Here is a 61,837-nt window from a genome sequence, read left to right on the forward strand (position 1 = left end):
GTAGGTTTGAAAGAGTTCTTTCTTTTCGGCATCTGAAAGCATACGCGAGTGGTACATTGCAACGGTGGGCAGGAAGGGTCAAATACTAGGAGGACAAAGGGGCGAAAAGGAAGACACGCAACAGCGGTCCGGACAACGGGCTGGAGAACCGGACTGTCCGGACGAAATCCGGACGTCTGGTCACCCTAGTACAACCCTCACAATAACGCACATTAACATGGAAGGTGTACAGCGTTTTTTTTACAGAACTAAAATCCCAAATGTGACTTATATGTATCTGCAAATTTCTTGCTAATTACAAGTGCATAAGCCTATCAATGACGAAATATAAATGCCTAATCTGTATAATCTTTTAGAAAACTGTCCTGACGGCTAAATATTTGCTGTAAAACATGCTAGCTGTTATAGCCAAGTTATCTTGATCAATTGACTTGACTTACCAAAATAGCTTATTGCACAACGGCCCAAGCGACTATTAATACATTTGCATGTCTGTCTGGATATAATAGAAATCACATCCTTAGGCTTTTACTTACCTATCATTATTAAACGAAACTGAAATAGCCTACTAAATGAGAGGAGCTCAGCTTACTCATCAATTTAGCTATGTATCCTAGCTTGCTACATCCGGGTGTCGGGGGATGGTCACATCACAGCACCTATCAAATACATAATAATGTATTGCTTGATATATTTATAACGTCCAGTTTTATATGATACCCTTGTGCAAGAAACGATCAACTTCCTAACTTAAATTACAATGTACATACCGCTGGCATTGTCTATGCTGCAAATTGACATTGGACATTAACAAAGGTCAGGCTACTCTTCAGTTTTTGTTCTAACTGAAATGTGAGCATGATGAGTAAAGTGTACTACTAAATGTAAAGACATACTGCAAATAGTTTAGAATACTTCTTATAGCTATTATTGACAAATGCCATATCACCAGGCGCGGTGGCCAAGTGGTAAGGCGTCGGTCTCGTAAACCGAAGATCGCGGGTTCGAACCCCGTCCGTGCCTAGGATGATGTGATCGACACCTTTTTAAATTGAGGTGATGCCAGTGAACATATCCGACTCTGGCCAATTACATGGTTTACTATTTAGATTATATAGACACTTATCCTGAATTTGACAGTGTTGTTAATATATCCCCATGATGTTGCTTATCATAACAGCTAGGTTTACGTAATATTGCTGAAATACGAAAATTCCTCTCAAAGGGTGATGCTGAAAAACGAATACATGCTTTTGTTACATCTCGATTGGACTACTGCAATGTGTTGTTATCTGGCCTCCCGATTACCGACATTAAAAATGTACAGCAGGTGCAAAATGCTGCTGCTAGACTATTGACTAAAACAAGAAAGTTTGATCATTTAACATATACTCTTATCTCTTTACACTGGCTCCCTATCCAAGCCAGAGCTGATTTCAAAGTTTTACTACTAACTTACAAATCTCTGCAGGATTGGCACCACTGTACCTCTCCGGTCTCCTTGCACCCTATTTCCCCGCAAGGACTCTAAGATCTCAAGATGCTGGCTATCTGGTAATACCCCAAATTAAGAAAAAAACAGCTGGAGGTAGGGCGTTTTCATATAGAGCACCTCTTCGCTGGAACAAATTACCTGTCTCAATTAAGGAGGCTGATACTGTTTCGACATTTAAAACTATATTAAAACGTTCTTGTTTAGTCAATTCTATGATTGTTAAAGGTAAGTATGTGTGTACTTTCTATGTAAACCTGGGGTGTGCGTTTGCCTGTGTGTATCACATGTAACTTTTAAAGGTGACATGACATGCTGTTTTTTGATGCTTTTATATAGGCCTTAGTGGTCCCCTAATAGGCTACTGTATCTTAAGTCTCTTTCCCAAAATTCAGCCATGGTGCAAAATTATAGCCGCTACAAGTAGTCCCACAATCAGCTTTCCTCAGAACGCGCTGTTTCTGTGTCTGTAGATTTAAATGCTAATGAGGAGGCAGAGGGGCGGCAACATGCGCTAATGTTTACAACGGATGTATTGCAATGGCTCGTAGCCCCCGTTCTGTAAGATGCCTCGAATTTAACCATTCTCATCTGATCACCCTGGTTTGCAGAGGTGCACACTCAGTCATTTCAATGTGGAGAAAGGCGGATATCGCGCACGCCATAACAACAACAGCAGAACGGTTATCCAAATAACAAAGAAGAGTACAAGACTCGCGTTACAGCGTTTGTATTCACACACACACTTGATGCCATTTATCTTTACGTTAGCAACAGTAACTCAGCTGTTAGCTGCAGAGCTAATGTTACAGCCACATTCTAAGGGTAGCAAGCTAGGTAACCATATACAGTAAAGCAACAAAATGATCGCGTTAGTTACTTACTTGTCCAAGGTTCCTAGCTTGACCAAGGAGATTTAGTAATGATTCAGAATTTAATTTCAGCAAGGCCAGATTTGTGTTGGCTCAAGTTGAGGAAACAGTAGTGGCTAAAATGTTTGGCGCAGACATACAACACTTGGGAAGTTGTGTCGGCGCATTTCCAGCGAAAATACAATTTAGATACGGGTTGTGCAGAGGCTCGGATGAAGGAACTAAAAAAAGATTTGTGCATGCATTTGTACATCCAAGCACTGAGCAACTGTTATGCTTCGTTTGTTTGCTCGCCATGATGTATCTCCAGGAAAAACAGATATCGCACTCGCCCTTGCACGTGGTAGCTCAGTTTCTCATGGCCTCATTTTATGAGGTTATTTAACATTAATATGAGTTCCCCTAACCTGCCTTTGGTCCCCCAGTGGCTAGAATTTTCGATAGGTCTAAACAAAGCCCTGGGTGTTCTTCTCCGCCTTTGACAAAATGAAGGCTCAAACACTCTGTTTAATCTCCTCCAAGTGACGTAGATACGAGAAAGGTTACCTCCCATCTCTCTGCTTTGCCCGCCCAGATCATCTGGCCCGCCCATGAGAAACTGAGCTACCACCGTGCAATCGCTAGTGCGATATCGGTTTTTCCCGGAGAGACATTATGGCGAGCAAACAAACGAAGCACAACAGTTGCTCAGTGCTTGGATATACAAATGCAAGCACAATTATTTACTTAATTCCTTCATCCGAGCCTCTGCACAACTAATATCTAAATTTTATTTTCGCTGGAAAAGCGCCAACACAACTTCCCAAAGTTTTGCATGTCTGCGCCAAACATTTCAGCCACGGAGCGGGGGCGAAAGTACAATTTTTCAGAAAAACTTAATTTTAAAAGAGAATGTTTTAGATATAGATATATTTTTGCTTGGGTCTATAACTTATAAGTGTGGTCTGTCTATACCAGATGGTATTTTGTACAAATGTCAAACAACGTCAGTATAATTTCATTTTGAACAAAAGTTGCACATTGTTACTTTCGACCCCATCAGTTGGGACGAAAGTAACACAGGGGTGGGTCAAAAGTAACACAACGATACAAGCTAGATTTTTTGTGTTACACTGGTTTTTATTACATATACCTGACTATGACCTTATTAATATGTAACTGCAAACATATTTTGTCCATTAGTTTTGAAAAAAAAAACCTCTGTCTGTCTTTCTGACCCTCAGTCTTGGCATATTCTGTTGATATAATATGACATATACATGTTTTAATAAATGCTTTCCACAAACAGAAATTCACCACATACTATTGCATTGGCGGCGGGACAAAAGTAACAAGTGTTACTTTCGTCCCAACAGGAACTCCTGATATTTAAACCAGATTTACTTTTATACTGAAAAATGCCTCAGTTATTTACTTTGCGCACTCGAAAAGAGCTTTCCGCACCTAACAGTGGCAAACGATGACGAAATCACGTGAAATTTGGCAGTTCCATCAATGGTTGCATGCTGAAGATACTGTCATAACTTGGAAAGCAAATGAAGTCAGGGCTCTGAGAAAATCGCTTTGTTACTTTCGTCCCGTGTTACTTTCGCCCCCGCTCTCCCCTACTGTTTCCTCAACTTGAGCCAACACAAAGCTGGCCTTGCTGAAATTAAATTCTGGATCATTACTAAATCTCCTTGGTCAAGCTACAAACCTTGGACAAGTAAGTTAACTAAAGCTATATCATTTTGTTGCTTTACTGTATACGGTTACCCAGCTTGCTACCCTTAGAATGTGGCTGTAACATTAGCTCTGCAGCCAACAGCTGAGTTACTGTTGCTAACGTAAAGATAAATGCAAATGGCATCAAGTGTATGTGTGAATACAAACGCTGTAACGCCAGTGTTGTAGGCCTACACTTCTTTGTTATTTGGATAACCGTTATGCTGTTGGTGTTATGGGCGTGCGCAATATCCGCCTTTCCCCTCATTGAAATTATTATGAGTGTGCACCTCTGCAAACCAGGGTGATAAGATGAGAATGGGCAAATTCGAAGCATCTTACTGCAACGGGGCTACGAGCCAGCTGAGTTACTGTCGCTAATGTAAAGGTAGATGGCATTAAGTGTGTGTGTGAATTCAAACGCTGTAACGCGAGTGTTGTACACTTCTTTGTTATTTGGATAACCGTTCTGCTGTTGGTGTTATGGCGTGCGCGATATCCGCCTTTCTCCACATTGAAATTATTATGAGTGTGCACCTCTGCAAACCAGGGTGATCAGATGAGAATGGGCAAATTCGAAGCATCTTACAGCAACGGGGCTACGAGCCAGCTGAGTTACTGTCGCTAATGTAAAGGTAGATGGCATTAAGTGTGTGTGTGAATTCAAACGCTGTAACGCGAGTGTTGTACACTTCTTTGTTATTTGGATAACCGTTCTGCTGTTGGTGTTATGGCGTGTGCGATATCCGCCTTTCTCCACATTGAAATGACTGAGTGTGCACCTCTGCAAACCAGGGTGATCAGATGAGAATGGCTAAATTCGAGGCATCTTACAGCAACGGGGGCTACGAGCCATTGCGATACATCCGTTGTAAACATTAGCGCATGTTGCCGCCCCTCTCCTGCTCATTAGCATTTAAAGCTACAGACACAGAAACAGCGCGTTCTGAGGAAAGCTGATAGTGGGACTTCTTGTAGTGGCTATAATTCTGCACCGTGGCTGAATTTCGGGAAAGAGACTTCAGATACAATATTAGGGGACCACTAAGGCCTATATAAAAGCATCCAAAAACAGCATGTCATGTCACCTTTAAATAACCTCATAGAATGAAGTTTTCATGTCATGTCACCTTTAAATTGTAATTATAGCTTATGTTCACATTGCCCATCTAGATGTTACAAATAAAGTAAACCTGTTACTGTATATTGTTACTGTTATAGTTCCGTTGCTGTATATTGTTATAGTTTTTGTTACTAGTTGCAGACAACGGGGGACTGGTTGTTTTCATCCTTATTCGTATAGGTATAACCTAGTTTAGAGTTGTTTCCCCTGGAACAAATTTCATGTTCCAACCGAGGGGGGCTGTCGCTGTCTTGGTGTGTGGGGCTGCATCAAATACCCTTTTAGCTCTGTTAAATTGCTGCACTAGTCCACACTTGACCGGTGGGGATCTCATTGTATTATGACTGTAACTGTTAGCTGCTCCTGGCATTCTCTAATCCCTGTTCTCCTCTCTGTCCCCCCCACACATCCCTTGTGGTGTGGGGGGTCTGAGCTGTCAGGACCTGCCTGGGTGTCGGTCTACCAACGCTGGACCAGGTCGTCAACCGGAATCCAGTCTCCATGCCGGCCAACAGCGAGTTTTCGGTACCATCCAACGTCTATAAAGCCGAACAATGGATTTTGGTGTTTCAAAACCCATTGACACTGTATGACTATGTTTAGCTTGTGTTCTGCTCCTCTCTCTTACCAACCGTCTCTGGAGGAGGGGATCCCTCTCTGAATTGCTCCTCCCAATTGCTCCTCTCGGCGGAGTGGGGAGGGTGGGTGGAGTCATCTCGTGCTGCATTCACTTGCAGTTGGATATTAGAAATTCGCTCCAGCAAATGTCCAATGACCTACAACTTTTCTTTGTTTTCAAAGTTGCCAACTGGGGTGGCAGCTGGGGTGGCAAGGCTATTTTTAGGGTGGCAGTTGGCACCCCATGCCACCCTGGTAGATCCACCTCTGACTACATAGGAAGAAGCTATAGGTCTTTGCTGCTCCTCTTGCAAACAAAGAATTCTCAAAACATCAGACAAGGCACAAACAACATCTTGAGGCAGTTCTACTAAAAAAACAATATTTAAATAGTCAAAATCCACTAGCTGATGCTGCAGAACATCCTGAAGCCTTCTTAAAGGGGTCATTGACTTCCTTAAGGTCTCCGAATAGGGTATATAACATTGGTTGGGCTGAAAATGGCCCGGGTGCTGTTCTATGCCCCCTGATACATCCGGTGAAATTTTCCTGGGAAAAAACGCTAGTTTTTTTCCTTTTATGGTATGCTCACAGCTGCGCACTTATCAGAATCAGAAAGGGATTTATTCGCCATGAAAGTTTGCACAGACAAGGAATTTGCTTTGGCAGGAAGGTGCATACAATAAACATATAGGAATCTTAAATGTAAATATATGGTCTAACTATACTAAGGATACATAAACTCGCAATACTAAGTTGAATACAATTAAAATAAAATATACAATAAAATAAAATATAAGTTGCCATAAAACATAAATTGCCAATTTACAATATAAAATACAATATAAAATACAATTATTACAGGAATTGTGATGTAGTGCAAAAACAGGAATTGTGATGTAGTGCAAAAGTATTACAGTCAGTGTGAACTCTTGGCCTTGTTGAGGAGGCCAACAGCGGAAGGGAAGAAACTGTTTGTGTGGCGTGAGGTTTTGGTCCTGATGGACCACAGCCTTCTGCCGGAAGGGAGTGACTGAAATAGGGAGTGTCCAGGGTGGGAGGAGTCAGCTACAATCTTCTTCGCTCCCCTCAGGGTCCTCGAGGTGTACAGGTCCTCGAGGGAGGACAGATTGCAGCCAATCACCTTCTCCGCAGTGTGGATGATACGCTGCAGCCTGCTCTTGTCTTGGTTGGTTTACAATGAGAGAAGCTGCGGAGCAAAGACGCAACACGGCCACAGCACTTGCTGAAACAATGAAAGTGGAGACTTGAAATAAAAACGTACAAATAAATCTATTGTGTCTACACAACACAGTTTTCAACAGATTGACTAGATATCATTTGAAATGATTAAGTTAGTTGTTTCCACTTCTGTTGTCGAAGCAAACAGGATCGCCTTAGGTGGGTAACGTTAGCACTACAGCTTAGCAAACAAACTATCCTGATTCAACTCAGCTTCAGTTAGCTCTAGCTATCTTGCTGAAAAATAGATCTGAACAAACATGCATCGTGAATTGTAGATTTACATAACAACACTGGTTATTTATTTGAATGAAACACAGTCAGGAACATGAAATAATGTTAGCTCCATTGCCAATAAACTAGGCTAAATCATCACACATTCTACCTATGCTCTTGCGTTAGAAAGCTAAACTAGTTTAAATTCATACAGTCTAACAGTGTGTGTCCACTGCAGCGACGCGAATCGCTTGCCATCGCTTGCCTTCCCACAGTTCACCACGCTCTGGGGCGTTTCAAACAGATTAATGTAGACTGTAGTTCTCTAAAGTCACTTAGTTGTCATGGCCAAGTGTGCAGACTTGGGTTTACGTAGTTGCAACATCGATCAAAATACAACTTGTTTACAAAATATAAAACTGTTTATTACTGTAGACATAAACGTTGACATATGTAAAAAAACGTTTTACTATATTCCTCAATCTCTGCTAATCTGCCGATACGATAGGGAGTTTCAGCCCGGCTAGCTAACTAGTTAGGACAGAACGAAGTTACGTAATGTGACTAAACTGAATTTGAAAGTACAAGCACCCACAACTTCGGCAAACCTTGCGCCATGCATCGTTTTTTTGTATTAACATCTCTGTACGAATACAGATATGTATCGTACAGGACTGGGTAAGCAGCCACACAAACGATTAGTTTCTCCTCCAGTTTGAAACCTAGAAAGCTAGAAATGTTTACCATGGTTTCTACGTTACGAGAAACAAGAAAACACTCCGATTGGTCATCGCTAGCGAAAATCGCTCCTCATTAGCATAAAGTTGAGAAAATCTCAACTCGAATCGTGTCGCGTCGCTACCCACAATGCACCACGCAAGCGATTCGCCTGACTCCATAGAAAATGAATGGAAAACATGTTGTCGCTCGCATCGCGTCGCTGCAGTGGACACGCACTGTAAGTGTTTTTGCTATATAGCTATTCTTGAATTAATATAAAGCAGATGAGCTAGAGTCTGGCTAACATTGACTAGACGGCCATGGCTGATGTTTGTCTATACCGTTGCGTAGAATATCCCTGTGCAGTTGGACCCTGGACACATTTGCGCAAAGCATTTCACCAAGGACGGTTGTGAAAACCCGGGACAATAAAGCAGGATTTGCTATGAAGCTGTTGCTGAGAAAAGGTGCATTCTGACCTTATGTTCATCACAACCGCAAGCTGTAGTATGATTTTGTAATCTATTTGGTAACAGTTAATAGCAATGCTAACGTATCCTGTATCAAGCACCTGCCTTTCTCCAGTTCTTTCAAATAGATAATCTAGACAGGCGTTAGCAATAGGCCAGACTGCTATTCGTTTTCTATATAATAAGTGCCAGCAAACGCAGTCAATTTCTCGCAGCTCCTTAACATTTTCCTACACGGAGATCTGGGTTGCGTTTCCCGATAACGATGGATCGTAGCAACAATCAAGCAAAAGACAAAATCATCCGTATTTCTTATGTGCGTTATCCAAACATGCTTGTAAGGAGTAGGCTAATCTATGCGCTTTCATTTACATTTATTAATTTAGCAGACGCTTTTATCCAAAGCGACTTCCAAGAGAGAGCTTTACAAGTGCATAGGTCACTGATAATAACAACAACAAGATATCCCCAAAGCATTGCGGGTAGCCAAAAACAAGAAGCACACCTTGTGAACAACCAAAAAATAAGTGCTAAAGGGAAGAAACCATAAGAGCATGTAGTTAAGCAAGTTACAATTAAACAACAGGAATCTCTAAGTGCAAGTGTACCTGTAGGAAAGCAATAAAAATAGGATTAACTAAAATAGAATACAACAGTTTAAATCAGCTACCACTAACCAACAAGAGCAACAGTCTAAGCAAGAGTCATTGTGATCCTTGAGAAAACTAGCATTGGGTTCAGCAAACCATTCCTAAGTACCGTTGTACTCCCGGAACATTGTGCATCTTGAGCCTTCTCTTGAAGGTGGAGAGACAGTCTGGGTCTCTAATGGAGGTGGGGAGTTGATTCCACCACTGGGGGGCCAGGCAGGAGAAGAGCTTGTGTTGGGTGGTCTTGAGCGGTGGGACCACCAGGCGGTTGTCTGAAGAAGACCGTAGGTGGCGGGTGGGGGTGTAAGGCTGCAGGAGAGACTTGATGTAGTCGGGTGCAGTCCCGTTGACTGCTCGGAAGGTCAGTACCAGGGTCTTGAATCTAATGCGGGCCATTATGGGTAGCCAGTGGAGGGAGATGAGGAGCGGGGTAACGTGGGAGCGTCTGGGTAGATTGTAGACCAGGCGGGCCACTGCGTTCTGAATCCTCTGAAGAGGGTGGGTTGCGCATGCTGGGAGACCGGCGAGCAGCAAGTTGCAGTAGTCCAACTTGGAGAGGACAAGTGCTTGGACAAGCAGCTGGGTGGAGTGCTCAGACAGGTATCTCCTGATCTTCCGGATGTTGTAGAGGGTGAATCTAGACGACCGGGAGACTGCAGTAATGTGGGCCATGAGGGAGAGCTTGTCATCCATGGTAACCCCAAGGTTCCTGGCAGAGGATGAGGGGGTCACCGTCGCAGATGCCAGGGTGATTGAGAGGTCGTGGGAGATGGAGGGTTTGGCCGGGATGATGAGAAGTTCTGTTTTGGCGAGGTTCAGCTGGAGGTGGTGCTCGGTCATCCAGGCGGAGATGTCTGCGAGGCAGGCCTCAATCCTAGCTGAGATCCCCGGATCGGTCGGGGGGAACGACAGGTACAGCTGCGTGTCATGGGAGGTGATGATTGGTCCAAGTGAGGTGGTGTACAGAGAGAAGAGGAGGGGTCCAAGGACGGAGCCCTGTGGGACACCAGTGGAGAGCTGGCGAGAGTCTGACAGTTTGCCTCCCCAGGAAACCTGGTAGGATCTTCCCGACAGGTAGGATGAGATCCACTGGAGTGCGGTGCCAGTGATGCCCATCTCAGAAAGTCTGGAGAGCAGGATTTGGTGGTTAACCGCATCAAACGCTGCAGAAAGGTCCAGCAGAATGATGACGGATGACCTCGAAGCCGCTCTGGCAGACTGGAGGGCAGTGGTGAATGCAAGGAGGGCAGTCTCTGTGGAGTGGCCGGTCTTGAAACCCGATTGGTTGGGGTCAAGCAGGTTGTTCTGAGAGAGAAAGTTAGACAGTTGGTTAGATACAGCACGTTCAATTGTTTTAGAGAAGAAGGGTAACAGTGATACCGGTCTGTAGTTCTGGAGGACGGCAGGGTTAAGGGAGGGTTTTTTGAGTAGAGGGGTAACTCTGGCTTGTTTGAATGCAGAGGGGAAGGTGCCAGAGGTAAGAGAGGAGTTTAGGACATGGAGCAGAAAAGTTATGATAGAGGGGGAGATGGTTTGAAAGAGAGGGGAGGGGACAGGATCAAGGGGACAGGAGGTGGCGCGATGAGAGAGAATGAGGTCAGAGAGCTCTGCCTCGGACAGGGGAAAGAAAAAGTTTAGACATTTAGTTGGGTCATTCATGGAGGGTGAGGGGGTAGGAAAGGTGGGTTTAGGGAACCGACTGCTAATGTCAGCAACTTTTTTCTCAAAGAAGGAGGAGGAGTCGTCTGCTGTCAGGGTGGAGGGAGGGGGTGGGGGAGGGGGTGGGGGAGGTGGGTTAAGAAGAGTGGAGAAGGTAGAGAAAAGTTTGTGGGGGTTAGAAGCAGAATTAATTTTGTTAAGAAAGTAGAGGGTTTTAGCACTAGTTATGTGAGAAGAGAAGGATTTAAGGAGGGAGTGATACTTATCAAGGTCCAGACCGTCTTTGGACTTGCGCCATCTCCTCTCAGCTGCTCGAAGGGTGGACCGTTCTTCACAAATAACATCCGTAAGCCACGGGCGAGAGGGACTGAAAAAAACTGAAATCAATAAAAAGTGTAATGATTGAAATTGAAAACCCATCATGATGCATAAACATCTGAATAAAATAATAGGATTGTGAGATTATTTCTCACATTTTTCAGTGCCATACTTGTTTGAATGCCAATTTCTATTTTTAATACCTCAGTTTACTGTCACTGTTCTAGCTCCATAATATGGTGCCTTAACGACGAAAAGCTTGATGGAGCTTCTTCAAGTAGTGACCGGTAGCTAAGGTAGAATTGGTCAAAGCCATTTTGGGGCATGGCTTTCGCAATTCGAAAATGTTTAATTATTAATATCCAAAATGCAATTCTTGATATCAATTATTTGGGGATTAAATGTTAAACGACTTTCCATAAAACCTAGCAAAATAGTTCTGATCTTGTGTCCATTAACACTTCCTCCTGCCAAAAGTCCAGATGCTGCAAGGCCACCTCCTAGTGGTTGAGGTAGGTCAATGAATGTGTATTGGCATATTTAATTGGGCTATATACAAGCCTAAGCAGTTAAAGTTTAAAAAAGCAATACTGTGTCTGCAACATATTATTTTTGTGTAAGCCATTATCTCATTTGTTTTAGGATATTTGTAATAAACAACAAAAACTAGCTACAGTAGCCTATGGCTATCAAAGCTATGATAAAATTGTAATCTAGGCTGTCAATGATAATTGTTAACAAAGCTATGATAAAATTGTTATCTAGGCTACTGGTTCACTAAATAACTAATGATAAAGGGTCGTTCTCATTTGTGTGAGAGACAGAGAGAGAAAGAGAGAGACAGAGAGAGAGTACTTGCAAAGCACTACTCTGGTGCGTAAAGAGCGCCCACAGAATACCCAGCAAACAGATCTGACAGAGAACAGATTCGACCAAACCAACTCTGTACAATTGTTTCACAACAAACGGATCTTGTAAAGCTTTGTCGAGCAGTTGGTGCGCAATCTAAATCTGACCGCGGCGACACAATCCCACAGATTAGCAATTGAAGCTCAGGCTTTGGATGCCCCTCATTCAACCGGAGGCAAATCGGAGTAGCCTATCACTAGACCAAGGATAGGAAATTACCAGTTTTTCATATTAATGTAATGTTGACATAAACGTCGTTCTAAGACTTGTATCTATTACGGTTTTTATTATTTGACCAAAATAATTACATAGCCGACTGGGATAGGCGTGTAACATTCGTTTCTCTCGTCCAAATGAGACTGAAGCAGGTTTAATGCGCTATGACACTACATCACTGGACGTTTTTAAAATGAGATCGTTGGTATTCATAGAGATTAGTTTTTGTACTTGAAACTGAATTTGAATGATGTTCAACAGTAGGGCCTAAACCAACTAGAGCGTCGAATTATTACCTTAATTAACAGGAACTGTCGTGTTGGCTGGGTAACTAACATTAAGGTTGAGTTTAAATTAGCTGGTATGGTTCGTGAGTAGAGGGAATTATACGGTAGCCTATTTATTCTCCAGAACCACGGAGGTCTCTTCGTATCAAAATGAGAAAATTTGTTCTAAAAGAAGCCGTTAAACGTTTTCCTTGGCTCGCTAACGTTACCCTTTATGGATGTTTATTTGCCGGTGGGGATTTAGTGCATCAACTCATGGCGAAGAAAGAGCAGATGGATTGGAAACACACTCAAAATGTGGCTATCGTTGCAATAAGCTTCCACGGCAACTTCAACTACTTTTGGTTACAAGCTTTGGAACAACGTTTTCCAGGAAAATCCGCCGGCATGGTTCTCCGCAAACTGCTTCTGGACCAAAGTTTTGCGTCGCCATTGGCGACAAGCGTCTTCTACACAGGTAGAGCTAACAGTACTAGTACTGAATGAAACAGGGCAATCAGTCATTTATTTAAACCACTGCGCTGTTAACACAACGTTTTACCTGGGACTTAAAATGTATATAAACATGTCAGTCATAGAGCAAGCAAGCGCTGTATCATGACACATTGGATTGGTGCGTAACCTAATAGCCTAGGCCTAGTTGTCGAACAGGATTGCTTTACTGTTGATTAAATATTTCCCTTTAAGGTGTGAGTCTTTTGGAGGGCAAAGATGATGTCTTTGAGGACTGGAGGGAGAAGTTCTTTAACACTTGGAAGGTAAGACGTTACAACAGGCCCCCAGGAAAGTCACCTTCCGGAACGAGCTCACCCCCGATTAACCCAGATTGGTACCGCTATTGCGCAGTTGTATCTCTGCCGTGCACGTGTGTTATCATTACTATAGTTTTCAAGAAAAATCAAGGCTGTCTAAAATCATTTAAGAGAAAACCATTATCCGGACACTATTGTCGATTGTAATAGTAAACGTTTGTGTGTAACCTAAGAAGGATGCTGGCATTGTGATATGGCAAGCCTGGTATAAATAGCCCCATACTGCACTCAAGGCAAAGTACAGAGACTTTGTATAGTAACTAAGTGACCTTTAAGAAGAACTATCTGTACTGGATTGTAGGGAGGATGTCAGTGTTATAATGTTTGTGTGTTCCATTATATTTCAGACTGGACTCATGTATTGGCCTTTCATGCAGGTAAATAATAAATATTTCATACTTTTTACTGTAGGCCACTGTATTGATACATAAAGATGACTTAATGTGTGTGTGATGAGTTTGTGTAATCATGAATCAAGTCGAGGCAACACAGAAGCACGCAATAGTGGTTTAGTTGCCATAACATGTTAAAAAAAAGTATTATTTCTGCTCTGTTTGCAGTTGGGAGCTGCAAGTCTTATCTTTATGTCTCATTGTTTATTTATAGACCAATTATTTGTTTGTCAACATTGCAGAAAACCGGGAAAGGACAGCATTTTAAATGGCAAAAGGACCACACGGATAATACAAATAGTTAGTTTTAAAAAGACCAAAAAGGTTGAGGAGGACAGTCTTTAAGAGAGAAAGCGATTACCTATTGATCTGTCGCATCAGAATTTTGATTTGGGTCACGAAAGTCTTGACATTTGAGTGAGAATGTTGCCCGGTACAGACAGCATAGTCGAGCGGCAACCATGTCTTCACGTCATGTCACAAAGTTCATAATTTTACAGTTAATTCTACAACTAAAAAGTCGAGCAGGGCAGCTTTAAAAAGATATGGGAATTCTGCTTTTAGCCAGCTGGTCCGATTATTTTTCAGATTTGTTTAAACTGGCAATCTGAGTGAGACTGCGTCCCCATTACACTGTTCTGACGTTAGCCTCAGTCAGACTCGCTCACTGGCAGTGTGCACAATGTTGTCTTTCACTCCATTCTACACCAGAAACGTCAGGGAGGACTGACTAATGTAGATACCAGCCTGATGAAGATAGCCAGCATCTCGGATTTCTTTAACCAAGCCTGTTTCATTTGTCAATTGCCTGAGAAAGCGACCTCCGTTAGCCAGGCTAGTTTTGCCGATCACTTGGTCAGGCTATTTAAGGGTATCGGGGTCAAGTGACTTTTGTGCATAGACAAGTGAAACTTAAATGTATTTGTCCTAAGGCCAAGAGCCTCAAAAAGTTCATATCAAGCCCTGCAATCCAGTGGCCAGAGATATATGATGACCTGATCGACACTTCAAGTGTAATAGACCGGGGAGACGTTTGTCTTTTGCAACCGACATGCGCAGTTGAGCCTGCTTGACAGTTGTGTGACGTAGGGTGATAATTGATCTATAGTGGCTGATAAGGAACGTTCCTTATGTTTACAGTGAGCACTTAACCACCGCACGTCAGATTGCTGAACTGCCACACTTGTCTGAGTTTGTTCTCAGTGACACGAGGATGCCACCCCCCCCACCCCTCATGCAATCTATTTTGGTCACTCTTTGTCAAAACTGGCTGGTCTTCTCTCCTTCTCTGTTTCTGTATCTCACTCTCTGACACACATGCACAAACTAGTGTATTTACAGTGTAAGGGGCCCCATTATCTTCCACTTAGCTCTCAACGCTTGTTAGAAATTTGACCAAAATGTCGATATAATACAAATTATATATTATATTATATACAAAAACGTTGTGTCACAGCATTGTACTTTAATATATAGATACACACATATATTATAACATTCCGGTTTTAAAATCCAATAAGGATATGCCAACAAAATGGTATTTTCCTGATTTTTGCAGTTAGCCAGGGGGTCCCATCATTGTCCACCCAACCACTTTAAAATTTTGAAAGTCAAATTTTAGTCAAATTTTACGCTACGGAAGGCAGATGCTACACATACAAGAGAGCATATTTACATACTCAAAAGTAAGAATCTGTAATTTGGTGTGCAGCTATATAAGATGTGTACATATCGATGAGTTATTTTCTGTTGTTACCGCTGCATAACTTCTTTAAGAAATTAACAGAAGAAACGGTTGTGGATGATAATCGGGTCTGGAACGTTGGTGAGTTTGAATGGACGATAATGGGTCCGCTTACTCTACACACATGCAAAAACAAATCTCCACTTTTGACATCTGTGACCTTTTATTCCTCATCCCCTCCCTCCAACAGTTACTGAACTTTGTGCTAATGCCACTGTATCTGCGGACGGCATTCATGGGCTGCTGTGCATTCCTCTGGGCCACCTTCCTGTGCTTCTCCCGCCAGAGCGGCGACGGCACAGCGACCATGGCCCTGGCTTTCGTCCTGGACCCCCGCAAGACCCTGGAGGCGCTACGTGAGGCCCGCCTCGCCCGCCGGAAACAGAAGTCTGAGCAAAGCAAAAACTGACTCTTGTTTGTTGTTGGAGTTGTTGGAGCTTATTGTGCCCACCATTACATGTATACAAACTGACCCAATTTTCTGTACAGAATGAACAGATATGCTGGTGTAATACAGTTGGATAAACTTTAATTTATTGAATAGGAGTAAAGATTTTGTGTAGATTGGTGTTTTGGGATTCTGTTGAAATAGTTTGCTGTGTGCTGAGTTTCTCCCTGGGTGATTTATTACCAATACCTTTTATAATATGAGATGAGAAAACACGTTTTTAAAATCTTAAAATTTGGAATTGTAATTGATTGTGCCATTTGTTAACTACGCATTTTGAACTGTATACGATATATGAGTTGTCAGTACAAACATTTATAGTTGTGGGTTAACTATTTCTACTTACTAGAAATACATTCATAGAAGGTGTGTGTGTGTGTGTGTGTGTGTGTGTGTGTGTGTGTGTGTGTGTGTGTGTGTGTGTGTGTGTGTGTGTGTGTGTGTGTGTGTGTGTGTGTGTGTGTGTGTGTGTGTGTGTGCGTGCGTGCGTGTGTGAGTGAGAGAGACAGAGAGACAGATTTATGTGAATGCTGCTGTGTATTCCTGACTGAAGCTATCCTGTCCTATTACTTGAAACATCTATACATCAAATAGGTTGCCATCATCACCCTTATGAAAAACCTTATCTTCCACAGATATATCAGTAACATAGACCCGCATTTGCACCATTAAACATCAACCGATTTTAGACAAAATAGTTTCTGACGTATACTGTTGTTATATATTGTTGTTGGATATTGATTCCCCTCCAGCAATATCAACGATTGACAATCCAACCATGCACAAATGAAATACGGGAGTGTGGGGACATTAAATGTAAGACAGACATTTAGATAAACAAGATTTGAAAACAAAATATGTTTTGTAGCCTACAAGTTTGTACAAATAAGAGAGAGTTAAGATTATGTGCACAGACAGACAGTTACTTATTATTTTAATTATATTATTTCATTGTAATACTCAAAGATGAAGTACTGGAACAAAACATTAGACTAACTGCAAATGTGGACTTTGACAGGTCTGCAAACGCTTTCCCTTATGAAAAATAAGTATACTTAAAGTTTAATTTGTAAGTATACTTAAGTATAAAAGGTATACTATTACCATGGTACTTAACGTATACTAGCCGTTTACTTATTTATATACTATTTTTGTATTAAGTATACTGAATTGGCCCACTTTTTAGTTCATTTAGGTTGTCTAGAAATAAGTGCAACGAGTTTGCATCTTTTTTCAAAGGTAAAATTGATTAAATCAGACTGAACATATTATCTCAAATGCAAATCACTCAAAACCTCGAACCACCAGCGACAAAAAGAGGAGCAGTTAACTTGATGTCTGAATTTAGTTTGATTGATGTTAAAATCCTTGAAAAAACTGTACAAAACCTAAATTCTTCCACATGTGAATTGGATATTCTACCTACAAGCTTTTTTAAATCTGTCATTCACCTCATAACGACAAATGATTGAAATCATAAATCACTGATTCTTGGGAATTAGGATAAAACAGGTTTTAATTTTGAAAATAAAAAGTTCAAATCAGTTAGTTAAATTACAAAATGGGGTCCCCCAGGAAGAGGTGGTGGAAGTGGCCGGGGAGAGGGAAGCCTGGGCCTCCCTGCTTAGGTCGGTGCCCCCGCGACCCGATCCCCGGACAAGCGGCAGATGACGACGACAAAATGTGAAGGTATATCATTATAGACCAAGGTCTTGGCTGTTCAGCAATGTACCAGTGCAACCTCCTCATTTTGTATTTTTTTCATAAAATATGCAGGTTTTCCAGTCATTACTTTGTTTTTTTCAACACCGTCAGAATGTTTTTTTTTTATTTAACAAACATATTTTTGAGTCAACAGCACTGAAGAAACACATTGTAAGCATATTCATTTAAGACAAATAAAACTCCCTCTGACGGTGGTGACTTAAGAACAGGGCCGGATTAACAAATTCTGGGCCCCTGGGCACGAAGACATCATGGGCCCCTCCCACCCCTCCTCCCACCCCTCTCCCAATCAACTTAACCACATATATGTAAAACTATGTCTGTCATGAATTCAATTGATTGTTCAGTAGGCTATAGCAGCCAATGAAAAATGAACAGCACACAATCTATAAATATAATTAAATCATACATACCAGCATGTAATAATAATAAAGATGCCTCTTACCTTAGATCATCTGCCTCTTTCTTGATTTCGTCCTTGAGAATTTAGTCACCAAGTCATCAAAGTCCAGCTCTCTAACAAGTTCGGACTCAATAGCCATCAATGAAAGCGCACTAAGGCGTTTCTGACACATACTTGTTCTGAGTTCGTTTTTTATTCTTGCCATTTGTGAAAACGATCATTCCCCCTCACAATTAGTTACAGGTAGAGTCAAAAAAAGTCTGAGGGCAACAAACACGTTTGGAAAGGTTGATTGTAGGCCGTTTCTCAACAAAATCTGCAGCAGTTTTGAGGGTGATTTATCCTGCTCACCTTCTACAAAGAACTTAAATTGAATGAGCTCGTCTGCAAAGCTCTGATCTTAATCCATTGGGTAAGTAGAGGAAAGTGAATTGGCCCGCTTGCGAATATCACTGGTGTCAGACTCATTGTCATCAAACAGAACTCCAAAGCATTCATTCAGAGGCCTGTATGCATCCAGACGTTGATTGAGACAGCTGAGTAACTGATCAATTATCACGTTGAAAGTGTCAACTTGTGGCTCCCCTCAATTGTGACTTCATGCTCCCTGGTTTCATCGGCAAATGCTTTCCGTTTCCTTATCCGATGAAGGTTGTGCTGATAAGTCTGGCACACATCTTTAACACCCATGGCAGTCTTTTCAAATTCTGAAAACTGATCCCGAAGTGAAGCCACATATGACAGCAAAGACTCAAGTAGTCGCACAGCAGTCTTTAAATCAATGTCGCTTTTCTGCAACAGCTCACTTGTCACCTTGAACCTGTGTAGGACCGCATCCCAGAAATGGGCCATGAAGGCTGTTTCCAAGCGTTCCATTTTGCCACACAACAAAGCTGCCTCGTGTCGTGTATCGGGAGTTTCGTGCATGTCACCTGACAAACTCCCCAAAGCATCCCTTGTTGAGCTGTAGTTCTTCCAAAGTGCTGATGTTGAATCTGCGCGACAGCTCCATCGTGTGCTTGATAGGGATTTCAGAGTCATATTTACGTTGATGTCAGCATTGTGAATAACTTTATTCCACCGGTGAGTTGACGCAGCGCAAAAACTGTACGTGGACTGCAGTATCCCCAAAAAACTTCTAGCCTCTTGGCAGCTGTTCTCAATGGTATTGACACCAACCAAATTCAAGGAATGTGCTGCGCACGGTATGTAATGTATTAGTGGGATTTGTTTTTTTAAATGGGCCTGAAGGCCGTTGTATCGGCTTGACATGTTACTGGCGTTGTCGTATGATTGGCCTCGACAATTAGACAGATCCAAGCCCAGGTCACTGATCATTGCAAGTAGGCTACACTGTAAGCCAGGCTCACCCCAGTATGGCTTTCAATAGGCTCGAATCCAATAAATCGTTCTACAAATTTCCCCTCATTAGTGACAAACCTGAAAATAAAAGTAAGCTGGTCCACATGAGATAAGTCCGGTGTTGAATCCACGATCACGGAAAAATATTTGGCACGCTGTAGCTTGGCTGCAATGACCCGCTTTATTTTCTCCCTCATTAGCGCAATCAATTCCTCGCATATTGTAGAAGACAGATAGGATGTACTGCCTCTACCCTTCTGACCATATTTCTGGATGTGATCAGCCAAAAAGGGATCAAACTGAGAAATCAGCTCTAATATTCCCAAGTAGTTTCCATTGTGCGCTGACCCTAGAAGCTCATCGTCGCCACGGAATGGGAGGCCTCTCTCACTTAAAAACTTGATCATGGAAACAACGCGTCTCAGCACCTCTTTCCAATACTTGCTCTCTCCTTTCAGTTGCTGCACAAGGGATGCATCAGCAGTACCAATTGCTTTACATCGCTGTAATAACGCAAGCGTATTAGTTATATGCTGTAAACTCTTCTCGTGTTCAGTTATGCGATCAGAGTGCTTCTAGTCGCTGAATCCTATGACAAACGCAGTTGTTTTTGTGGACAAAACCTTGCAGGCAAAGCAGTACACATGTCCAGTACTAGGTGAGTAAATCAGCCAATCTCTCGAAACTATTTCTCCGTTCTGTAAGCGGCAAGAAAACAGATCATTTGATAGGGAACGTGTCCTACCCCCAACGTCCCGGCGTGTTGACGCTGGATATTTGGCCGCTCGGTTTTGGAAGGCAGACACCCCGCTTTCAATTAACGTTGTCCGGAGTCGCTCATCTATTGTGCCCCACAAAGACGGGTCATTTATATTTTCATGGGTTGTGCTTGAGCTGGTGGCACCAACCTTTGGGACCGTGTCGCATGTAGCACTGCTGGCTCCAGGTGGTGGTAAGAGACTCTCCGGCGGCTCGGGCTCGCAAGCGGGACTGGTGGTCTCACAATCAGATTCATTGCTGATGACATTAGCAGAGGAGCTAGCAACAGGTGCCTCCTCTGATGTGCAACTAGCAACCTCTTTTTTTTTAAGCTGTCGATTGAAGGCACACTTTGGAGAAGAGCTGCTCCTCTTGCTTCTTTCTCCTTTTTTTGTTTTCGTTTAACGTACCCACTTGCACAAGGAGTGCGTCGATCAATTTTTTGTCAGCCTTTAGGCTCGGGGCCCCTACTGTAAATTAAACCCATCCTCCCTTACCATTGTACCAATCGTAAAGGGTATGTATTCTGGTCGGAAATATTCACACGACTTAATTGGTCAATTTGTCGCGCTTAAACAGTGAGTGTGTAAACATTGGACAGTTGACTTGCTCATTTTAATTTATTTCAGTTACACGACATGTCGTCGGGGGCCCCTGGGCAAATGCCCCGGTTGGCCATATGATAATCCGGCCGTGGGCATGTCTCACGATCCGATGGTCTTGGTGCTGTGACATAGAATGGACGTAAAGCACAGAAGGATGAATAACTGAGCTTCACTCTTGGTTCCAACTTGGTGAACTCCTTGTGGAGGTTCAATACTGTATCACTCAGAATCATTCTATGATGCTTTATTTTCTTGCATGTGATTGTGTCCTGTTTGTCAGTTGTCATTCGTGCTGCATTATGGTAGAAATCATGAACTTTCTGAGTAATTGTTTGAATATATGCAGGTTTTTTGTCAGTAAGCCTCATTTTCCGCAGTGTGTTATATGTTACGCCAAATTGCTTTGTCTGGTGAATTAGCCGATATTTTTCAAGTCAAGTTCTTGTTCGTGTGGGCAGGCTTGTTTTGTTTCAATTCATGAATGAGTGCATTGTGGAACAGCAGAGTTTTCTTAATGGAGGATTTTTTTGAGTTGGCTTCCCCGCAGCAACTGCTCTGTTTTTTTTCTTGGTGATTCTTGTGTTTTTTATTCCTAGCTTGTTCTCGTACCCAACGCTTTTTCATTTAGTTCCTATCCTTTGTTACCTCTTGAAGTTTATTTCTCAAAGCTTTCACCTCTTTAGAGTATCATGCTCTTGTTTTCTATCTTTCCCTTTCTCCTGCTATAGCCTGCCTACTCCAAGCTGGCTTGTGTATGGTCTAATCCACTGGACTGTGTGGGGGAGTTTCTGGGTGATCTGGGCCCTTTCTCTTACCTTTTCTTGATACTTGTTGTCTACGTTTCCGAGCCTTTCTCTGACTTATTTTTTCCCTTTCATTCAAGTCATTTATATTTTTAGCTTCCCTTCCTCCACCCTCTTCTTCTATCTTTGCCATTCTGCTCTGAGGTATTCCTCCTTTAACTCTGCCTCACTGTTTATTTTCTCTCTACGCTTCTTTTGATATTCCCTGTTTCTTCTCCTTTTCTCCTCCACAGATAGCTGCTGCCTTGCCATAACTTACGAAAATACATAAAGTCAAAGTTGAGTGTAATGACTATTAAATTGGGGGGGGGATTACAGTGAAAGTTAGATTTGGTTAAAGGTTGTAATGCCATTTTCAATTGGCTTTAGTCATTGGAGATGCATAGCCTACAAGGGATATTGTACACTATGTAGGTAGGTAGTAAGTGCACTATGTGCATCCCAAATGACGCAGCTATGACACCGAAGGCCTAACAAACACATGTTCGTGAGGCCTTCGGCCTAGTAGCTGCGGCCGAACCACAGCTGTGAGGATATCCACGAACATCCTCTCACTCGTGCTATATTGCTTAAGTGTAGGCCTGAATGGAAGAAATATAGGGGGAATTAAATAAATAAATATAGCTGCAAGCAGCGATGCGGGTTCCTCCTCAAAATGGCAAAATGTTATAAAAATGTACAATGAAGAAGCAAAACAATTTCATGTTTGGCCAACAACGATAGGCTGAATGGGGATTTGAACTCATGAGCGTAAGGTTACAAGTCAGTCTCTCTATCCGCTCTGCTACACACCAACTGTTGGGAACCATGAGTGATGTCTGAGAAGTCTTGTGCAGTTGTCCCACGTTGGCAACAAATCAAACTAAACCTACTATATTCAACCGTGTTGGTTAAACAGTACTAACTAGTTCATTCACTGTGTTAATGAAATGCACTGCTTCAGGACAAGCTCTCCCAGCTGAACGTGCCTGATTCCACCTGCAGGTGGATCACAGACTTCCTGTCTGACAGGAAGCAGTGCGTTAAGCTGGGAACACAAGTCTCTGATTCCCGGTCCATCAGCACTGGATCTCCCCAGGGCTGCGTCCTTTCTCCTCTACTCTTCTCCCTGTACACCAACAGCTGCACCTCCAGTCATCCGTCCGGGAAACTCCTGAAGTTTGCGTACGACACCACCCTCATTGGGCTCATCTCTGGTGGAGACGAGTCTGATTATAGGTGGGAAGCAGACAACCTGGTGACCTGGTGCAGCCAGTACAACCTAGAGCTCAATGCTCTCAAGACAGTGGAGATGGTTGTGGACTTCAGGAAGAACACAGCCCCACTCACCCCCATCACCCTGTGTGACTCCCCAGTCAACACTGTGGAGTCCTTCCGCTTCCTGGGCACTATCCTCTCCTAGGACCTCAAGTGGGAACTGAACATTAGCTCCCTCACCAAGAAAGCACAACAGAGGATGTACTTCCTGTGGCAGCTGAAGAAATTCAACCTGCCAAAGACAATGATGTTGCACTTCTACACAGCCATCATTGAGTCCATCCTCACTTCCTCCATCACCACCTGGTACGCTGCTGCCACTGCCAAGGACAACAGCAGGCTGCAGCGTATCATCCGCACCGCAGAGAAGGTGATTGGCTGCAATCTGCCTTCCCTCGAGGACCTGCACACCTCGAGGACCGTGAGACGGGCGAAGAAGATTGTGGCTGACTCCTCCCACCCTGGACATTCCCTGTTTCAGTCCCTCCCCTCTGGCAGAAGGCTGTGGTCCATCAGGACCAAAACCTCACGCCATACAAACAGTTTCTTCCCTTCCGCTGTTGGCCTCCTCAACAAGGCCAAAGCTCACACTGACTGAATGTCCTTAAAAACGTTTTACTATTTGCACTACACTCAACTCCTGTAATATTTGTATTTTCTATTGTATTTTCTATTGTAAATTGGCAACTTATATTCTTTCCAAGCTTTTGTATCCTTAGTATAGTTAGACCACATATTTAAATGTAAGATTCCTATATGTTTACTGTATGCACCTTCCTGCCAAAGCAAATCCCTTGTCTGTGCAAACTTTCATGGTGAATAAATCCCATTCTGATTCTGATTCTGCACTCCACGGCTACAAGCTAGCTAACGCTATACACGAGTCATTAACTTAATCATGCAAGCCCAGGTAACGAAACAATTGAGACCCATTCCCTTTTGACTACAATACCTCTGCTGTTAAGACCGTTTAAGAAATGTTGCAACAGGCTACAGTCTGAATCACGGATATAGCTGTATGACATAAGTTACAATCAGGGGGTAAATTGGGGTTTGATATATCGGGGGGCTCTGTGGTTTCTGGGTTTCGATGGCACATGTGTATGCAAAGCCTACTAAACAGGTATCCTACTCAGTTTAATGACTAACGCAGACTACCTAATTCACTACACTTCAAATACATTTGTATAGTACTACTATGTGCCTCTTTCAATTATATCTTTAACATATGAAACGTTGAGATTGTATCATCTTGCGAAAAATACATGAAAAACTGAACATAACAACAGCTAGGCTAGGCTAGCTCATAAAGTTCAGTTCTCGTTCTCGCCAAACAACGGTTAGGTTCTACTGAAATTATTACCAAACTTAACTTTACGCTAGTAGCCTAACAAACTCATTCACTGTTGACTATATATATATATATATATATATATAAGATATTTAAGTTGTATGCATAATTTGTGATGACTTACTTTGATTTAGTAGTTGCTTCTCTTAGATGCTTGTTTGCCTTCGTACCTCGTGGCAGAAAATAACCAGGCTTCACACCTGTTTTTAGATCACTTAATGATTTAATCATAGACATTCTTTATTATGTCTATGGATTTAATGGCCAGACATGGTAAAACAACAAAACTTTATTATTCATCAAATGCATACATTACATTTTTCTTTGGCATGTGGCAGCACAGTAAGAAAAAAGGCAGTAAACACATAACTGACAGCACACAAGCCTATAATACCAACAGTAGACTACATAGTAAATGGCAAACCAAAAGGGTAGACAAGCAACAAGTGAAATCAACGATCAATTGTGTTGACTTTCTATAGAGCAAGCAAATCATGACTTTTATAGTTGTTAATTACGAAAGGCAATTCACCTTTATATTAACTATAAAATAAACAATTAAACTAAACATTTAAGTAAATTGCATACCTTTGAAAAGACTGACTTATTGTCTGTTCTAAACAAGAAAAGTTAATCTTTCCATCAATCAAGCTGTTGTAGTGAATATATATAATTTAGTGACTTTCTAGAAAGTTTCTGAGAAAACTGTAGCCTTGTGTTTTGATACTTTGTGCTAATAATATGAACAAGACACTGATGTGTGCAGGTGGCTACAGCTGTATCTCCATGTATAAAAACCCTGTCTCTGGAGAATGTTTCATCAGATGCCGACAGACTACCCAATGTACGCTGTGTGTCAGGTCCTTTCTGCAAAAAGCTATATTCAATAAATACTTACTACATTCTAGCAGCTTTGGGTGTATTCATTCTCAAATGTCCACCGCAATTGTCAATACCCCTGAACCATAGCAACTACCATGTAAAAGGAAAACTTGCCAGTTAAATGAAAAAAAGAGCCAGATTTAGCTATTGTGTAGGAATCCCCTCAGAATGAAACATTACCGTTACTATTTTGACTATACAGCTAGTCATACTGTGGTGTACCTGGACACCTGTTTAACTAAATAAATAATCAGTATCACAAAGATTTGAGGCAATGTGGACATTTACATAAATACACCCCTTTCAGCCATTTTGTATTGTACTGTCTGTCTCTGGAGGGCTGGCAGGCAGTGGCAAGCAGAGCCTGCAGGCAGGCAGAGCAGGCCAGCTGGATGAAGCCATCCTGGGGTCAGGGTTGAAGAGAAGCTGTCCAGCTAGAGAGGGGTAGTCCAGCAAGGGGTCTGTCTTGCTCACAGCATCCTCTGTTGCATCCTGGATAGATAGATCTTTATTTGTCATTGTCACAGGTACAACGAAATTAAAGTGCTTCCAGTCAGTGCAACATTCATTGGCCTAAAAATCAATCAAAGGATCAAATTACTAAAGTACTAAAATTACTAAAATAAACAACAATAACTAATAAATCGTAGCTAATAAATATACCTGAGCCAGTACCATAAACAACACACCCATGTCATACATCCACAGTCATCACATAAAACATAACATGAAATTGTGCACGTTATTATTTGGCAGCATTGACAGTGGTTATTGCAGTTGGATAAAAACTGTGTTTGAGTCTGTTTGTCCTTACCTTGATTGATCTGTACCGTCTGCCTGATGGCAACATTTCAAGCAGGGAGTGCCCAGGATGTGAAGTGTCTTTTATGATGTTCTGGGCTCTTTTGAGACAACGGGATCTGTGTAGGTCTCCCAGTGCGGGGAGAGGACAGCCAACAATCTTTTGAGCGGTGTTGATGACCCTCTGGAGCATTTTCCTCTGAGCCACTGTACAGCTGGTATACCAAATGCCTATGCCGTATGTGAGTATACTTTCAATGGAGGCTTGGTAAAAGAACACCAGCAGTCTTTGTGTGATGTTACTCCTCAATTCCTGAGTATTCTCAGGAAGGACAGTCTCTGTTGGGCCTTTTTCAGCAGCTCAGAGGTGTCCACACTCCAGGATAGGCTGCCCTGTATGTGGACCCCCAGGAAGCAAAAGTCTGCCACCCTCTCCACACTGATCCGGCTGATGGTCAATGGTGTGATCTCAGTCTTCTTTCTCCTGTAGTCTATTAAGAGTTATTTTGTCTTTGCAGTGTTAAGGAGAAGGTTGTTGGCCGTGCTCCAATTCGACAGCCGCTCCACTTCTTCTCTGTAGGCGGGCTCATCCCCCCCAGAGATAAACCCCGCCACTGTGGTGTCATCTGCAAACTTTACAATGGTGTTACTGTGATGGACAGGGGTGCAGTCGTGTGTGTAGAGGAAGTAGAGAAGGGGACTGAGCACACAGCCCCGGGGGGAGCCAGTGCTGAGGCTAATGGCTGTGGATGTGTGATGGCCCACTCTGACTGTCTGCGGCCAGAGAGGAAGCCGCTGATCCACCTGCATGTGGTATAAGGGAGCCCGAGGTCCCCCAGCTTAATCACTAGCTTGTGTGGGAGGATGGTGTTGAATGCAGAGCTGTAATCCACAAAGAGCATTTGCACATAGCTCCCCTGCTGCTCCAGGTGTTACAGAGTGGCATGGAGTGCTGCCGCCACTGCGTCTCCTGTGGATCTGTTCGCTCTGTAGGCAAATTGGTGGGGATGAAGGCTTCGGGGCATCCTCTGTTACACTCCATATTTTTGGTTGAGCAGGCCTCTGCATGACCCTCCAGACCTGTACAAGTGAAGAAAAGATCCATGTCAGTTGTGAAAAATTAAGCTTTTTACATCTACACTTGACATAAACTACAGTTTTGACTGTGAAATGCAATGGCATTACTTGAACTTAAATCCAAACGTGTTGAACTGATGGAGACCCGGCCATGCAAAGTCACTCCAAACATTTGGCTCGATTCCAGGCTCTGGCAAGAGTATTTAGCTCTAAACTGGTCAATATACACATCTGACCAAAGACCACCAACTCGCCCTTTGCCTGTTAACAGTGATTCTGACTGTCAGAGACGTTTAAATACGCTGACCGAGTGAAACTAGCCTGGCTAACGTAGGTCGCTTTCTCAGGAAAATGACAAATTAAATAGGCTTGTTTTGAAAGATCCTATATTTTGGCTATCTTCAGCAGACTCTTGTCTACAAAAAGCAGCCCTCCCTGACGTTTTAGGACTAGAATTTAGTGAATTACGATATTGTTTACACTGCCAGTGACTGAGTGAGCGAGCCGAGTCTGTCACTGAGGCTAAGTCAAAACAACGTACCCCCGGGACGCAGTCTCACTTTCCACAAATCACAAAAATAATCGGAGCATCTGGCTAAAAGCATAATTCCCACATCTCCTAAAGGCTGCCCTCCTCGATATTTGTGGTGTCGACCGAACTGTGAAATGGTGAACTTATGAACATGACGCGACCAAAACATGGCTGCAGCGTAAGCCTATGCGGTCTCCCTGGCGCATAGGCTTAATACAAAGACTTTCACGAGCCAAATCAAAATTCTGAGCCGACAGGTCTGTGGGGAATTGCTTGGTCTCCTAAAAGCTGCCCTCCTCTAGCTTTTTGATGAATTCGCCGAGATGCTAACCTACATGATTCAGTACTGTAATTACACAGAGGGAAAAGGCTAGCTACTTTTCGAGTTCGGTTTTCCGTCACTTCAAACTCACGATCTAAAGGTCTCAAAGTGCTCAAACCTTCACAATAATTTAAGAGTAGTGTACTTTCACGAACCCAATCAGTGATTCTAGCTTAAAATGTGTAAAAATAAGTCTTACCGAACGTGGCTGCCTCAGACACGGCTTTCAGGTGATTCCAGTTGAAAACAACAATGGCCGCCAAAAAATAATTTATATTCGTAACGGCGAGCTGCGATTGGAAGCGAAATGAAGGTGAGGGTGGGGCTTGGTCAGCACACCATTTCCAGAAAGGATGTGTGTGCGTCCAACCCAGTCTCATATGGAAGGCCTAGTGGGCAAGTATTAAGACGCCCCGTGTGCTAACCACGCGTAATTAACGCCGACTTGGCATGCAAAGCCGTCTCAACCACGCGTAAAAAACGCAGACTTCCATACAAAGTCGGCGTCTTTTTCGCCTCGAATTGACGCGTGTCAAGCGACACGTTGCCATTTACACACGTAAATTACGTCTCAAACTTTGAGACGTGTCAAAAGCACGCGTCTAAAAAAACGCGTGCTTTGAACGTGTCACGTGACACGTTGCCATTTACACACGTAAATTGCGTCTCAAATTTTGAGACGTGTCAAGCAAACCACACGAAATTAACGCCTGGTTTGGCACAATCAGCGTCTGGTTTTCCAAAATTAAAGTCTGCTTGCTTGAATCTCCGATGGGAAATTATGACAACAATTGTAACATCTAATACGTAAGTGAAGTAGGTCTAGGGATGCTCGTGCGAGCAACTATGAAATGCAATGTGGGTTAGCTAGTTAGCTATTAGTATGAAGTTGGTGGTCACACTTGCAATACTTGAAAGGGGTGCAGACTAGAGACAAATAAATGCAGTAATATCAGGCTGGCTGGTTGTCTGGCTTGGAGCTTTGTGAACTTTCCTTGCACTGCGATTGCGTTGCCTCAGTATTGTGCGCGATTTGGTTTCACTGCCAACATTCCTTAATGTAAGAGGCAATGTGCAAACTCAGTTGGTGGCAAAATACAATTGTTGTTACTATTCATGTCAAGTGTATTTTATTGTCATTTTTAATTACTTATGGTTGTACAAACAAAACAGAGTTTCCCCAGGACCATGATGCCATATTAAAAAACATGACAGTAAGGTACCAGGGTCAACGTATATGTAGCCAACAGTGACAGGGCAGTATGTATACTGACAGGAAAGTATGTACAGTGACAGGACAGTATGTACACTGACAGGACAGTATGTACAGTGACAGGACAGTATGTACAGTGATTGGAGGTAGCAGTTATGAAGTGATAGGTTCTCGTGCCAATATATTGTGATGCCAATTTGTTGAGCAGTCATTTTTCTTGTATAGACTTAGAAAAGTGAAATACACACGGTGAGATAAATAAAGGTTTATCGGCTGTCCTTCACATTCACACACTGTTGTATTTATACTTAACAGATCATCTATGATGTCCCAAAGGCCCAACTCATTTCAGGTCAACTTATGGCAGCAACCTTCACTGTTCACTGTGCAACCAGTCCAAACCAAGCTGCTGCTGGGCCAAGGGATGATTGTAATGGCACACTGGGACTTGTAGATGACCTGAAATAAATATTTGTCTTTCTGCTGTTTAAGATGTAGGCCTACTGCTTTTAACTTGAGTTGAACGCTGTTAAACACTGCCACGGTCAACAAACATTAGCCATGGCTCTACTTCAGAAAGGATACTGTTCACAGCTGTATGAGTCAATAGGACATTACCATTACCTGAATGACTTGTAGTGACCGGGAGGCTATGCCTGTTGTGATGATAGTATAAACCATGTTAGATTGTTGCCTTTATGTGCACTGTTTGGGTCTCCTTTCTCTGTCTTCTGTTGCTGTGTCTTTGGTTCTGTTGCAGGTTGGCAGGCAGGTAGAGGAGCTGTGATTGCTGCAGGGGCACAGCTGTGACCTGTGCCTTGGTCCTTAATAAGCTGTGCCCTAACAAGCTGGGTCTCTCCATTACTAGCATTTCTATCGGCAGAAAATGCGTCTATATCACACGCAGAACTTCAACAACTCTTTATCCATTTACGTCATCATCCAGACTCGGATTTTACGGAGATTCACAATATCGAAGCTTCCAAATGTATCTTTGAAACGTTTTTGTGGTGGAATTTTCACTTCAAACACCTTTAAATAACAAACAGTATTTTTTTTTGTTGCCACCAACGCCAAGCAGCCAAAAAAATAGCCTATGGGCACACACAGGCAATATAAACTGTAGCCTATACAGGCCAGGTTCTTGCCAGCTATGGAAGAGTGGGCTGTGGAGATTTTTTTATGTCTTCTGATTGAACTCTGTTTAACTCAAGACAACTATCATCTCAATATTCACCACACACGTCAATATTGATTAGTGAACTTAGTCAAATCCGACTCTGGGTGATGACGTAAAATGATAAGAGTTCATGGAGTTCTGCGTGTAATATAGACGCATTTTCTGTTGATAGACATGAATGGGAAGATGTGTGTGCAGTTTAAACGCGAATTCCTCCCATTTATTTCTATCGGCTGAAAATGCGTAAGAATGCGTAAGAATTTTCATATATCCTTGAATATTGTTCAACCCCATTGATTCCTATCATTGATAATTCACCAATAAGATGGGTTAATGTTATGTCCATCCAGTTTTTAGAATTTCTGCATAGTTTCTGGATTTTTTTTTTTTTAAGTTTCGCATTTGTAGCGGAAAATCTTCAGTCACCGTGGCTAGACGATCTATGATTTATGTATTTATTAAATAGGATTTTCTTGTATTTATTTATACTTGTACACTGTTAATATGAATGATTTGTATCTCAAAATGAACGTGAACCTGACCGGAAGGTGAAGAAAATAGTCTTACTAGCTGATTATAATTATACAATTGCCTGTTTTAATCTTGCCTTTATGCATGCACTGTACAGCACCGGAGAGAGATTAGTTGTAGTAAGTGTATAATTATGGGGAATTATAGTTATGGGGAAATGCACTTAATTAGCGAAGTATTAAAAAAGGTAGGACAAGGACATGAGAAAGGATCAACGCATTCGTATTGGAACAACCCCCAGAGGCTGCCCTGTGAATTTTACCGCGGTAATTCTTCAGTGCGTTTTCATCCCTCTCCCGGTAAGTTAACACAAATATCTTGCTCTGATTCTGGCATGCAAAATTGTGTTTTGAGGATCGTGCATGTTTTATCTTTAATATTAAAAGGGACAGTGAGTGTTTGTCAATGTTAAGATTATTCGCATTTATGTATTTTTATTTACAATACAAATGGGATATTAGCTAGTTCTAGCTAGCTTGCTAGTTTCCCCTTTCTAGTTTATTTGAGCGGGCTAATCTCCTTTTGAGCGGGCTGATCTCCTCCTGGAATATACAATAGTAGGCCATCTCGATTGGCAGATCCAGGCTAGGGTTTACCTTCCTTTTCAATAATGCCGTATCTTACTCGCAAATCAGTAATGGAACTTGTCGATTTTAAATCAATTTAATCAGTGAAGACCATCTTAAGGTCTGATCTTTAGATTAGTTTGCTATAACCATGCAACACACTTTGTAATAACTTGTTTTTACCTTTCTTTGCAGCTCCAGTACACTTACTTTGTCCCTACACCATAACCAACCTTTGACCTCCCATACATAACCCAACGGCTCTTTTAAGAGCCAAACATCTCCCCATCTTTCTCATAGTTTTGAGTGAGTCTGGGCCAGGTTTTTATTTATTATTGCAGTAGTCTAAACAATTCATTTTCTAAAGTTCCCTTTACCTGGCTAAAGGACTAATAATCTTTTTTTTTTTTTTACATCTACATGCATGCATGCTGTCCCATGTTACTGTTGCTGTAATATTTCACCCAATTTGAGTTAGCCTTTTGAGTTATTGACAATAGGCATTTATTATAAGACATATATCCCATGTGTATGGCTTAGTAGAGACTATCTCAAAGTTCATGTTTGATATGTTTAACTTTTTTTAAATTGTCCTTTGCAGTTCTTAGAATGCCTGGTTCAACTTTGCGTCAGTGCCCTCATTGTCACAGCAGTGTGAATTGTGGTAACCGGCGTTGTGTCAAGGTGATTGTGTACACAATCTACACTCTTCTCATCATGTTTGATAGTTAAGATGCCTTTTGGTTTTAACCCTCCTCCCTCACTGTCTCCCTGTTTCTCTTACAGTGTGGGAAGCTGCTTGATTTCAAGCTGCGGCACACCGTCTAGGAACCAAACAAAGGTGTTGGACAATTCATTTATCATGGTAAGAAAGTTATCTGTAATATGCCAAATAGGGTTATGGGTTGTTACTGAATATGCTAATGTACAAAATGTCTGTTACGGTTTTCCAGTTTGTACTTGCATGAAAGGCATTCCCAATTTGTGTGCATGGCAAAGGCATGCCAAACATGCCTCTACCTCGAAAGACAGTTTATGTTTTTGTCATTTTTCTTATGTTTCAGATGGAAAAACTTAAGGCCCTTGGCTACTTCCCTCTCCTGCTATGGGGGAAATACAGCCGTTCAAAATGGAGAGCACAATTCCACATTCCGTTTGAGATGCCAGCTGCAGCTCATGGGGTGTTGGAAAAAGTCTTAATCCTATTCGAGCATATTTTACAAGGTATTGTATTGGCACTTTGTTACATTTAGTAATCCATCATTTATAAGTATATGGTCATGTGAAAGCATAAGAGATACACAAGCTTTAGCATAGCATTTTTTCTGAGAAAGTCTATCATTCTAGTTATTTGTATATTATTTACACTGTAAAATAATTCTTCAAAGGTGTTACTCTGGAAACAGACAAAGAAACAGGACAGGACGACAGAAGGGGAGATGTAGTTGAGAGTGGGAAGGTGGTGGAGATGGAGATAGATTTAGAGGAGGGGAGAGAACAGCAAGAGGAAGAGATACAGACTGGAACAGAAATGGATGTACAGGAAGGTGGAAGACAGCAGGAAAGAGAGGTTGAAAAGAGTGTCACAGATAAGGATGTAGAGGAGGGAAGACAGGCAGAAAAGGGGGAGATGGGAGAACAGATGACAATCGAGGAAGATAAACAAAGAAACAATGTACAGACAGAGTTGGGTTTAGAATGGAATGTAGATGCAAAGGGAGAAATAAGACAGCGAGAAAGAAAAGAGATTAAGGTGGTGAGGAATGTAGAGGAAGCTGGAGGGACACATACACATGTAGAGGAAAAGAGACAGACGGATATAAAGAGTCAGGACCTGCAGAGAAAGATATAGAGGAAGAGAGAGGACAAAAGGATGAGTGGTGAGTGCCAAAATAGGAAATATCGTCAGTCTACAGACGAACAAAGAATAATTATATTTAGACATCTCAAGTCATAGGCCCAATGTTAAAGTGTAATATACCCTAGTGTGCATAAGTACAATTTCGAAAAACTTTAGTTCGATTTGCTATAATTTAGGTGTCAATTATACTTTTCTTTACAGGAAGTCACCTGTAAATGTTTCTGCCAAAAAACAGGGCAAAACTAAGAGGGACAAAAAAGTCAAAGGTATAGGAAAAAGACAGTGCATGCAATAAAGCCATATAAAACATATTTGTATTAGTGCATGATTAATTACTGTGTGTGTGGAGTATATGTATGTTTATTGTATTTTTTTTTTGACAGAGTCCCAATTCTATGGATCACTGGACGTTTTCCCTGTGGAATCTGTGTCGATGAGTCGCATAAGGAAGGTTAGTGAAAAAACACAAATCAAAAGACACCAATCCCACATTAAAACTGAAATACTGTTCATTACCTTTTTGATGTTTGGTTAATTCACAAAGATACAGTTGATGCTCAAAATATTTTGATATGGTAGTGAAAAGCACAAGAACTTGACTGCTTGACATCAGATGCTGTAGTTGGAGCTCTGCTTAACCTGTATTGTATTCAGTTCTTTAATGTCTCAATTAACATATTAAGGTGTTGGTACTTTTGTGAAAGAACCAAATTACTGCCCTGCCAGTGCATCAGCTGATCTGTCCTTTAAACACCTTAGGGTTTTGCATTTCCCTGGTCTTTGTCCTTACAAATTATATTTTGATAGATGAAAGTAGTTTGGTGTGATGGATGAGGTAGATGACTGACAAACAAATACAAAAGAACATAGGTTCAGGTATGTGTGCTTATAAAAAGTCACGCTGACTCTGCTTTAGGTGTGAGGGGGGGGGGGCTTGGCATGGATTCCTACTTGCATTTCATACAACCAAACATATCTTTTAATGTTTTATACCCTAATGTATAAACAATGATGTTATGTTTACATTTGCTTACAATTACAAAATGTAATGTAATGTAGCCATTCATTATCCATGAAATAACTTGTTTATTCTGTGTTTTACTCATTTCTAAGGGGCACAAAGAGGTTAAGGTGCATTGGTTGCCTTGTCCATCATGGTAAGATAAGTGGACCTCAATTTTTGGACTTTCAAGTATTATTTCATCCTACCAATGTATTTATTCTTCAATTTCTAATTGTGTATTTTATTTTCAGTAAGAAGACTTGGCCACCCACTTGGGAGCCTGAGGGTAATGTCCAGATGACCCTAACTGTCTGTTAATGTGGCATGGATTACTGTAGTTCCAGATGTTACCTTTCTCGTAATAAACTTGGTTTCATGATTAAGATATGTTGTGACTAACATTACACTGACAAGATAGGGCAACTTAAGAAATAAGAACATTTACCAAAGGAGCAGTCTAGCTAAAGTCTGTTCTTTGATAAAGAATGTAACACCACAATGAACTATCTAGTTTTGTAATGGAGCCAAACATAGTTTTGGCAGAAAACTAAATTGTGCGTCTGTTTACCTGACTTTACCTGATCATGTGTGACCAACAACATAGGCTTAACTAAAAGAGCGACCACTTAAGATGCCAGATCTAATAGCGTATCTTGTCATGTAGTAAAATACAAGTTAAAAAAAAGCCAATAATCCACACTGCTATTGTTTGTTTTAAGTGCCTAAACCAGGCAAAGGGCCATACAATGTGCTCAAACAATGTACGACAGTTAACGCTAATATTATTGCGGTTAGATGGAACAGCAGAACCCAGGATGGAGCTTAATCTAGTGCCTCCTGTGTTGAAGAAGTGGAGCCGGTCAATGGCTTCCAATACCACATTACTCTTACCATTACATACATGACCAAATACTTATATGCTTTTACACTTGCTTGTAAAGTAGACAGACTGTATAGCCTATAAATGCATTGGTAAGGTCTATATTCATAGATCATAGGAAAAGTGCTCTGCTGACAGACATCCAGATGGGCAACACAGAGACTGTAAACCCTTTGACATCTAGCAGAGAAGTCTACAACAGTCTTGTGGCATGTTCCAAAATATTTTATGTGGACAAGTTTCTTGCTGGATAGAGCCTTGACACAGGTCATGAGAAGACCATGGCCGGGTTAAGGATTTGTCCAATGCTTCAGAAATGTGAAACAATACTGTATCTGAAACACTGAACTAAACAATTACATTATAAGTATAATGGTGGGTGAGTAGGGAAAATATGCATTAACAAGGAATGTTTCTATTGCCATTGACATATAAGTTGCTCATCTTGACAATAATACTACAATGCAGTAAAGTGTGCTGACAGCTGTTTTGGATCATTACTTGCTGGCCATTTTGACAAGCATTCAAAGTATGTTCTTACTGTACATATTAAGGTTTCCAAATCGTACAGTAAACATATACAGTAGTTACTGCTTTATTGAATAGCCTACTTAATTCAAATATATCAAATATATACTATATTTTAATATAAGGCAACTTGTCACAGATAGCTAACTGTCATTCTTTAAAATAGACGAGATTCCGAACAATAGTAGAACAAAGTAATCGGATAGTTTCGTATAATATGTGTTTAATTATGTGAAATTACACATGATGACTAACAAAACCGTATATTACAGCTGTACATATCTATTACGACTGATGAAGAAAGTGTTTTGTCCGTCTCTTCATAAACGGAGTGACTAAATTCAGTTGAGTTCTGGATTTATCAAGTATTTATCAATCTGCAGATTGGGAGAGAAAACCAGACCTCTGACAATAAATGACAACACAACACCAGGCTTAGGTCTCAATCATGTCTCTCTCCGCTCTGAAGGCCGGAGGACCATCTTTTATAGGGCACAAGAATGTAAACATAGATAGTGACAGTCAGGCAGTAATGACGTTACAACAGTCTCAGAAAGAGATTCACAGCTCCCAACACATGACCACTCAGACTAAAGAGTTCATAGTTGGAGCTCTCCTTGTAGTCATGACAAGGACCATTTAGCCAGTACTTTCTCCTGATCTCAAACATCGATTAACCCTGACACATAGACACAATCTACTCTTATTAATAGCAAGCTTACATGAGAACATACTAACTAGTATCCAATGACTAGTTCTCTTGATTAGTGAATAATGTAAGCACACAGGAAATCTAAATTTCTTCCACATGGTCTCAATAGTAAATACAGATTGGTTTTGCACCTGTTTTTTCCAAAAAGGCTGAGCAACATTGTGCTCAGTGTCATATTTACCAGTAGCATAATCCCGGAAAGGGACCAAAGAGAAGAGTGTGAGAGAGAAGATTGTGCTCAGTGTCATATTTACCAGTAGCATAATCCCGGAAAGGGACCAAAGAGAAGAGACGCAGCCCACCCACCACCAAGTGGTCCTTTTATTAATTTACAAATTGATTTTATGCAGATGAACAAGTGTTGTAATTGAGTGTGTACTTGTAATTGTTGTCATGTTCTCGAAATGGGTAGAAGCCTACCCATGTCGGAAAGTTAATGCTACCACGGTAGCCAAGATTTTTTATATTATAGATGTGATCTGTAGATTTCTGTCTTCCACACGACTGAGGCTAAAGGCCTACCTACTTTTTTGCCGTACACAGAAAAAACAAATACACAAAGGCTCATGGGTAATCGATCGATGCGTCCAATGAGGAATAACGTGGTTCTTGGGACGCTGTCAGGCCCATAGACATATATATATGTCCCATAGAAGGCCAATAGACCATAGATATATATAAACCTATGCAATAGACCTTTTTCACAATAACCGGAAATGCGTAAGCAATGTGGAAGTGGACTTCCTGTCAAGCGTCAACACATTAAGAGAAAATTGATCCGAGACTCTCTGACAGTCTTCCCAACTTCGCTCACAGATTTACCAACAATTACATTTGCTGACGTTGCAAGACTGGTGGAGAAAAACTCTTGTCACAAAAAATAACAAAATAAATAAAGGGTACACATTTTTCCATGAGGAATTGGTCCTTCAGTATCAATGTAAGTGAGAGCGATCAGGCTAACTGTTAGCCATTGAACTGGGCAGCGCAACGATCGAGCAAAAAACGAAACCATCGACATTTCTTACGTGCGTTTCCCAAACATGCTCGTAAGGAGTAGACTACTCTATGCGCTTTCAAGAGCTACGAATTTTCAAGAGACACTTTAGCTACAATGTTTTTGGGAATGGCCCGTTAAACTAAGATTCGTCCTACAATACTAGTAGCTACAGTTGCAGCTCCTCTGGTTTCAAGAGGCGAACAGTGATCCCTAAAACGTAATCATAGGCAGTGTCTGCTGCAGACATAGTGTAAGGCCGGGGCCCCGTTATCGTCCACAAGCGTTTCTTCCGTTAAGTTCTTATATGCAGCAGCAACAAAAGAAAGTAACTCATCGATATGTACACATCTTATATTGCTGCACACCAAATTACAGCTTCTTACTTTGAGATGTAAATATGTATGCAAATACGCTCTCAAACCGTGTGTTGCATCTGCCTTCCGCAGCGTCAAACTGACATTTCTCCTTTGAAAGTGATTGGGTGGATGATAATGGGACCCCTGGCTAACTCCTAAAATCAGGAGAGTAACATTTTTAGGCATATCTTGATTGGATTTCAAAACCGGAATGTTATAATGGTGTGTATCTACATATTAAAGTACAATGCTGTGACATAACGTTTTTAATTTGTATTATGGAAACATTTCTAACAAGCGTCGAGAGCTAGCTAGGTGGACGATAATAGGACCCCTTACGCTAAGTGTTCCCCTTTTTAATCGTAATGTTTGGTCCTTCATCCCGCCGGATAGCCTGAATACATTTTCGTCGAACTTCACCATCAACAGGGAAGGAATGAAACGACAATTATGGCTGCTTTTGGGAATAACAAGAACAGCCCGGTACGCTACAATAACTAGCTTGCGCCATTTGTTTACCGCTGTTGCCCTGGACAGCAGAAGAAGATTTCCACGACGATTGCGTATTTCCGGTAACAAATACGGAAGTTGTGTAAAAAGTCTGTCCGAGTGCCTGTCTGACGTCACAATACCGTTCAGATGTAAGGACGCGTCCGTCGCTATGCCGACCTTAAATTCCTGAGATAGCAACGTGTGCTAGGTGGGACGTTTTGTATTTAGGCCTATTTTAGGGTGACCAGATTTGAGTTTGCATTTTTCATTTTTTCATTTGCATTATTTGGTGGCAGTTCAGTGCTTCTGTGGCTTTCAGTGGTTGTTTAATGTCTTTAATGTGTCTTGTCCATATATTAAAGCAATATTGATAACAAATACACATTTCTAAATAATAAATTATTTATATGGCCACATAAAAATATGTGTCCTCATATATTCAAGCAACAATGATAACAACAACAACAATATCATAACCCCCCCCCCCTAGTTAAAGTTAAAATGCATACAATTTGATTTTGGGTACATAGTGGCTAAATTCCTTAATGATAGTTTTTTTTTTTACTTACTTTAACTGTTAAGGATTTAAGATGGGACCAAATACAACTTTTACACAAATGTACAATACAAATACAGGGTTGCAGTCATACATACAGTTTTGGTCCAAAATTAGGGTTAGGGTTAGTTCCCTTTATGGTACATAGTCATGGCTTATTACAGTGAATAATTGGGGTTAGTTAAACACAACCTTTCAATATCATAACCCTAGTATCAACAGGGGCTCAACAGCGCCACCTAGAATCCCTCATTTTGAGCTAAAAGTCCAAGTTCAGATGTTCATATTTCACACTAGGAACCGAGTTGAGCCTTCGAACTGGCATTGTGTTACTCTCCTGATCAAGACCTTTCCAATTATGTATTTGGTGTCGTCGTGTGACAACATTTTAATTTTCACCCTGTTGGACTAGACCTTGTGTCGGGCGCACATTTCACAGAGACATGAAAAGTTAAAATGCACAAAATTCGATTTTGGGTACATAGTGGCTAAATTCCTTGATGATACTTTTTTTTAAACTTACTTTTATTGTTAAGGATTTAAGATGGGGCCAAATACAACTTTTACACAAATGTAGGCTACAATACAAATACAGGGTTGCAGTCATACAGTTTTGGTCCAAAATTAGGGTTAGGGTTGTGAGTTCCCTTTATGGTACATTGTCATGGCTTATTACAGTGAATAATTGGGGTTAGTTAAACACAACCTTTCAATATCATAACCCTAGTATCAACAGGGGCTCAACAGCGCCACCTAGAATCCCTCATTTTGGGCTAAAAGTCCAAGTTCAGATGTCCATATTTCACACTAGGAACCTGGTTGAGCCTACAAACTGGCATTGTGTTACTCTCCTGATCAAGACCTTTCCAATTATGTATTTGGTGTCGTCGTGTGACAACATTTTAATTTTCACCCTGTTGGACTAGACCTTGTGTCGGGCGCACATTTCACAGAGACATGAAAAGGTAAAATGCACAAAATTAGATTTTGGGTACATAGTTGATGAATTCCTTAATGGTAATTGTTTACTATTGTTGTTAAGGGTTTAACATGGGACTAAATACAACTCCCTGTATAGGATTTTGTATTTAGACCAATATTGACACTTTCACATAATGTCGGAACCACGTTCAAAGATGATGATGAAGATGATTTCCAGATCTCCGCCAACAAGTTTGAACAATAGTAGGCACAAAATTTGTAGTCCGGTTTGTTCACTTTGGTTGTAGCGCAGATTATATATATATGACTATATATAATATAGTCTATATATATAATAGACTATAGTCTATATATTATATAGACTATAGTCATTAAATATGACATTTATTTAAAAACGTGTATAAATCACACCACGTGTTTATTATCCCCAAAATTTGAATTTATAATTTATTAGTTAAACAGCCTACCCAGCTAACACATGACGTTGCGGCAACGTTGCCAGTAGGTCCTCAGTTGGTAACCCGCGACGTTACCTTCTGGCAACGTCGTAGCAACGTCGTAGTAACGTTATAAAGGGAATGTTGCCAGTTAGTCCCATGGACAACGTTGCCGCGACGTCGTACCTTGGGCGGCTGGTTACGTTATTTTTAGACCTGTTGGCAACGTTGCCGCGACGTCGTACCTTGGTCGGCTGGTAACGTCATTTTTAGGTCTGTGGGCAACGTTGCCGCGACGTCGTACCTTGGTCGGCTGGTTACGTTATTTTTAGACCTGTGGGCAACGTTGCCGCGACGTTGTACCTTGGTCGGCTGGTAACGTCATTTTTAGGTCCCATGGACAACGTTGCAGCGACGTTCTACCTTGGTTGGCTGGTAACGTCATTTTTAGGTCCGTGGGCAACGTTGCCGCAACGTTGTACCTTGGTCGGCAGGTTACGTTATTTTTAGGTCCGTGGGCAACGTTGCCGCGACGTTGAACCTTGGTCGGCTGGTTACGTTATTTTTTGGTCCCATGGACAACGTTGCCGCGACGTTGTACCTTGGTCGGCTGGTTACGTTAATTTTGGTCCCGTGGACAACGTTGCCGTGACGTTGTCCCTTGGTCGGCTGGATACATTCATTTTGGTACCATGGGTTAATTTGCCGAAGTCGCACTTGGTCGCAGGACAACGGATCTCGAGTGCAGTGGTTTATCCATGGAGAGATCACACTGGACTGCTCTCAGTTCTGACACTTTTGTAATGTAGCAATAGTCTACATGAATTTCAATCACACAATATTAAATTGCACCCAGCACTTATAAATGTAGACAATGTATGTAATTCATGTGCAGCTCAGCCCCAGCATGGTCATACATTTTCTAATATCTGCAGGAACATAGCTTTAATAAATAAAAGACTGAATTTGGAATATAATTCTTATATTCTTAGCCTTAGGCCTATATTAAAATATAAGTCTTTCATTCTTTACATGTACAAAAGCAATCAATGTGTGATGTGTAACATGATTAAGCAAACATTCTTTGTCAAGCACACCAAAGCTGTATGAGACACAATGCAAATTTGAGCTGCAATAATTTTGTAATACAAAATTATTAAATGTGACCAAAAGGCAAGCGATTCTTAAGTTTAATTTCCAAAGACAAGTCATCACAGAATATTACAATTCTTCCTTAGCAAACCTAGGTTTGCTCAGTCTGTCCCTAAGCAACAACTTTGCGCATGCCCATTTCAACGCATCTCTGAAACTGGGATTTCAGAAAAGAGTTTGCAGGGATTCCAACTGAACGCATGGATTTCAACTGGAAATTAGCTACTTCAAAGGTGAGTTTCTTTACAGAAATAGATTTAAATATATAAACATATTTTCTGAAATTGGATGGAGCATGCTATTACGTATAGGTTTGAAATTTAGGCTATTTAGCCTGGTTATCTGTTTCAGATTCACATTGTTTACGTTAGGATTTCGCTAGCTACTAGTAGTAAAGCTAGTATAATGTACTGTAGAGGTAAGGCTAAACCCTCCAGAAAGTTATGTTTAGATACTGAAAATACATACATCAAAGTTTAGCGTCTCACAAATCACCCACAAAAGAATCAGTGAAAATAAACGGTCAGAACTGTTAGAAAAAACCTTGTCCGAAAATAGTTTATTTAACCCTGGATTTTCAAAGACACGTGGAGCTAGCGCGCGGCTGATCGCGTTTTGATCAGTCGGTCATGAATGGCGTCTATAAAAGTATCATGTCACTAATTCTTCCAATTTGTAAATTACATCTGTTTTTGGATAAGTTTATTCGTTTTAACCTTAAGATGCGTGAGTTCTAAATATTTCCGACGCTTCCACGAGTGAGTTTATTCCAAAACGGCAGCTAGGTAGCTTTAATTAGCTTCCGTTACCTAGCAACCTAGCATAATACTCGTAGCAATGCTCCTACCTGCTAGTGTTACTTGTTAGCCTACTAATTGTACATTTTGAAGCCATACTATAGCGTTTGTCACATAGTTTGTCTATCGGAAAATAATCGGTTGTAATCAAAGAATCACACATGTGCGACGCTACTGTGGGGCCCTGCTTTCGAACAATCACACATGTGCGATGGTACTCCTTTTTATATCCATTTCAAAATGCTAATACTATGTACTTAAACTACATTCCACTTTCATTTCTGTACAGAGTATCCTACCACCGTCACACGGCCTAACACTGTGTCCCTGGGAAATTATGGTAAAGTAATGAATGACCGTTTTTAACAGTGACAATAATTGTATGAACCATGGCAACCCTAAAGGCTATGTTTTGAAGCAAAAGCATGACTTAAAACTTTTGCATCACCAGACCCCTAGGTGTCAACTCTGGTCTGGTAGAGGAGAACCCATATGGGGTCCAGGAAAACAGCTGGCAGCCAGGCAAGTGCAAATATAAGACACTCAAAGCTTCTCAATAGCATTGCCAACTCATTGTAAGGCATACTTAAGTTGTTCTGATCGTGGCAGGGGGATACATATTTGTCAAAACAACAAATGTTGTCTTACTAATGCTTTGTATACAACCATTCAAGGTAACGTGTTATTTACATCAATGTTACAACTAATCTAGAAGAACCACAGTGTATGCCAATCATGTTAACTCTTGTAAACTTGTTTTGCTTGTCTTTACTGACAGACTTAGTTTAACCCTCATCCTTGAGGGTTTAGGTTGGTTGAGGGGCAGTTCTATGGGCGTATGTGAAGCCCTCTGTGACATGCTTGCGTGTAAAAAGGGCTATACAAATACATTTGATTTATGTTCCAGAAGATGGAGACATTGGAGGAGAACCAGCGAGAGGCTCTCCTATTCGGGTGACGACAGGGCAGACACGCTGAAGAGGTGCCAGTGATGGACCTACAGGTGGCCCAAACACAGGCTGAACTCCTAGACCTTGAGGAGCACCTTAAGGTTCTGGAGTTCCGAAAGAGTGGTAGGTGTTTTGAGATGCCGTGAACTATGGCTTACACGCAGCGTTCAATGTTCAAATTGGTGCTAACAATAAGTTCATGACTTCTAATTGCAGATGCTGTGATGAAGTGGGAGACGGGACTAGGAGAGAAGGCTGTGGAGCTCCTCATAGCGGACACACTCAAACACGCCCCGGCAGCCCATTCAAAACAAGCCAGGTGAATGAATCATGATTGCAGCTTCCATATCCAACCTTTCACATAGCTCTGTGACAAAAAACTAGAATCCCATAATCTTTTTTTGATGAAGTATATTATTCTAGATGTGATTTTTTATGACTTGTACAGCCCCTTTTGCACGTGCAATTATGTTGATAGGACACTAACTTATTTTGTGCTTCATTGTCAGGGCCAACAGACAGGACCTGTAGTGGAGACTGGCAGAAGATTTTAATTCACTGTTTGGCACTTTGTTTGAAATAAAATGACTGAATGTTCCATGGAAATGCTGCCTTGTTTATGCTTGAGTTAGGCTACACATCACACAAACATAGTCCTCCTAAAGTTGGCTACCATGTAGCCTATTATACAAGAACAAGTAGCATTTTGGGCATATGAGGTCTGCATATGAACCAGCCCAATATAAGCAGTAGAATTGAGAAATATAGGTTTCTTAATTGACGTTGCAGTTACGGACTGGCAACGTCACAAAATTACGTTGCTAGGAGGTCGCGGTTACGGACTGGCAACGTCACAAAACAACGTTGCTAGGAGGTCGCGGTTACAGACTGGCAACGTCGGAAAATGACGTTGCTAGGAGGTCGCGGTTACCGACTGGCAACGTCGGAAAATGACGTTGCTAGGAGGTCGCGGTTACCGACTGGCAACGTCGGAAAATGACGTTGCTAGGAGGTCGCGGTTACCGACTGGCAACGTCGGAAAATGACGTTGCTAGGAGGTTGCGGTTACGGACTGGCAACGTCAGAAAATAACGTTGCCACGACGTCGCGGTTACGGACTGGCAACGTCACAAGATTACGTTGCGGCAACCTACTGGCGCCCCACAGATGCACGGTCCCGCAACGTCGCCAAAGACGTTGCGGCAACGTATGTTTGGTCATCGCGTGACGTTGCGGCAACGTAAGGGCAACGTAAATGTGTTAGCTGGGTACCTACCTGCTATAACCTTTATGGTATCAAGGCGAGCATTAAGTCATAGTTCCGTACTCACACAAGAAGCGTTGTTGGAGTAGCCCGCTATTAGATAGAGTGAACCTTCGATGACTAATGGATTCTCATCATGGTACTTTTAGAGCAGGGGTGGGGAACCTTTTTTCTGCAAAGGGCCATTTGGATATTTATAAAATCATTCGGGGGCCGTACAGAATTATCAACTTAAAAATGTGCCTGCTATATTTGGTCAAACATTTAATTAACTCACCCCTAATGTAATGGCTGGAACTGCTTCTCTTTGTGATGTTAGCTGGCACGGATGCAGCCTGCTTTGACTGGGGGTGCAGTGAACATTTCTGGGGGGGGGGGGGGGGGGTATCATGATTACGGAAAGGGATCGTATTATTTTTTATATTGCTACCATTTTTGAGACTGCTTATCGATCCGAGTGTTAATCAGGCGCGGAGCAAGACGTTGTAAACATTCGGGTTTGATTTGCTAGAAAGGAATTCCAACGCTGCGCGCCTCCACGGTCCTCTTCCACATATTAAAATAGTGCTGCTGCCGAATAATGTACCCAATGATATGGTTCCTGCAGTGCCATGGCGGGCCGGACCAAATGGGCCGGCGAGTGTTAATCAGGCGCGGAGCAAGACGTTGTAAACATTCGGGGCATAAGCCAAACCAACAACGTATTCTGGGTTTGATTTGCTAGAAAGGAATTCCAACGCTGCGCGCCTCCACGGTCCTCTTCCACATATTAAAATAGTGCTGCTGCCGAATAATGTACCCAATGATATGGTTCCTGCAGTGCCATGGCGGGCCGGACCAAATGGGCCGGACGTTCCCCACCCCTGTTTTAGAGCAACCGTGTCAATAGGGAGTACCATTTAAAATGGCCTTGTATGCAAATCAGATCTTTTCAAATTAGATATGTAGCATATGTAATTGTGTGGTGATGTCAGGTGATGTCAGCGGTGATGTCAGTAAGAGGCAAGGCACTGAGTTAAGAAAGCCAGATTACCTAATTTATTGTTAGGATAATATGTCAAAACAGTAAACGCAGTAAACAGTACAAGCAGTAGCCTACAGCCACTGAAAGTTAGCACAGCCACATAGCATAATCGCATAATCTTTTCTTCTATACCAGTCTGTTTGAAACGTTCAAAAGCATGTTGTCCCTTTTGCTGCAGTAGTCCATCTAAGTCTGGCGTAGACCTCCCTCTTGCTATTAACTAATTTTTTTAAATAAAATCGAGCTTGGAGAAATTCCTCAACTCTGCAATATCGGCAGACACCGCTGCTGTCATTTTGACTTGAATTTTGCGGGGATTACGTTTACAACGTAGCTAGTGTAATGACGTTAGCTGCGCAAATGTCCAGTAATATCTCAATTTTAATTGGTCCATGTTTGATACGTAACGTAGATAATTACTGGCATAACATATTTACGTGCAAAGGCACAGAAGGGTTTTGCTTTTTGACTTACATGAAGAATACAAGATCGAAGTGAGCATGATGGACAGCAAAGCACTGCTTATTCTACAATTTAACATTTTTTTTTGATTATGCGTAACTGCTACATTTGTCATCGTAACGTCTAAACAATTGGAATTACATACATATTGCATATATACACATCACAATAATAATCAGTAAAAATACAAATAGAAGTTTATTAAATAAAATGATTTAATAAACATTTTTACATTTGAATTTTGGCAGGGTAGGCAGTGCCTATCTTGCCTACCCTGACTGCACGTCACTGACTGCTCCAGAAAAACTGAACCAATTACCTACATAAAAAATAATAATTTCTGAACAAACAAATGCATTGCATGTACTTCTCATGCACTTTTTTTCAACATAGTTTGCGAAGACAGTGTTCAACAATTACACGTTCATTTACCTGAAACAGGTATTTACGTCAGATTAAACATAACAAATCTTTCTTTTTTTAAAACAGCAGTAACACCTCAATGAATGAATAATTCATTCATTGAGGTGTTACTGCTGTCTTAAAATATAGGGGAACACAATATAAAAAATAAAAAACAACTAAAATTAAATATGAATCTAACATCACTATAGGAAAGCATAATCACATAATTTCTGTAGTTATTCTGTGTTACCATAGATTTGATCAAATTTAAGTTAAGAGATTTTGTTCAAATAGCGTTTTTAAGTTCAAAGAGGAACAATTTAGAATCAGGCTTGGATTGGAGTACTCTTGATTGATTTTAAATGTGTTATTTACAGTATTGAAATCTGAAGTGTTATAGCCTCCTTCTGAATAAGCTCTGGTGATTGTTTTACAACGTACATATTCTGTTTTTTTTCTTTTCTTCATACACTTTGTGTATGTGTATTACTGTGTGTCCGCTTCATCGTCAGAGCTGTCATGCCTGCCCTCATCGTCTTCATCTGAGGTGTCATCAAGGACAATGGTGTCAGTTCCCTGGCCCAAGACTCCTTGCTGGTACACTGTCCTGGCATGCTTTTGCTGGAGCAGGACATTGTGGCATTTTGCCTTTAAGACACAGAGAAGGCCCCCGCAACTCTCCTCTGACAAGTCCAGGTCACTACCTAAATATGAAAAACATGCAAACCAGGACCAAGACAAAACCTAATTAAAATCCTTATCCAAACCGTGATCATCTCCACACTCAAAATGTAAGGCTACTTACTCTCATTTTTGATGCGTTTTGACAGATCGTTGAGGGCTCCTGCAGCTTCCCTCAAAGACTCCCAGTGTTGCTTGATCTCCCTCACAAGGATCTGCTCCTCCTCCCTCAGTCTGGACAGCATCATGATGCCGTCAAAGACCACCTTCTTAGTTGAAAAACCTGTATTGCATGCAGTTAATGAGGATCATCCACTTATATCACATAAAACATTAATATGTTTGTCAGTGTAGTTTAAATATATTTACTGGTGTCAGGGCATTCCCATGGCCAGCGGTAGTTGTCTACCATGAGCAATTCATCCGTGGAAGGAAGGTGGTACGTTGACTCCAAGTTAAAAGCCTCAATGGCAGCTTCCAAAGCTGCCTTCTCACCGCAGATTCTCCTACGGATTTTGTGGCGTCTCTTGTTGCTTTCTAAGCAATTACAATTATACCAGGTTGTATAATGGTGCATACAAATGCATAAATACATTCTGTGCATTTATTTAGCTGACCTGTTTGGCGGTAGAGGTGGTGTTTCCTGTGCTTTATGCTTAGATAAAGACCCACTATCTTACTCTGAAGACCAGTGTTGTCTTCTGTACTTGTTGCTATTTAAAATTAAAAAAAATTCTTCTCACACATTTTCTGTGCAGTATTTGTGCTTCCTTATAATAGAAGATTGATTATCAGAACAGTGCTAATTTTCTGATTAGATAAAAGAGGTGCTGTAATAATGTGTTACCGGATGCCAACTGCTGTACCTCACTGACCCACTGCTGTACATCACTGTCCTGGGCATGGAGCTCTGCCTGTATGTGTGCCAGGCTCTCACTTTCCTCCTTGATCCTCTTGGCTGTCTAAATAACAACAATGGATGTCTACCAATTAGCTTGTTTATTTTGAAGATAAAAACACAAGAGGTAAATATTTGTATTATTATAGATTGATTATTAAACATAGAAAATAGGTAGGTAGAGAAATTACGTAAAAATACCTTGATGTATCTTTGGGTTAAATATTTTGCCATATTTTCGGATTTGCGTTTGTTCCACGCAACAGCAAGGACAGTAAGCATGTCCGTTCGTGCTAGTAATAAACAACAAATTACAGTATATGAGCAATATTGTCATTATGAACTGTAAATTATGTAAGTATTCAATAATAATAAATCTTACCTGCTTTGGACATATACTTTGTGCAAATTGCAGCCCTGGACAAAAAAGAGTTGACCTGCTCTACTTCCTCCCCAATTGTCAGGCCCGCTCCCTCCTGGTTCCTTCCAGACCACTGCAACTGCACAGTACACAAAAGCTGGACAATAAAATTGCACGTGTACAACTGAATATCAAAAAGAAGGCACATCTAATTCTAGATTTGCATTACCTCACATGTCCAGTCATGTGGTTTGGCATGCATTACGGACAGCAGTGGGCGCATGTTCAGCAGGGGCCTCAGCTCTGGACACTCAACAACCACTTTCTTCAAGTATGGCCAGTACTTGCAGGCAACATCAGAGCAGAAGAAAGTCACATTTTGCCGGGAGAGGGTGCTTTGCAGGTACAGAGGGTAGGCAAATATTTCCCCTCTGAACATATTGAGGGCCTTGAGAAGTCCTCCATGTCAACAGACTGCTATCTCAAGGCCCTCTTCGTCGATCTTTGAGGCCGACTTCTGGGCTGACTCCTTGGCCGCTTTCCATTTTGAGGAGCCACAAACCCCTTTACCTGGTGCCTAGAAGATGTGAAATTTAAAAGTTCATCAAGTCAGAAAATGACAACATGGAAAATTGGAGAGTCAGTCAGTATAATTAATATCTGACAGTTAGGGGGGATTACATGTTTTGTCTTTTCATGGACATGTCTCACGAAGGAGGATACATGCTCATCTTCGCAATGAACATGCCATCAAAATAACCTTTCTCTAGCCTAAGTTTATTAGAGAAAAAAGGCATGTCATTCAAAAATATAGCAAATGAACAGTAAACAACAAAAATAAACCAAATATATAAATAAAAATCAGTGCATACCCTGGAGCATTAGAAAATCGGTACAGCTTCCGATTACCATCCACTGAGATGGCATGCATGGATGGACAGCAAGCTGGACATTTAAAGGGCTGGACCCCACACAAGCTCTCAACCTTGTGCTGGGCAAAGGTCCACTCCAGGAAAGCTTTTTGGAATGTGTCTCCACATATTTTACCACTCTGTTAAAAGAAATACAAAAAGTAAACCACTTGAAAGAAATATACAGTCGCAGTTCAACATTAAGAAGATTAATTTATAAAGGTATACAATCATGTCAAAGCATGTGTTTATGTACCACCTACTTACCCTGCCATAGGTCATGGTTCGTTGATCAAGCATCCCTAGGAATGCTTGACGTGAGACTCCTAGAGCCAAAAGCTTTAAGTCCAAGAAAAACCTGAAGAGCCCAGCCTCGTACACGGTCTCAAAATGTACAGACGCTGGCCAGTACCCAGACAGAAGGAGATCACTCAGCCCAACTGCCCATGTTGCCAGACAGACGGAGCACTCCATAGCTGGAAGGGTGAGGTTGTAGCGTCCTGATGGAAGAGTTAGAAAATCTGTTAAGTATGCAGCATATACCATATACCATAGACAAGCCTTAAGGAACAACAAGTTGCTTGAAAACAACCACCTTACCATTCATTCCTATCAGAATGATGGACTTGCCACTGATCATCCGGCATGAACTTGCTGGGCAAGCGCAAATGCTCTGGGGCAAAAGTACCGGGAGAAGTCGGACTACAAATAGAACACAATTATCAGTTGCTTTTTACATCCATAAACAAATAATATTTACAGTATGACCTGTTACATCAGGAAATGTTCACTTGCAAAGTATGACACATATTAGACCCATACCCTGCTCAGAATAATGATAGGCCTCTGAATGCCTCTTGATTGCAGTGGTTGGACTCAATGGCTTGTAAAACCCACAAAACCATGGAGTCCCTGTTGTGGAGAGGTAGGTGATGGTGAACTTCTCCATCACATTTGGTGCAGAGATACTGCCTAGGTAGACAGTCTCTGCACGTTATAACAGCCTCTTCAGTTTGGCAGTGTTGGCAGATGCAGTCCATCACATGCTCAGCTGCCAATAGATTTCCAACCATGGCCTCCCTCGCCATCTGCCATCTCTCATGGCTCATAGCCTGCCTTTTTTGCCAGGTCATGTCTGAAGATAATTCTTCTGGCTCATTGTTTAAAATATGCCCCAGTTCTTCAATGAGTGAAGCTTCATTTAAGGAAAAAACAAGATTAAGATCACAGATATTGTTTTCAATATTTTATAGAACAACTAATGCTGGCTGATAACCAGGATCTCATTTATAGCAATTATTTGTATTTGTATTGCATGCGGCAGAGGGGAGCAAATACACACAGATCAACACACACATAGTTAGCTTGGGCACTGCAACACACAGTCCACAGCCAGCCTGTTTAAGTATTGTTAGTAGTTACCGGTCTCTGTTTGAAGAATAAAATCTTTCTGAAAGGTGGCCACACTGGTGTCGTAAACTGGAAACAAAATACAATGACAGAAGTACAGTACATTTAGTCAATCTATGAAGAATGAGTAGATGTTTTACATCAGGTTCTAATAATAGGGGTACATCCATTATAGACTATTGCATGAAATTGATTGACTGCTAACCACATGTGTTTTTACTTTGTAATATGTATATGTTTTAGGGTTGTGTTTTAAAACACATGAAACTTTACACAAAATGTTAATGCCCAAATGACCACCTCACCAGGATTCAAGGCCTGCCTTTCATTCCTAGAAGATTTTGTGGTTCCTTTCCGTTGAGGCCTTCCAACATTAACACTGCTGTCCCTTTCCGTCCACTGGACAGTTGTGCGACATGGTTTGCCCTTTTTTGCAGGCGGGATTTGGTTTTGTTCCTAAAATTATAACAGACTTGATTTAGGTTATGACACACTAACGTTGGTACATACACATGTACTAGAATGTATCCTTTCATGTTTGGTAAGTGTGTGTATGTGTTGGGGAGTACAATTTTTCAATCTCGCCAAACCCTAAATATATAATGATATAATATAATGTTTAAAGACGCATTCAGTTTACCTGTATCTGGTTAAGGAACACATCACCAAGAAGAAGTGCCGCTTCTAGTGAGTTATTGGACATTCTAGGTGTTTCTGCAAAAAATAAAGAAAGTAGGGATTATTTCTAGACTATTTCTTTTTAAGTGATTAGAATATACATTTCTAGGCAGCGAAATAACCCAATAATAATGTGTCATTTTGTGTGTGCATAAAATTCACATTGCCAGTTGTGTAATTGTATTTGTAAAATGCATTCACATTTCACACGTTGACATTTTTTATTGGACCTCATTTGAGAGGTCTGCTTTCACTTAATGTATCACATGATACATTTGGAAGTAGCCATGTAAGAAGCGGTCATCATCAGAAAACAAGTATTTCTGGGTGATTCAAAAGGGTGTCTCCTCACCCCGCTGCTTCAAAGGGCTATACCAACATTCGTTAGTCGAAATGGGTGATAAAAGCCCTCAGAACCTAATAGTGGCTTTAGTAGGCCTCTACTAACCCATACACATGGGATATATGTCTTATAATAAATGGCTATTGTCAATAACTCAAAAGGCTAACAGTCAAATTGGGTGAAATATTACAGCAACAGTAACATGGGACAGCATGCATGCATGTAGATGTAAAAAAAAAAAAAAAGATTATTAGTCCTTTAGCCAGGTAAAGGGAACTTTAGAAAATGAATTGTTTAGACTACTGCAATAATAAATAAAAACCTGGCCCAGACTCACTCAAAACTATGAGAAAGATGGGGAGATGTTTGGCTCTTAAAAGAGCCGTTGGGTTATGTATGGGAAGTCAAAGGTTGGTTATGGTGTAGGGACAAGGTAAGTGTACTGGAGCTGCAAAGAAAGGTAAAAACAAGTTATTACAAAGTGTGTTGCATGGTTATAGCAAACTAATCTAAAGATCAGACCTTAAGATGGTCTTCACTGATTAAATTGATTTAAAATCGACAAGTTCCATTACTGATTTGCGAGTAAGATACAGTATTATTGAAAAGGAAGGTAAACCCTAGCCTGGATCTGCCAATCGAGATGGCCTACTATTGTATATTCCAGGAGATCAGCCCGCTCAAAAGGAGATTAGCCCGCTCAAATAAACTAGAAAGGGGAAACTAGCAAGCTAGCTAGAACTAGCTAATATCCCATTTGGATTGTAAATAAAAATACATAAATGCGAATAATCTTAACATTGACAAACACTCACTGTCCCTTTTAATATTAAAGATAAAACATGCACGATCCTCAAAACACAATTTTGCATGCCAGAATCAGAGCAAGATATTTGTGTTAATTTACCGGGAGAGGGATGACAACGCACTGAAGAATTACCGCGGTAAAATTCACAGGGCAGCCTCTGGGGGTTGTTCCAATACGAATGCGTTGATCCTTTCTCATGTCCTTGTCCTACCTTTTTTAATACTTTGCTAATTAAGTGCATTTCCCCATAACTATAATTCCCCATAATTATACACTTACTACAACTAATCTCTCTCCGGTGCTGTACAGTGCATGCATAAAGGCAAGATTAAAACAGGCAATTGTATAATTATAATCAGCTAGTAAGACTATTTTCTTCACCTTCCGGTCAGGTTCACGTTCATTGTACAAGTATAAATAAATACAAGAAAATCCTATTTAATTAATACATAAATCATAGATCGTCTAGCCACGGTGACTGAAGATTTTCCGCTACAAATGCGAAACTTTTTTTTTTTTTATTCCAGAAACTATGCAGAAATTCTAAAAACTGGATGGACATAACATTAACCCATCTTATTGGTGAATTATCAATGATAGGAATCAATGGGGTTGAACAATATTCAAGGATATATGAAAATTCTTACGCATTCTTACGCATTTTCAGCCGATAGAAATAAATGGGAGGAATTCGCGTTTAAACTGCACGCACATCTTCCCATTCATGTCTATCAACAGAAAATGCGTTTATATTACACGCAGAACTCCATGAACTCTTATCATTTTACGTCATCACCCAGAGTCGGATTTGACTAAGTTCACTAATCAATATTGACGTGTGTGGTGAATATTGAGATGATAGTTGTCTTGAGTTAAACAGAGTTCAATCAGAAGACATAAAAAAATCTCCACAGCCCACTCTTCCATAGCTGGCAAGAACCTGGCCTGTATAGGCTACAGTTTATATTGCCTGTGTGTGCCCATAGGCTATTTTTTAGGCTGCTTGGCGTTGGTGGCAAAAAAAAATATACTGTTTGTTATTTAAAGGTGTTTGAAGTGAAAATTCCACCACAAAAACGTTTCAAAAATACATTTGGAAGCTTCGATATTGTGAATCTCCGTAAAATCCGAGTCTGGATGATGACGTAAATGGATAAAGAGTTGTTGAAGTTCTGCGTGTGATATAGACGCATTTTCTGCCGATAGAAATGAATGGGAGGAACTTGCGTATAAACTGCACGCAAAAAAGCGATTTGGCGTATCTATGGCATGCGAAATAGATGCGTCAACCCGTGTCATAGATACGCAGAATTATGAGACTGGGTTGGTGCGTCTCGCCAAGCTCGCGTGTGTGTCAAGTAAGTTGACCACCTGTCCCTCTTTGCGCTGTATAGCACAGCATTTCAATATGCGACGTGCGGAACAAGGGGTGAAAATGCTGTGCGACACAACGCAAAGCGGGACGGGTGGTCACCCTAGTGTCAAGGGGCAGGATGAGTCTGTGAGAATTTGGAGCGCGCGCACTGTGGAGCAATTCAATTGAATTCAATCATATATTGACATACCAAGGTGAAATTGTTTATGGTACTAGAGATTGATGTCTCTTGAACCCTATTAGGTTTGAAAAACAATCAGTCAAAATTACATTTGATTTATTAACAAAAAAAATATTGAGGCAATTTGGACATTTACATAAATACACTTCTTTCAGCCATTTTGTATTGTATTTCTTATTCCATGGCACCCTATGTAAAGACATATATTCTACGCATCTGTAACAAATTTCAAGTCGATTGGATCTATGGTTCATGAGGAGAAGGGTTTTGAAGGTTGTACCAAATTTGGATAGTACAGCAAAATCTATTATGGCGGACCTTATGGGTTCTTGAGGCTTTTTTGTTCCCCATGAGAAATAAGGCATGTATACCAATTTTCAGCCATTTTGGAATAATGGGGCGCTGGGGAAATCACGTAGACTTTGGGTGTGTTTTATAGCGCCACCTATGGGCGTACATGGGCCACTAGCCGTCTGGGAGTAAAGAGTGACCTGTTGAATCATTGGGCCAAATTGGAAAAAACCGGGTCCAGGACTTTTTGAGCTATATGGCCATTTAGCGGAGAAATATAATAATAATAATAGGAAGAATACTAACAAAAACAATAGGATTCCTCCTACCGGAGGAACCCTAATAATACTACCAATTACAATAGGTGCCTTGCAGCTTCGCTGCTTGGCCCCTAAATATAACTGCAAGCAGTAATGGCGGATTCCTCCAAACACTGCGAACCATTGAAAAAGTGTATTCTTGACAAATTGTAACTGTATGAAAAAATCAATTCTGCAGAATTACCAATGGGATACCAAATCTGAAATGCAATACCATCAAGATCCACAAGGGCCTTTATTTCAATCCAAGAAGTGAAGGGAGGGAGCTTGGTGAGCCTATCCATTCCTGAAAGCCTCGTATCTTTGTGCTTTAGGGCGTGGCCTGTAGCGCCACCTATGGGTAATGGTGGGCCATTTGTGGTATGGTAGTTACTCTTGGTCTATACTATCAAAAAAGCTAGACCAGAGCAAACCCCTCGCTCTCAGGGTACTGAGCTTCAGCTCAGTCATGATGCTGGGGTGAATGTAGGCCTATCTGTAGAGACCAGGGAGACAGACACACCGGCCTGCTGCCCTGATGGGTCCGCGGTAGATCATTAATGCGGGTTGTATCCTACAACGCTCGTGGCCTCCGAGTAGGACATACTGCTGCTGATAGATCAAGACGTTTGGTGATGGGCACATTGCTGGACGAGAGTGACATTGTCTGCCTCCAAGAAACCTGGATGGGCAAGCAAGATCTGGACAAATTGAACTCCCTACACAAGAACTTTCATGGTGCTGGAGAATCCACTACCGATCTCAGCATGAGAATGGTTCGTGGGAGGATAGCTGGTGGTGTAGCTATACTGTGGAACATAAAATATGACCCAACGGTAAAGGTGGTGCGGCTTAACGTTGACTGGGCTATTGGGTTGGATTTTAATAATAATGAAATGAAATGTGCTATTTTAAATGTGTACACACCATATCAATCCTATGACCATGAGGATGAATTTCAGAACAGGTTAGCTTTTATTCAGTCCTTCATAGAGGACAATAGTTCATGTTGTGTCTATGTCATGGGTAATTTTAATGCTGACATGTCAGATAAGTGTTTATTCGCACAACATCTGCAGCAGTTCTGTAATAAAACTAAATTAATTATCAAGCATTATTGCCTGATATAAGTTTTACCTATGTAAGTGAAGCGTGGCACACAACTTCCTGGCTAGACCATGTTGTGACCACAGCTGATGCTCATGACTCACTGGAAAATATAGAGATGTGTTATGGGCTTGCCACCACTAATCACATACCAGTGAATATACTGCTAAATGTTGAGAGTGTACCCTTGTTGGCCAACAAGAGTAATGCTGCTCCCTCAAGAAAACTGGACTGGTCAAAATTGACCAAAGAGGTTATGCACAGATATTCTCTATTAACCTTTAGAGGAGTGAGTTCTAAATGTTACCGACGCTGCCACCAGAGTGAGTTATTTTTTCAAAACCAAAGCTAGCTAGCTTTAGTTAGCTTCAGTTACCTAGCAACCTAGCATAATACTCGTAGCAATGCTACTACCTGCTAGTGTTACTTGTTAGCCTCCTAATTGTAAACTTTGAAGCCATACTATAGCGTTTGTCATAGTTTTTGTCTATCGGAAAATGGTCGGTTGGAATGTTCAGAATCACATGTGTGACGTTACTCAGTGGGGCCCGCTTTCGAACGATCACATATACGTGACGCTACTAATTAACGGGTTAACTGACAGCTTACTTAGTGATGTTGAATTGCCTAGGGATGCCCTAATGTGCACGGATATGAACTGCAACAATAAACATCATGCTGAAAAGCTCTGTGCCATGTGTGATGATATTGTCAAATGTCTTTATGCTTCCAGTGAACCTTTTATTAATCACATGAGTAAGGCCCCTAACACACGGCCTGGCTGGAATGAGTTTGTGTCTGATCAACATGCTGCTGCTAGAAAAGCCTTTAGAGTCTGGTCAGAGGCAGGCAGACCCAGACAGGGAGTGCTGCTTGATCACAAATGCAAGATTTAAAAATGCACTCGTTTTATTAAGAGAAATAAAAACACAATGAGAGCAGACTCACTGGCCAGAAAGATGCAGAATAACAATCTTACTGACTTCTGGAAGGAGGTCAAGATCATAAATAATAACAGAACTCCACTCCCTTCTGATATCGAGGGGGTTAGTTGTCCAGAGAAGATTGCTGATCTATGGCGTGAGCACTACAGTAAACTATTTAATTGTGTGAAAAGGAACACAGTGAGAATTGATCATCAATATAAAGGTATCTCTGCAGACTTGATTGTTAGATCAGTAGATATTTATGATGCCATCCACATTTTAGACAATAACAAAGCTTGTGGTATGGATTGCATTTCTGCAGAGCATCTAAAAAATGCCAGTTATAGACTCAGTCCATTACTAGCCATGTGTCTCACTGGAATTATGGTTCATGGTGTTCTACCAAACTCTATTATGTCAGTACTGTTAGTGCCTGTTGTTAAAGATAAGGCTGGTAAACTGAACAGCATAGACAACTATCGACCCATTGCATTGGCCAGTATCTTGTCTAAAGTGTTTGAGAGAATTATTTTATTGAAATTGGAAATGTATATTCTGACTGCAGACAATCAGTTTGGTTTTAAAAGAAAACATGGTACCAATCTCTGTATCTATGCTCTGAAGGAGATTGTCTTTAGGTACACAAGTCTTGATTCATCTGTATTTTTATGCTTTATTGATGCTTCCAAAGCTTTCGATCGAATATGTCATGAAAAACTGTTTATGAAGCAGCTATCGAGAGGTGTCCCTAAAGCTCTTGTGAGGATTTTGGTGTTCTGGTATGCCAATCAAACTTTTCATGTTAAATGGGACATTGTTGTATCAGCTCCTTTCCATGTTGGTAACGGAGTTCGACAAGGAGGAATTTTATCTCCCTTTTTGTTTAATGTGTACATGGACGACTTATCAAGCCAGCAAATACTGGCTTGTTGGTGAATCTATTGTCGATCATCTGATGTACGCAGATAATCTGGTCCTACTCAGCCTGTTGCAACAGATGCTGTGGGTGTGCTCTCAGTATGGCATAGATCATGATATAACATATAATGCAAAGAAAAGTCACATAATGATAGTCAGAAGTAGCCTGACGTTGTCATACTCATAATTCTAGTCAAAATATGAGTCTGAAAACTCTCCGTTGGGCTTTGAGTACGGAGCGTGTTTCAACCGAACTCGTAAAACAAATGCCTCTACGCTCAATTGGATAGACCTACAACCAATCAGAGCAACGAATTATGTTATTTGTTGAAAACGAATTCAACCCAAGAGCTCTTTCGTGACGTTGTTGATTACGTTACTGTTGATCATCTGTCCATCATCGTATAAAGCCCGCCCTGGCAATTTAATTGGTCTGTCCCGATTCTGGGGTTTTCTGTAGTTGTCCCTAATACAAGACCCTCCAGACCCAACTTCCCGAACAATTTTTTTTTGTGGGCGGGAGAAGTTGGGCTGGCAGCCAGGCTAAGTCAGAAGTAATCAGGACAGGAAATTAATCTTCCCTGCCTTTTATTTATCTGGCCTTGGTGTTTGTGAGGAAATAAAATATCTGGGCCATGTCATTTCTAATAATTGGACAGATGACAACGGTATATATCGACAGCGCTGTAAAATATATTCTCAGGCCAATATGTTACGTTTTCTATGTGCTCAGATTCAGTTAAATGTTCCCCTGTTTAGAACCTACATAACACCATTGTACACTGCTCATTTGTGGTCTATGTACAGGAAAAGGAATATACAGATACTGGAAGGAGCCTACAATGATGCTTTTAGATTGCTACTTAATGTGCCTAGGTGGCATAGTGCTAGTCAGTTGTTTGTGTCTAAGCACGTACCAACGTGAAAGGCACTTTTGAGACAACTGATGTATGGTTTCATGTGTCGACTGGACAAGTCTGAGAATTGAATAGTAGAGGCTTTGGTCAACCCTCTTAAGAGCTGCTATCGATTTACTTGGAACTTAAGACGACATTGGCACAAAAGTCTTCATACTTTTTAACACACTGTATTATCTATGTTTTATATTTTAGTTTTTTCTATTTTTTATAGCTCTAAGTCTGTTATTTTATATGGAACTTGGTGTCTGAAAAATATTTATATATATATATATATATATATATATATATATATATATATATATATATATATAGAGCAATGTTTCAGGATTTGTATAACTTTTTACTATTACATACAAAATCGGAAATGCAATACCAACAAGATCAGCTTTTGTTAAAGTGTTTCTTTGCCTTTACTATCAATGTTTAAGGATTTGGAGACCTTGTTACCATGGCATACAAAATTGGAAATCCAATACCATCAAGATCCACAAGGCCTTTGCTTGAGAGTAAGGAATGAGTGGGGGCTTGGTCAGCCCACTCTCTCTTGCAATGTTGCCTGTGCGTCTTGTCAAGCCCGCGGGTGTGTCAAGGGAAGGCTGAGTGTGTGGGGATTTGGAGCACGCGCGGGCAGGAGGAGGGGAGAGAGGATTTTGCAAAAAAACTCTAGAAGTTAGCCAAACATGTATATTTAAAATATTCACTAAAAATCTACTTTTCATCTTACATTCAACTTTTTTTCAGATTTGAATACTAAACATTCTCAAGAGTCTTCATATGAACTAGTGATAGTATCAGAGTATCCGTTTTAGACCGGTGGATGTTTAAAGCATTATTTATATATATAAATTTTATTTTTTTATATCAGTCATTTTTTAAGATATTAAGTCAATTTTTCACATGGTAACACGATGTAGTGTCTTCCACCGATGTGCCAACTTTGGTTTTGATATCTCAAATATTTGCTGAGATTTGATTCAATTTCCTGGTTGGTTGCTTTGTTGCCAAATTTGATTGGCTGTACCGGACAAACGGTTGTGAGGATCAAAATTATTTTCAATAACTTTTGTGAAGCTTGGTGTGAAGGTCATCTCTGGTCATTTTGAAGAAGATTTGACAAAAATTGTAGGAGGAGTAGGCTTTCAAAGGTTTTTGATAAAACCGGAAATTGCGGAAAATCTATATAACCGGAATTTGACGTTGAATTCGTCTTGATCCAGGGAATCCAAAGGTACCTCATTTTCAGTCATACGGTTCAAAAGTTGCGTGTGTAAACACAAGTCCAACTTTGACCCATTGGTGGCGCTAAAGTGGTCTAATGGGAGACATTAAACTTGGTGTAGGTGTAGAAGGAACTGTCCTTAATGAGTGTGCCAAATTTCTCAAAAAGTTATCGAAGGGTTCTAGGGGCTGCCATTGACTTCCATGGTACTAGAATAATAATAAATATAACTGCAAGCAGTAATGGCGGATTCCTCCAAACACTGCGAACCATTGAAAAATGTTTATTTTTGACAAATTGTAGAAAAATGTATGCTGCAGAATTACCAATGGCATACCAAATCTGAAATGCAACACCATCAAGATCCACAAGGGCCTTTATTTCAAGCCAGTAAGTGAAGGAAGGGGGCTTGGTGAGCTTATCCATTCCAGAAAGCCTTGTATCTTTATGCATTAAGGCGTGGCCTGTAGCGCCACCTATGGGTAATGGTGGGCCATTTGTGGTGTGGTAGTTACTCTTGGCCTATACTATTAATGTTTCAGGATTTTAAAAACTTTTTACCATTGCATATAAAATCGGAAATGCAATACCAACAGGATCCACATGGGCTTAGGGTAAAGTGTGGTAGTTACTCTTGGCCTGTACTGTCAATGTGTCAGGATTTGGAGACCTTTTTACTATTGCATACAAAGAAGGAAATGCAATGACACCAAGGTCCTCAAGGGCCTATGCTGATATTCAAGGAATGAGTGGGGGCTTGGTCAGCCCACACAGTCCTGATATGTTGCGTGTGTGTCTTGCCAAGCCCGCGCGTGTCAAGGGAAGAATGAGTGTGTGAGAATTTGGAGCATGCGCTGGGAGGAGCAGGGGACACATTTCATTGTAAATTTCCCTAGAAATTAGCCAAGCATGCATGTTTCAAAGATTCACCAAAAATCGACCTTTTATAGAGTCAACTTTTTCTCAGATTTGTGTACTAAACATTCTCAAGAGTCTTCATATGAACTTGTTTGACTGGCTTACGTGTAAAGCATTGCGAACCATTGAAAAATGTATATTCTTGACAAATTGTAACTGTATAGAAAAATCAATGCTGCAGAATTTCCAATGGGATACCAAATCTGAAATGCAATAACATCAAGATCCACAAGGGCCTTTATTTCAAGCCAAGAAGTGAAGTGCTTTAATCTTCACAAGAAGTGAAGTGCTTTGTGCTTTAGGGCGTGGCCTGTAGCGACACCTATTGGTAATGGTGGGCCATTTGTGGTGTGGTAGTTACTCTTGGCCTATACTATTAATGTTTCAGGATTTTAACAACTTTTTACCATTGCATATAAAATCGGAAATGCAATACCAACAGGATCCACATGGGCTTTGGGTAAAGTGTGGTAGTTACTCTTGGCCTGTACTGTCAATGTGTCAGGATTTGGAGACCTTTTTACTATTGCATACAAAGTAGGAAATGCAATGACACCAAGGTCCTCTAGGGCCTATGCTGATATTCAAGGAATGAGTGGGGGCTTGGTCAGCCCACACAGTCCTGATATGTTGCGTGTGTGTCTTGCCAAGCCCGCGCGTGTCAAGGGAAGAATGAGTGTGTGAGAATTTGGAGCATGCGCGGGGAGGAGCAGGGGACACATTTCATTGTAAATTTCCCTAGAAATTAGCCAAGCATGCATGTTTCAAAGATTCACCAAAAATCAACCTTTTATCTTAGAGTCAACTTTTTCTCAGATTTGTGTACTAATCCATCCATGAGTCACCACCTTACCGCGGTGGAGGGGTTTGCGTGTCCTAGTGATCCTGGAAGCTATGTTGTCGGGGGCTTTATGCCCCTGGTAGGGTCTCCCAAGGCAAACAGGTTCCAGGTGAAAGACCAGACAAAGCGTGGCTCAAAAAAACAACCATGAAGAAACACAACAATGGTTCTCAGTTGCCCCTGCCCGGAAGCGGGTCACCGGGGCCCCCCCCTGGAGCCAGGCCCGGGGGTGGGGCTCGATGGCGAGCGCCTGGTGGCCGGGCCTTTTCCCACGGTGCATGTCGCGGCGGTAACCCTCGGACCCGGTGGTGGACTCCGGAGGTGAGGGATGCCGTCAAGCTGAAGAAGGAGGCCTATCGGGCTTTATTGGCTGGTAGGACTCCTGAGGCAGCTGATGTGTACCGGCAGGCCAAGCGGAACGCGGCTTTGGCGGTCGCGGAGGCAAAAACCCGAGCATGGGAGGAGTTTGGCGAGGCCATGGAGAATGACTTCCGAACGGCTTCAAAAAGGTTCTGGACCACCATACGGCGACTCAGGAGGGGGAAGCAGTGCTCTGTCAAACCTGTATACGGTGGGGACGGTGCGCTGCTGACTTCGACGGGGGACGTCCTGGATCGGTGGAAGGAATACTTTGAAGACCTCCTTAATTCCACCAACACGCTTTCCGACG

General features: G+C 41.3%; 1 protein-coding gene, 3 long non-coding RNA genes, 1 other non-coding gene and 2 pseudogenes across 13 annotated transcripts; 4 read left to right on the top strand and 3 right to left on the bottom strand.

Moving 5' to 3' along the window:
- Nucleotides 1-951: 951 nt before the first annotated feature.
- Nucleotides 952-1,023, top strand: trnat-cgu (transfer RNA threonine (anticodon CGU)). Its single transcript has one exon. It is a non-coding gene; the product is annotated as a tRNA-Thr (tRNA).
- A 10,091-nt stretch (nt 1,024-11,114) lies between these two features.
- On the top strand, nt 11,115-16,801 carry LOC146253590 (mpv17-like protein). 3 transcript variants are annotated; one of them, XM_084678964.1, is made up of 5 exons: nt 11,115-12,229; nt 12,741-12,953; nt 13,184-13,254; nt 13,656-13,685; nt 15,635-16,801. In XM_084678964.1, the coding sequence occupies exons 2-5, from the start codon at nt 12,752-12,754 to the stop codon at nt 15,851-15,853; spliced, it is 522 nt and encodes a 173-aa protein (XP_084535090.1). In that variant the 5' UTR covers nt 11,115-12,229; nt 12,741-12,751; the 3' UTR covers nt 15,854-16,801. The 3 variants fall into 3 exon arrangements, with proteins under 3 accessions (XP_084535090.1, XP_084535091.1, XP_084535089.1); XM_084678965.1 differs by lacking the exon at nt 11,115-12,229 and adding an exon at nt 12,248-12,536; XM_084678963.1 differs by lacking the exon at nt 11,115-12,229 and having other exon boundaries at nt 12,248-12,953; nt 15,635-16,798.
- A 1,281-nt stretch (nt 16,802-18,082) lies between these two features.
- On the bottom strand, nt 18,083-20,979 carry LOC146253591 (zinc finger MYM-type protein 1-like; annotated as a pseudogene).
- Nucleotides 20,980-24,425: 3,446 nt separating this feature from the next.
- Nucleotides 24,426-28,306, bottom strand: LOC146253592 (uncharacterized). Its single transcript, XR_014731843.1, has 3 exons — nt 27,971-28,306; nt 25,854-26,920; nt 24,426-25,531 (listed from the first exon to the last, which is right to left on the bottom strand). It is a non-coding gene; the product is annotated as an uncharacterized LOC146253592 (long non-coding RNA).
- Nucleotides 28,307-30,444: 2,138 nt separating this feature from the next.
- Nucleotides 30,445-34,508, top strand: LOC146253593 (uncharacterized). 4 transcript variants are annotated; one of them, XR_014731787.1, is made up of 10 exons: nt 30,450-31,567; nt 31,863-31,945; nt 32,048-32,126; nt 32,326-32,485; nt 32,650-33,141; nt 33,324-33,388; nt 33,506-33,573; nt 33,930-33,998; nt 34,236-34,279; nt 34,377-34,508. It is a non-coding gene; the product is annotated as an uncharacterized LOC146253593 (long non-coding RNA). The 4 variants fall into 4 exon arrangements; XR_014731785.1 differs by lacking the exon at nt 33,930-33,998 and having other exon boundaries at nt 30,455-30,994; nt 31,457-31,567; XR_014731786.1 differs by having other exon boundaries at nt 30,445-31,567; nt 33,506-33,998.
- Nucleotides 34,509-40,694: 6,186 nt separating this feature from the next.
- LOC146253594 (uncharacterized) lies at nt 40,695-43,530 on the top strand. 3 transcript variants are annotated; one of them, XR_014731831.1, is made up of 6 exons: nt 40,695-41,413; nt 42,267-42,317; nt 42,429-42,499; nt 42,885-43,050; nt 43,144-43,246; nt 43,437-43,530. It is a non-coding gene; the product is annotated as an uncharacterized LOC146253594 (long non-coding RNA). The 3 variants fall into 3 exon arrangements; XR_014731832.1 differs by lacking the exon at nt 40,695-41,413 and adding an exon at nt 41,424-42,183; XR_014731833.1 differs by lacking the exon at nt 40,695-41,413 and adding an exon at nt 41,424-41,938.
- A 2,326-nt stretch (nt 43,531-45,856) lies between these two features.
- LOC146253595 (uncharacterized) lies at nt 45,857-50,795 on the bottom strand (annotated as a pseudogene). The gene is made up of 14 exons (XR_014731751.1): nt 50,649-50,795; nt 50,356-50,412; nt 49,756-50,128; nt 49,534-49,635; nt 49,201-49,433; nt 48,895-49,073; nt 48,704-48,793; nt 48,252-48,599; nt 48,044-48,161; nt 47,863-47,954; nt 47,630-47,725; nt 47,133-47,476; nt 46,888-47,046; nt 45,857-46,786 (listed from the first exon to the last, which is right to left on the bottom strand). The product of XR_014731751.1 is annotated as an uncharacterized LOC146253595 (transcript).
- Nucleotides 50,796-61,837: the final 11,042 nt, after the last annotated feature.

This window comes from Hypomesus nipponensis, chromosome 17 (assembly GCF_054491055.1).
Source record: "Hypomesus nipponensis isolate SF chromosome 17, ASM5449105v1, whole genome shotgun sequence".
In the NCBI taxonomy this organism is placed as follows: Eukaryota; Metazoa; Chordata; class Actinopteri; order Osmeriformes; family Osmeridae; genus Hypomesus; species Hypomesus nipponensis.

Bases quoted from the DNA above. Each gene is read 5' to 3' on its own strand.
- LOC146253590 (XM_084678963.1), top strand. From the start codon at position 12,647: ATGAGAAAATTTGTTCTAAAAGAAGCCGTTAAACGTTTTCCTTGGCTC. The intron at 12,954-13,183 runs GTAGAGCTAACA...TTTCCCTTTAAG, and splicing joins GACAAGCGTCTTCTACACAG to GTGTGAGTCTTTTGGAGGGC. The intron at 13,255-13,655 runs GTAAGACGTTAC...ATTATATTTCAG, and splicing joins AGTTCTTTAACACTTGGAAG to ACTGGACTCATGTATTGGCC.